The sequence below is a fragment of the Oncorhynchus masou genome, chromosome 33 (assembly GCF_036934945.1).
Source record: "Oncorhynchus masou masou isolate Uvic2021 chromosome 33, UVic_Omas_1.1, whole genome shotgun sequence".
Lineage (NCBI taxonomy): Eukaryota > Metazoa > Chordata > Actinopteri > Salmoniformes > Salmonidae > Oncorhynchus > Oncorhynchus masou.
In genome coordinates, this window is record NC_088244.1 from 28,612,483 (window position 1) to 28,684,571 (window position 72,089).

Here is a 72,089-nt window from a genome sequence, read left to right on the forward strand (position 1 = left end):
ACAGTAGGCCTATTTTAATAAATAATCATTCATTTCATTTATAAAGAGCTTTTCTCACACCCAAGGTGCCCCAAAAATATATAAAATAATAAAAACAATCCAAAACACAGAACATAGAACACAGATAACAATTAAAGCTATATACAGGTATCGCCAGGACAGGAGAACAGAATTGGCAGAGGTCCTTGAAAGCTTTTCTGAATAGCACAGTCTTGAGCTGTGCCTTCAACGAGGACAGAGATTCTGCAGCCCTAATTGTGTCTGGAAGTGTGTTCCACAGCGGCGAAGCAGTGCAACTGAAAGCCCTGTCACCCATAGTTTTTAGTCTGGTGCGGGGCTGCTGAAGGGAGACAGACCTAGAGGAGCAAAGGGTGCGTGTGGGGCAGGGGGGTAGACAGAGGTCAGACAGGTACACTGCCCTACCAAGCAAAAAGGCAGTAACTGCTCATAGCGTGAAACTGAGAAAAAATGATTTTATTTACCTTTATGCAGTTACTGCTAACATGACCCCACATTTTCTCCAAAACACAATACAATAGAGGCAGGATACTTGTCCACATGATTAAGCATCTATCTAATGTTGCAAAAATGACATAAACTCATTTTCGACCAAATGAGCAGTTTCTGCCTTTTTGTTGGGTCCAGAGTTGTAGTCGATGCGTGAGCATATGGGGAGCCAGTGGAGGTTGAACAGCACTGGAGTCATGTGGTCACTGGGGGAGGTCTGGATGAGAACACGTGCAGAAAAGTTACGGGCATATTGTAGCCTGTTTAGCCCCTTGGCAGATGCACCAACATACAGGGAGTTAGAATAGTCTGGACGGGATGAAATAAAGGTGTGAATCAGTCGGACAGCTGCAGGTTGTGATAGCACAGGTCGCAATCTCACAATGTTCCGTAGAAAACATGACTTTGGTCACACTCTTGACGTGGACATCAAATGAGAGCTGACTGTCAAATATCACACCCAGGTTGCGAACCTCACTGGAGGGGAGGACCTTGACACCATTAATATTGAGGTTGTAGCTGCTGACGTTGTTTATGATGGTGCGAGTGCCAATCAGGACAACTTCTGTCTTTTTGCAGTCTAACTGCAGGAAACACAACTGCATCCACGCTTTGATGTCCTGCAGGCAGGTGACCAGGAGTGCAGTGACATTGGCAGTGTCAGTGTTTGTGGAGACATACACCTGGGTGTCATCAGCATCAAAGTGAAAGCCCAGTCTGTATTTTCTCAAGATGTTACCCAGTGGCAGCATGTAGATACAAAACAGTAGTGGCCCCAGGACCAAGCTTCGAGTGATCGCTTGTTGGTCCACAAGTGTGTCTGACCTACTAGGACCGATGGCTACAAACTAGTAGCGATCAGTGAAATAGGACATGAAACTGTCCTGGACAGGGTCTGACAGGCCCAGGAGCTTCTCCATGCAATGCAGCAGGATTTGGATTTGTATTGATTAAGGATCCCCAAGGCAGCAGCTAATCTTCCTGGGGTCCAGCAACATTAAGGCAGTTATATACGATTTAAAATATTACATGACATTACATTTCATAAACCTTTATCCAATACATTTAGTGTGTTCCCTCAGGCCACTACTCCACTATCACATATTAACAATACAACATCCATGTGCACGTGTGTATAGAGTGCGTGTCTTATCATGTGTATTTGTGTCTGTACCTGAGTGTGTCTCTTCACAGACCCCACTGTTCCATAAGGTGTATTTTGATCTGTTTTTTAAATCTGATTCTACTGCATCAGTTACCTGATGTGGAATAGAGTTCTATGTAGTCATGGCTCTATGTAGTACTATGTGCCTCCCATAGTCTGTTCTTGACTTGGGGATTGTGAAGAGACCTCTGGTGGCATGTCTTGTGGGGTATGCATGGGTGTGCGAGCTGTGTAGTTTAAACAGACACCTCAATGCCTTCAGCATGTCAACACTTCTTACAAAAACAAGTACTGATGAAGTCAATCTCTCCTCCACTTTGAGCCATGAGAAATTTACATGCATATCATGTGTACATCCCCAAGGCAGCAGCTAATCTTCCTGGGGTCCAGCAACATTAAGGCAGTTATATACGATTTAAAATATTACATGACATTACATTTCATAAACCTTTATCCAATACATTTAGTGTGTTCCCTCAGGCCACTACTCCACTATCACATATTAACAATACAACATCCATGTGCACGTGTGTATAGAGTGCGTGTCTTATCATGTGTATTTGTGTCTGTACCTGAGTGTGTCTCTTCACAGACCCCACTGTTCCATAAGGTGTATTTTGATCTGTTTTTTAAATCTGATTCTACTGCATCAGTTACCTGATGTGGAATAGAGTTCTATGTAGTCATGGCTCTATGTAGTACTATGTGCCTCCCATAGTCTGTTCTTGACTTGGGGATTGTGAAGAGACCTCTGGTGGCATGTCTTGTGGGGTATGCATGGGTGTGCGAGCTGTGTAGTTTAAACAGACACCTCAATGCCTTCAGCATGTCAACACTTCTTACAAAAACAAGTACTGATGAAGTCAATCTCTCCTCCACTTTGAGCCATGAGAAATTTACATGCATATCATGTGTACATTTAATGGCCAGCCGTGCTGCCCTGTTCTGAGCCAAATGCAATTTTCTGAGGTCCCTCTTTGTGGCACCTGACCACACGACTGAACAGTGCGACAAACTTGAGCCTGTAGGTCCTGCCTTGTTGATAGTGTTGTTAAAAAGACAGAGCAACACTTTGTTATAGACAGACTTCTCTCTATCTTAGCTACTGTTGTATCAACATGTTTTGAACACAAGGTTTACAATCCAGGGTCACTCCAAACAGTTTAGTCATCTCAACTTCCTCAATTTCGACATTATTTATTACAAGATTTAGTTGAGGTTTCGAGTTTAGTTAAGGACTTGTCTTAAATGCAATGCTTTTAGTTTTAGAAATATTTACGACTAACTTATTCCTTGTCACCCATTCTGAAACGAACTCCAGCTCTTTGTTGAGTATTGCAGTCATTTCAGTCGCTGTAGTAGCTGACGTGTATAGTATTGAGTCATCCGCATACATAGACACACTGACTTTACTCAAGGCAAGTGGCATGTCATTAGTAAAAATTTAAAAAATTAAGGGGCCTAGACAGCTGCCTGGGGAATTCCTGATTCTAACTGGATTATATTGGAGAGACTTCCATTAAAGAATGCCCTCTGTGTTCTGTTAGACTGTTAACTCTTTATCCACAATATAGCAGGGGGTGTACAGCCATAACACATATGTTTTTCCATCAGCAGACTATGATCAATAATGTCAAAAGCCGCACTGAAGCCTAACAAGACAGCTCCGGCAATCTTTTTATTAATTTCTCTCAGCCAATCATCAGTCATTTCTGTAAGTGCTGAGCTTGTTGACTGTCCTTCCCTGTAAGCCTGCTGAAAGTCTGTTGATTTGTTTACAGTAAAATAGCATGGTATCGTCCACTATTATCCTCAGTAATTTTCCATCCAAGATGTCAGACCCTGGTGGCCTGTCTGTTGATAAACAACAATAATATTTTCACTTCTTCTACACTCACTTTACGGAATTCAAAATTACAATGCTTGTCTTTCAGAAATTGATCAGTTATACTTGAATGTGTTGTGTCAGAGTGTGTTGCTGGCATGTCATGCTTAAATTAGCTAATCTTGCCAATGAAAAAAATCATTCAAGTAATTGGCAATATCCATGGGTTTTGTAATGAATGAGCCATCTGATTCAATGAATGACAAATTTCATTTAAGGAGCTCCAAAGGCTCTTTCATTGTCATATATCTTTGTTTCAGAGTATAGTTTGTTCTTCTTTTTATAAATTTAGTCACATGATTTCTCGATTTGCAGTACGTTTGCCAATCAGTTGTGCAGCCAGACTTATTTACCATTCCTTTTGCCTCATCCATCTCAACCATACAATTGTTCAATTCCTCATAAATCCACAGGGATGTACGTTTTTACGGTCATTTCCTAATGGGTGCATGCTTATTAGTAACTGGAATAAGCAATTTCAGTAAATGTGTCAAGTACAGAGTCTGGTTGCGCCTCACTACACACCACAGACAAATACTATTTACAACATAGGAATCACTACAAAATGTATACACTATATTAGGCCCAGCCTTTGGAACTTTGGTTTTCCTAGATATGGCTACTATATTGTGATCACTACATCCTATGGATTTGGATACTGCTTTAAATCAAATATCTACAGAATTAGTAAAGATGTGATCAATACATGTTGATGATTTCATTCCTGTGCTGTTTGTAACTACCCAGGTAGGTTGACTGATAACCGGAACCAGGTTGCTGTCACACCCTGACCATAGTTTGCTTTGTATGTTTCTATGTTTTGGTTGGTCAGGGTGTGAGCTGAGTGGGCATTCTATGTTACATGTCTAGTTTGTCTAGTTCTATGTTTGGCCTGATATGGTTCTCAATCAGAGGCAGGTGTTAGTCATTGTCTCTGATTGGGAACCGTATTTAGGTAGCCTGTTTGGTGTTGTGTTTTCTGGGTGATTGTTCCTGTTCCTGTCTTGTGTTAGTTTGCACCAGTTTAGGCTGTTTCGGTTTTCACGTTACGTTTATTGTTTTTCTATTGATTCGTGTTTCCTTTGTTTCATTAAACATGAATCTCAATAGCCACGCCGCATTTTGGTCTGACTCTCCTTCACATAAAGAAAGCCGTTACAGTTGCAGGCACTAGTTACAGTTTGAAGCTTTTTCTTGATGAAAGGCAGTCAATATTTAAATCACCCAGAAATATATCTCTGTTGATATCACATACATTGTCAAGCATTTCACACGATCTCCAGATATGGACTGTTAGCAGTTGGTGGTCTATAGCAGTTTCCCACCAGCATGGACTTTTGGTGAGGCAGATGAGCCTGTTGCCATATTACTTCAACAGTTTTTAACATTAGATCATCTCTAAGCTTTACAGAAATGTGGTTCTGAATATAAACAGCAACACCTCCACCTTTGACCTTTTTGTCTCTACAGTACATGTTATAACCATGTATTTATACCACTGTATCATCAAATGTATTATCTAAGTGAGTTTCAGAGATTGTCAGAATATGAATGTCATGTGTTACTAGGAAATTATTGATTTCATGAACCTTGTTTCTTAAGCTGCATATGTTAACATGGGCTATTTTTTAGCATTTTTCTGGGATGCTTGATTGCTTTCATTGCTTTACTGGGAAGCTTAGCAGAAGTAGACATGCTCATGTTATTTATGTTAGTGCAGGGTGAGCTGCACACATTGGACTTCCTACTAGGGCACACCGCCTGAGCGCTAAGGCCCATGGTTTAGCTGTAAGATCAGCAGGCATGCAGGGCAGTTATAGGGACATACATTAGGTTACTTATATTGTGTCTTCCAACGCCCCTGGGAAAATATACATTTGCTGAAGCATTATGACAACTCAGCGACACAATGGTAGGGATTAACTGAACTGTGCTTGGGTCGTTGATAAGTCATTGTCCCAACGCAGCCTTATACTGCTGTGAAAGGATCAAGGAACCCAAATTATTTGAGTGGATCCCATCCTCCTTATAAAACAAGCTTTGTTTCCAGAAGGTATCAAAATTGTCAATAAACGTTACACCCACAGAGCTGCAATAGTCTCGTAGACAGTTATGAAGGGCTAAAAGTGCTGAAACGTTCAATGCCACAATTTAGGGAGGGCAGGGGGCCAGAGATTATGTTTTTTTTGTTGGTGTCAAGCAATGACCCAATGAGTTTTTTTAAATCAATCTTCAGCTGTTCTGAGCTGCCTTTCATAATATCATTGAAGCCCACATGAACTATGATGTACTCAATTTCCTGATGCAGGTTTAAAATGTTTGGGAGCAGCTTGTTGATGTCCTGATGCAGGTTTTAAATGTTTGGGAGCAGCTTGTTGATGTCCTGATGCAAGTTTATAATGTTTGGGAGCAGCTTGTTGATGTCCTGATGCAGGTTTATAATGTTTGGGAGCCACTTATTGATGTCCTGATGCAGGTTTATCTTTGGCTGGGAAAAATTGCTGTTTTTTGGGGGGGATTTGGTGGTGGTCTAACATAAATATATGTTGTGTTTTCGCTGTAAAACATTTTAAAAATCGGACATGATGGGTAGATGAACAAGATGTTTATCTTTCATTTGCTGTATTGGACTTGTTAATGTGTGAAAGTTAAATATTTCTAAAGAATATTTTCGAATTCCGTGCGCCACCTTTTCAGCTGAATGAGGGGGGAGTTCCCCTAGGGGATCGCCTTGCCATAACAGGTTTTAAAGAGCTCAACTATACACTCCTTGTCAGTAACATTTACATTTACATTTAAGTAATTTGGCAGACGCTCTTATCCAGAGCGACTTACAAATTGGTGAATTCACCTTATGACATCCGTAACAAACACATCATCAACATTAAGGGAAATGGGTAGCTGTGAGGAGGATTGTTTATTCTCCAGGTCGTTCACTTTTTTCCAGAATTTCTTGGGGTTAGACCCAAAGAGAGAGAACTGCGCTCCTTAAAGTAAAAAACTTTGGCCTTCCGTAGAGCCTGAGTGTGCTTATTTCTAATTTACTTGAACGAAAAGCCAGTCAGCCTGAGTATTTATGTGCCAAGCCTTTCGGAAAAACAAAGTAATATACACAAATTAAATATTTTATTATTTCATAGTCATTTCCTATTCTTCTATTGAGGTCTACCCAATGTGGACCTGACAGAGACAATGGAATGTTTTGGCATGTTCACTTTCTATGTTTTTCTCTGTTCACTATTTTTGATTTTGGAATTCCCATTAAAAAGCTCTAAAATCATTGTAACGCCATTATTTCATAATACATTTCATGTTTTTTTTAAAGTAATCGAAACCGAAATCTGTGATTCTTTTTTAATAATTGAACGAAAACCGTTCCGACCTCAAAAAACACGAATCACTCAGCACTACCATACACTGGACATTGTCTGTACCACAAATGTGGATCTCGTCAAATTGAAAAGAAATGTGTCAGGGCTGTCCGACCATAAACTCATCACCCTTACCTACCCACACAGCCCAAGAAACTGAAAGTCTGAAAACAATAAAACACTGCCCAGCTTACTGAATACATCTCCTACCTGAAAGCAACTGGGTGTCGTCTAGAACGACATTATAAGGAAACTGGGCTAACTGTACATGCACAGATGTATGAGCAACGTCAGCAAGAATACAAACAGGCCATAAAACCAGCTCGTACATCCTACTACTCCCAACTGATCAGCAATGGCAGTGGTAACTACCTGTGAGCAAGCTCCTCTAACCTGTGAACAATTCTGCTATCTCAGCCTCACCAGAACGGTTCAAACCCGGTGGTTGAGCTACCCAGTCCTACGCTCCCTGAGTCAAGGTTCTCCACCTTCACCACAGTCACTGCAGCTGAAGTAACCAAGCTGGTTAGGACAATGAGCCCCACAACTTGCTCACATGACCCCATCCCCAACTCCCTTGCCAAGACTTGCTTACCTGCTCTGGAGCCTTTCTTCACAGAAATGATCAAGAAGTCCCTCATCACTGGATCTGTCTCTTCTCAGCTCAAACTGTCTGCAGTCACACCAATACTTACAAAGCCGGGATCTGAATCTGACAACCTCCAGAACTATAGGCCTATCTCCAACCTGCTCTTCCTGAGTAAGCTCCTCGTACATGCTGTTTCTAGCAGGATTAGAGATAAAATGAATCACTAACCTTTTGAAAATCTTCATCAGATGATACTCATATGACATGTTACACAATACATTTATGTTTTGTTCGATAATATGCATATTTATATCCACAAATCTCGGTTTACATTGACGCCATGTTCAGAAATGCCTCCAAAATATCCGGAGGAATTATAGAAAACTACGCCAGATAACAGAAATACTCATCATAAACTTTGACTAAAGATACATGTTCTACATATAATTAAAGATACACTGGTTCTTAATGCAACAGCTGTGTCAGATTCATCAGAATGCAGTGCAAGGAGTCCTAGTTCCACAATAAATTGTTGCTTTGTTCCATAATGTCCAATACTAGTGTCCAATTAGCTGCATTTGCTAGCACTTTCAGCTCACGTGCCGAAAAGCGGACGCTGGTTCAGGAGAACTCGGACGAAAACTTCAAAAATATATATTCCAGGTCGAATAAACTGGTCAAACTAAGTAGAGAATCAATCTTCAGGATGTTATTTTCATATATATCCAATAACGTTCCAATCTGATCATATGTTTTCATCTGCAGCCAAATGGAACAACGGTGACATCAACTGACAAATGCACCACAGGGAAATTGCATTCTGCTAAGACAGTGACTATTTCCCCTCCCATTCAGTCAAAGTTCACACCAGAGGCTCCATTCCAGGTTCTGCTGTTTAGGACATCTAGTGGAAGGCGTAGGAAGTGCTAACATATCCATATCTTATTTGCAAGGGAAGGGGCGATGACATCAAATTTGACCCACATTCAGAATTTCACTTCTTGTTTGGAAGATTGCCTGCCCTATGAGTTCTGTTATACTCACAGACATAATTCAAACAGTTTTAGAAACTTCAGAGTGTTTTCTATCCAATAGTATTAATAATATGCATATATTAGCAATCTAGGACAGAGTAGGATGCAGTTCACTATGGGTACGCAATTCATCCAAAGAGAAAATACTGCCCCCTATCCCCAACAAGTTTTAATCACCACTTCACTAAGTCAGAATTCCTATTTTACTCAGCCATTCCTCCTTGCCTGTCCAATACTTCCTCTTTCCCAGCCCTTCTAATGCGACTAGCCCTGATGCTCCTGCCTCTTTTCCCCCTGCCCCAGTACACAGCTTCTCCCTGCAGGCAGTCACTGAGTCTGTGGTGCTAAAAGAGCTCCTTTAACTTGACCCCAAAACAAAATCTGGGTCAGATGGTTTAGATCCTTCCCAGCACCTATCATCGCCGAGCCTGTCTTTCCTCTCTGGGAAGTGCTTGGAAGGCAGCCACAGTGCAAATTTTATTTAAAGGGGGAGATCAAGCTAATCCTAACTATTACAGGCCAATCTTGCCCTGTTTATTAAAAGTGTTGGAAAATCTTGTCAATAATCAACTGACGGGATTTCTTGATGTCTATAGTATTCTCTTTGGTATGCAATCTGGTTTCCGCTCAGGTTATGGATGTGTCACTACAACTTTAAAGGTTCTAAAGGATGTCACCACTGCCTTTGATTCTAAGCAATGTTGTGCTGCTATTTCTATTGACTTGGCCAAGGCTTTTGACAGGGTAGACCATTCTATTCTTGTGGGTTGGCTAAGGAGCATTGGTGTCTCTGAGGGGTCTTTGGCCTGGTTTGCTGACTACGTCTCTCAAAGAGAGCACTTTGTAAAGCCAATGCCTGTCACCAAGGGAGTACTGTAAGGATCGATCCTAGGTCGTACGTTCTTCTCAATTTACATCAACAAAATAGCTCAGGCAGTAGGAAGCTCTCTCATCCATTTATATGTGGATGATAGTCTTATACTCAGCTGGCCCCTCCCCAGAGACTTGATTTCCTATACTGTAATCATTCCTCTCTTACCCCAGCTGCCAAATTAACCTTGATTCAGATGACCATCGTACCCATGCTAGATTACGGAGACGTAATTTCTAGATTGGCAGGTAAGGGTGCTCTCGGGTTGCTAAATGTTCTTTACCATTCAGCCATCAGATTGGACACCAATGCTCCTTATAGGACACATCACTGCACTCTATACTCCTCTGTAAACTGGCCATCTCTGTCAAGACGGTACTGTACATACTCATTGAACATTGGTCAATGTTTCATACTGTTTTACCGACTTCAAATATAAAAACTGTATTCTATTCAATGCTCATCCTATATAATTACTGCTGTACACGTCTTTTCTACTCATATACTGTCAATCATTTCCTTACACACCATCATATACATATAAATGTAAATTCCAGACTGACATTACTTATTCTAATATTTCTATATTTCTTTTTGTATTTGCGTGTGTTGTTTTGTTAGATATTACTGCACTGTTGGAGCTAGGAACATAAGTATTTCGACTTACCCACGATAAAATTTGCAAAATATGTGTACGTGACCAATAACATTTGATTTGATATGTATTCATTGGGCTGATGCCAAGGCTCAGTGAGGCAGAGAAAGTCTTGACATGTATCACTGATGATGTCATTCAGTAGTAAGCCTTTGTTGTTCATGGATCTTGCATTTAAAAGGGCCAGTTGAATGACCTGCAGGGCGGCCTGCAGAACTGTCCAGTGTCCTTTAACTTCCACCACCGGTGTGCATGATGTACTGCTCGCATTGCAAGTACACACAATAGACTCAAGTTTGTTCATTTGTTTCTTACCGCCCCACACATTTGCAATTTTCTTGTCTGTGTTTTTTTGTCAATTACAAAACTAGATTAAAGAAAAGTACATGTCTAAAGATAAATTTTTCAACATCGCCTGCTCCTGAATGTTCTCACTACTTAGAAAAGCATAACGTTGTAGGGCTTTCTTCATGCCCCTTTTTATCATGGTGGTAACAGTCATGTGAAGGAACATTGAAGTGGCACTGACAGCATTTTAGCAACACGAAAATGACTGTTTAAAAAAACCATTATAGACATTTTAGATGTGGTCATTTTCACGTTTTCATAAATTCATAGAATGATGTATACAAAGGTATTTGGGAAAATTCTATAGCAATATACTGTAGAGTGGGAAAATGGCGTATGGATAATTAATAGACACTGCAGGAAATAAAACTGAAATAAAAACATCTGTTTTGTCCACGGATTCAATGTGTTGTTGCCTAATTGTTTTTTTTCTGTAGGTTTCCAAACTACTTTCCTTCCATCTCTAGCATTTCTTATTATTATTTAGTTCCTTTGGCTTTGATGCGTCATGATTATTGAGTATTGCACTTTTCAAGTAGACTGTGATTTTGAGATAACCATTTGTGCATTAGGGAAAGTAAAATAAGCTTTTGCAATCACTCCCTTGAGTGCTGTGGCCAGCCTTTCCTGTGTTCTCGGGTCATTTGTAGCTGTGTGTATTATTATGTGGCTGGGTGACCCTAGTTGGTTCTGGGTGACCCTCGACCTTCTGTCCTGAGACAGGAGGTCTAAGGTGCGCTGGGTTTTTGCACACCAGAGTTTAGACACTGTGTGTTTGGGAAAAAGTGTATTTTCTTGTGTATATTTCACATTTGAGTCCATAAGTATTACAATCTGTGGCTTGTGTATGTCCTCAGTGGGTGTGGGGGGTTATCAGGCGCGCTATCAGGGTGGCTGACAGGGGGGCTGCTCAGAGGGGGTTGGATCCCCAAGGCTTGGGGTTCTTCATTTGTCTATCCTGCTGTGATGTCGAGGCTATGGTCAGGGTCTGAGGTGGACTGTTCTGCTGTGGTGTCGAGACTTTGGTCAGGGTCTGAGGTGAACTGTTCTACTGGCTTCTCTGCGAGGGTGGCCAGCTCTCTAATTGGTTGTTCTCTGTCACACGTCATCATTCTCACCTTCTACTCGAGCACTTTCACCTTCTCCTCTAGTGCTCTGTTCTTCTACTGCTCCTGCTCTTTCTCCAGTTGATGTTGTCTCACCACAGTCCAGAGTGAAGATATGTCTCTCTCCACCTCCAGCTCTCCAGGGCTGGTTGAGGGGGTGTTGTTGAGCTGGACTATTTTTTTTGTTCTGACTGGAGTGTGTTCACATGCTGATCCAGCTCCACCTGCTGTACCTCCAGCTGGGTTAATTTATCCTTCATTTCAAGGAGGGAGTAGTACTCTGTGCTGGGAGGTTGACTTTCTGCGTGGAGTTGCTCGTCTGTGGCGTTGGATATTGAAGAGGTCTGGTCTGACACGCTCGGGGTGGGAGTATATTTTTCAAATGAGAGCTTATCCTGCTGAGCTATCTCTTTGATTATGTGAAAGTCCAGCTGAAACTGTTTGAGGTTGCCCTGTACCATTACTGTTCCAGACTTGTACAAGTTGACATGGGCTTTGTCAGAGTCCTCGTTGTCTAATAATATACTGAGTTTCCACCCATCGCTAACACCCCCCTCTTAACAGAGGGGTAGTATGTTAATAATATAGCACTGCGCCATGCCAGGGGATGGTCTGTGTGGAGATTAAGTTGCTTATGTTCCCATTTGTATCATAGTCAGCAAAAAGTGTCTGTTGGTTTTCCATAAGGAGCTTCTTTTGTACTTTTTCGTGCATTATCATTTTTTATACAGACTGTACTGTATTGTAATGACCTCTGAATAGCAGGAGGGTGCTTCAAATGCCTCTGCATTTGGGTGGGGTAGGCTGTGAAACTCTTCTGCCATTGTTGGGTTCAAGGGCTTTGACACCTTTCACTTCACACCTCAGTGCTAATTGAAGCTGCAGTCAGATATGTTCTGTCCAAGCAAGCTTGGTAGCCTTAACTTAGCATTCCATCCTTATAAAATATATCATTGGGGTGCTGGGGTATCTTCCGGAAGGGTACTCAAGAGTAGGTAGGAGCAGAAGCTGTATCTAGCGTGAAAGTTCTGAAACAGGCGATAACCTATGGGACACCTGAGATAAGTTGTTTAATTAGGGACAGAACCTGTATCTGAGAGAACAGTTCTGAGCAGGCAATAACCTATGCAACACCTGAGATAGATTGTTTAGTTAGGGACGGAAGCTGTATCTGAGAGAACAGTTCTGACACAGGCGATAACCTATGGGGCACCTGGAAGATAGAAATAATATATTGTCTGTCCTTATGTGTTTGTTTGGTGTGAGTGAAATGTGCAGTGGGTGGGGAGAGAAACAAATCGAGAATTTGTTATTTGGTCTGAGGACTGAGAGTTGGTGTAAGTGGATTTTTGATAAAGAGGAGGATGAGGAACAATATATAGATAAAGGCATTCAATTGGAATAGTATAAGTGAGGGCGGCAGGAAGAAGTTCTGTCATTGTATAAGAAAAGGCGGGTTTGATAAAGATAATACCTATAAGACATGTATTACCCTACACCCTGAGGAACTAGTAAATTTGACCTATAATTACTTGTAGAAGGATAGTTAAGGAGTCTTTTAAGTGGAATTGTGGAGAGGAGGTTGTATTTTATGGACATATGAGAGGACAGTGGATGAAATAGAGTTCAAACTGATACAACACCCACTGACATTATTGCAAGTTAGATAATAGGTAGGAAAGGCTAACATAGGGCACCTACACCATTATCATTACACAGCTGACTCTCAAATAAAACCTAACTGATGCTCACCATGTCCGCAAAGGCCTGTAAATGGGTTTTTATTTGGTAATTGTAACGATTGTCGTCGGGAGAAGGAGAAGAGGACCAAGGCGCAGCGTGGTAAGTGTTCATGTATCTTTTAGGAACTGAAATACTAAACAAAATAACAAGAGAATGAACGAAAACGAAACAGTCCTGTCAGGTGCAGAAACACAAAACAGAAAACATCTACCCTCAACCCATAGTGGGAAAACTGTCACGCCTTGGTCATTGTATTTTGTGTTTTCGTTATATATTTGTTCAGGCCAGGGTGTGACATGGGTTTATTGTGTTGTCGTATTGGGGTTTTTGTAGGCATTGGGATTGTGGTTGATTAGGGGTGTGTTTAGTATAGGCTTGGCTGCCTGAGGCGGTTCTCAATCAGAGTCAGGTGATTCTCGTTGTCTCTGATTGGGAACCGTATTTAGGTAGCCTGGGTTTCAGGCTTCTTTCGACAAACGAAGAACGCCGTTACAAAAACAGGCTGCCTAAGTATTATTGTCAATCAGAGACAACGGTCGACAGCTGCCTCTGATTGGGAACCATACCAGGCCAAACACAGAAATACAAAACATAGAATGCCCACCCCAACTCACGCCCTGACCAAACTAAAACAGAGACATAAATAAGGAACTAAGGTCAGGACGTGACAGTAATGGCCCAATGGTGGAATAAAAAGTTAGGAGTAGGACAGAAGTTATTTGAATAAAAGGTTGAACATATTTGTTAGTGACACTTTCCTACCATAGGATAGTGTAGGAAATGTACAACCCTTGTATACCAGTAAAACTATTACAAGGAAGTTGAGTTCTGTAGAGATTTCCATAGAAAATGACTTTGTGACGCTATCGCCAGGGGACACTGGTGAATAATATATTACTGTTACTCTACACCCTTAAGATATAATATCAGGAATTGATGTCTAGCATGCGGTTGTCTATGTGAGGCCCGTGTGTGAAATATATTTGAGTTTAGTAGAACCATTTACTATAACCTGGATTAAGTGAGAGTAGAATTATGATTACAGTGTCACCCACTGTTTTTTAACACACACTGAAAGGAGATAGAGAAGAATGTATCTAGGCATATTCATACATATTACACCCACTTTAGAATAACCCTATAGAAATTGGAAAACACATTACACGCAGACTATCTAAATAAAAAGCCCGAGCACTATGGCGCAGTCAATCCAGAATGAGGAGATAGGAGCAATGAAGCCTGTCACGCCTACTGAATACATGCAAAACAAGTTTCCTGCTGTGGAATTTACGTTCACTTTTAAGAAATGGCATGTCTGAACAGAGATGAGAAAATAGATCTCCAATGGCTGGTTCATTCAACAAGACTTGGATGGATTTAGTCAAGGAGATAATTCAGACAGGAAGCATGGACAAGGAGAAGGGCATGAAGAGAAGTGTCCTTGTATCAGAAACTGTGATGGGAATGATGATGCTGGAGGGACAGATCTTTATGAACAAGGCTACCGTGACCAAACTAAAGCTGGAGGAAACAATAGAGTGCAGAAGAAAAGAAAAGTATCAGGACAGAGGCAGAACAGCAGTACTCCCCACCGCCCCGCTGCTGTATGAGAATCAACCCAGAGGACCCCCGGGTGACTATACACAGATCTACCCTCTCATACCACTGACAGAAGAAAATGGAGAAGCAACCACAATTATCCTCAAGGGGACTCTGAAGGAGGTGGATGACACATCAGCAGCAAAAAGTGACATGAGAACAATAGAATTGGATGAAAGAAAAACAAAACAAGGCACGGTTCCTGGAGGGAGTTTCCCTTCCCTTCCACAAAAAGGAACAGACTGGAAGACCCTAGACATCTGCTCAAGTTGTTTCTACAGGCTCACCACAACCACAGCCTGCAGCTCCCCCACAGTCACATTAGTCACACCTGTGAACCTGGTGCCTGCAGGGTATGTGCTTTTCACCACTCAGCATTATGGTGACCCACAAACATGGACTGGAAAAGGAGGTGGGCCCGCCAGAGCCCTTCGTGAATGGAACAACACTCAATGCTGGACCTGTGGGCAGTTGGGGCATGCGAGTTAGCAGTGTGGGGGAAATGGAAGAGGAAGAGGTTACAACAGGGGCAGAGGAAACTTTGGGCCTGGCAGAGGAAGAGGAAACTTTGCTAATGACAGAGGACAGCCATGGCCAATGGGAAATCAGAACACCAACAGTTCTTATTTCCCTCAGAATCAACAATGAAGGCGCACGACTCCCCTGCTTCAGTATGAATTCAATAATGGAAGAGAAGAGCCAATGGTTACTCTTATTGTTAATGGACATTACCTACCATTTCTAACAGACATTAGAGGTCACTGTTCCTGTTTACGCAAACCTGGACAAGCTGTTTGGGCTTCTCTGAGCAAATCATCAGTAACAATAACAGGGACATTGGGACAGCCCAGGAAAGACTTGTTTGATGAACCTCTGCTTGACTCTGACATGGTGCTGTTCATTGATGGTTCTGCCTATATAGATCAAAGCACAGGGAAGAAACATGTAGGATTTGCTGTAGTAGATGTGGAAGGTGATATTGAGGTTATACAGCCCCTACCCAACCATTTATCAGCGCAACAGGCAGATTTATTAGCTCTGAACACAGCTTGTGAATTGGGGGAAGGGAAGGCCCTTACTTTCTACTCAAACTCAGTAGGGTTTGGAAAGCAAGAGGGTTTGTTAATACCACAGGCACACCTTATGTTGAACAGTTGATTGAAGCTATGTGAAAACCAAACACATTGGCTATAGTTAAGGTTGAGGCACACACAGGTTGGTGTGATTATGCTAGAATTGGTAACAGCATAGCTGATGCGGAGGCCAAATTGGCTGCTACCCGTTGTCACACACATGCATTCTATTTTTAGTCGTTTGTGTAATTTGAAACTACTGATCTTGATAAATAGCAGCAGGCTGATATTTTCAATCACCAAGTGTGGAGGGAGAGAGGGTGTGCTCTCTGTCCTAGGTCTGGCTTATGGCTACATCTTTTGTCTGGCATGCCCTGTTTACCATCAACCATGATCTTTAATATTTGCTAATTGGCTTAGGGAGGTGAGCCATTCATCAAAGGGGGGATATGGAGGAGGAGAAGATTTAGGTGGAGAAAATTTAGGTGGAGAAGACTTCGGCCCAATGGTTTTGCAAAAATTTGAATCAGCACGTAAAAGAACCCCTGTTAATTTATCACTGGGCGACATGTTTGTTATATAACATAGACAAGGGAACTCCAATGCAACCAGGGAAGTGCCCCACTCCTGTCCACCTTCTGTCCACCTTGCTATGGATTTCATAGACATGATAGAACGAAAAGAAAGAAAGAAATACTGCCTGGTGATAATTAACATGTTTACCGGGTGCGTGGAACAATCCCACCACCAACTGCGTTGCACAAACAGTTGCAAAATTGCTAGTCAGGGAAATTATACTCAGGTTCGGAGTGCCTGAGGTTTTGTCTGCAGACAATGGGACCCATCTCATAGGAGATGTGTTTGCCCAAATGGCCAAAATGATGGGTGTTGACCAGAAGTTTGTGTAACGCGATTGCTGAGGGCTAATCAAATGATTACAGGGGGGCTTGCATAAACCTGCCATTCCACAGAAATGAGCTGGGAGACCACAGCCAGAGGGCCGAGACCAAAGGCCAGAAGAACCAACAGAGGGTTCAGCCACAGAACCTGAAGAGTCATCAGATGTCAAGGACACCATCATACACACACACACACACACTATGGTTGTGAAACAAGAAAATCGCAACCGTGGAAACACATGCAGGGTATTTATTGCTCTCCAAATCCTACTCGTTCCCTTTGTGGACGGGGATGTGGAGAATAATAAATGGGTGAAAGCAGTGACATACATGGGATTATTGGGGAAGGGGAGCACATCTGGCACACGGGTAATGATTTTCCAGAAAACCACCTCCACAACCTTTCTGTGGGGAACCCATGTAGTACCAATTGGAAAGAATGATGTTGGATGTTAATTACTCCATTTTATGCAAAGGAACAATACCAGGGTTTGACAAAGAAACAGCAATTATACTATTCTGATGTTGGTCATTAGGGGGAAAGCATGGGAAGGTGGATTATCCAATAAGACAATAGGTAATAGTTCAGATGCAGCTAAAGAATTTAAGTAGGGTGGGTCCACTGAGACTAAATGGCCAAGGTGGAAGAAGGTTCCTAGCATACAACCAGGTAACATTTCCCAGTTCATTAAATGCATAGGACCTTCAAAAGTACAATGGGGAGAGTATCTGACTGGTAGTGTAAAGCCCCTAAATGATAAAGGAGATGTTGTGTTGACAGGATTAAAACCCACAATAACTCCCCCTGTTTGTATCTGCAACTCAGGGAATGTGGATGTAGGTAACACCACTAATTGCCTGTCTTACACAGGCCTAAAAACGGATAGTAGTTTTTAAAAACGGATAGTAGTTTTGATGTACTGGATGGGCAACAACTGATAACAAGAGGAAATATGTCAAACATAGGCTAAGGCATGGGGACACCTCCTGGTCATCTCTGGATCTGTGGTGGTAATGGCTAAATCCCCCCCCCCCTTGGGATGGAAAGGGTGTTATTATCTGGGGGAAACTGAGCTGACAGTAGCAACATTACTTCCTTCTGAGCTGCTGAATAGTTATTTGCAAATTAGTTTCAGATGGAATGGCAGAGCTAAAAGAGCAGTGGCTCAAAATAATGAAGCTTGTGGACATGTGCCGTCTCAGGTAGAGATGCAGCCCTAGTAATCTTTCCAGGTGCAGGAGTTGTAGTAAAGGGTAAGGGGATTAACAATTTGACATACTCCATGCAGGCCCTTACTAATTTGACCGTACAGGGTTTTATTCAGTTGTCACTAGATGTGCAGAAATTGAAGGCAGTAGTGACCAGAGACAAAGGGTGGTGCCCGCAGGGCCCTTGGAATAGACAATGAGGATTACTGTGTCATGTTGCTTACTGACTCCTCTGACAACACTATTATTAATGACCTGGCTAAATTAGGTTGTACTCTGGGAAAAACTGACAACACCATCTTTGACCAAATTGGCCACTGGTGGGTAAGGTGATGATGTTCCTGTCTGCCATGATTGTTCCACTTCTGGTAGGACTACTGTGCTTTGCTGTTTCTTTCTGTATAATAAAGTGCCTTGCTAAAAAAAAGCCTGTGTAAACCCTTCCAGAATAGAGGAAGGCATGGGAGCACCTTTTGGATGGATGTGGGTATGCATTTATAAGGGGTATCTCACTTTACCTCCTGGATGGGGGGGGGTGTTGTTATTTTGGGAGAACAGAAATGTACATGTTAAGAATTCCAGTCACCGATCTTTTCAATGAGACAGGTAAAACCAACTCTAGGGACCTGAAGCGCCCCAAATTACTCATCCCAGACAATCAGGGTGCCTATGGTCATGTCCTACACCCGGGTGAGATTTTTGGTATCCTGGGGTGTGGCTGTCCTTGGGAAGTGGGTAAACAATTCAACCTACTCTTTACAAGCCTTTATGAATTTAACGATCTGAAGATTTATCCAACTCTCATCAGATGTCCAAAATCTGAAAGCAGTCGTCAGCCACCATGAGTTGGCTTGAGATGATCTTTTGGCGAAGGAAGGAGGACACTGTAATGTACTAGGTATTATTGATCCTGAAAATTGTGTTATTCTCCTCCTTGACTCCTTTGAGAATATGACTGCGATATTTGACAAGAATGATGATCTTAGTAAAACTCTCAAAATCTGAAAAATCTGTTTTTGACAAAATTGGTGACTGGTTTAATGCTACATTTGAAAATGTAATGGGGAAAGTTATGTTGACTTTGTTTTCATTGTTTACTCCTATACTTGTAGGAGGTTTGGTGATTTTGGTTACTGTTTATATTTGTAAGTAATTGACTGTAACTGCTCTTGAACATGCTGTGGAGTGATGGTGTTGGTGGAAGCTGATGCAAATCGTGCTGAAGGTGGGACTGGTGCATTTCTGGTTTCTCTTAATCCCATTGTATATTCAACTCGTGTGGTTCTTCCTAGGATTCAGGATGAATGGGAGTATAGACAGACTCACCCCACCCCCACCAGCATTCCAGGAACCTCAGAAGTTGTTTCTCCCTTTAGCAGGCCATCCCTGGGATCAAATGGATCCGGGGGATTTGCTAAATCTGTTTGATTTCAGAGGAGAATATTATGATTGAAGGTGTGAGACTCTGGTTGAGTCTCAAAGGGGGGAATGATGGGGTCAAATTGGGATAATGATAGGGGCTGCACCAAATGTTTGAAGTATTATAATAATTGATTATGTTTATGTTGTATTAATAGAAGGGGAAGGGCTATAAGACCCCTTCCCCACTACATTTATAGGGTCCTCGACGACAGATGTCACGTTTGTCATACGAATGAGACCAAGGTGCAGTGTGGAATGCGTACATTCTTCTTTATTTAAGAATGAAACTGAACAAACAAACAAAATGACTAATGAACCGTGAAGCTAATATGCGTAGTGCAGACAAGCGACAAAAACATAGAACAAGAACCCACAAACACAAAAGGGAAAATGGCCACCTAAATATAATCCCCAATCAGAGACAACGATAAACAGCTGCCTCTGATTGGGAACCATATCAGGCCACCATAGACATAAATACCTAGACCTACAAAAACCCTAGACAATATAAAAACTAGCATACCCACCCTCGTCACACCCTAAACTAACCAAAATATAAAGAAAACAGAGATATTAAAGGTCAGAGCATGACAACAGATTAACATTATATATACATTATAAGGTTTAAAATAGTTTCACAGTTATTTTCTATTCTCTGCCTCTTATAAAGAAACAGTCTGTGAGAAAACTCAAAGATAAACACAGAACCCTGCAGGGGAAAGAGATAAAAGACTATTCAGACATACCTCTAAAAATCTACTTGGGGAGTGGATATTTACTGCTGAGCCCTTAGAAAACACTGGAACTATTGTATCTCTCTTGCAAGTTTGTATAGCTGTGTATGCATGGGCTTGGTCTGATGAGTAGAAGGTAATGACGTATGCAGTGACATCACTAGGGCTGGACTTCGGGCTTAATAAAATAACTTGGGACTTTTCCTATTTTGCAGAACTCAGGAGATACATCAGTTGTATGTGTGATGTTTGATCTTTGACTTCTGTCTACAGCTGTATTTTGATAAAAAAAATTGTTATGATTTATAAGTGCACATTTCGAGTGTTCCTTATTTGTTAAGTAAATAAAACGGAGCACAGAAAAACAGAACCAGCACTATCTACCACACGAGTTTGGACAAATTACCATTATTCTGGTCTATGTGCAATAAGGAAGCTGCTGACAGGATCACAGACTGTTTCATTGCTGCGCTTTCATGATCAACTGACCAGCCAGTATTTGTGCTTGGGGATTTTAATACTCTCTCCCTCTCCGCACACCTCCCAACTCTGCAACAGTACGTCACCTGTCCAACTCGCATCCTGGATCAGTGTTATGTGAACGTAGAGGACACATATAAGGCAGTGCAGAGCACCCATGGGGAAATCAGACCATAACGTTATCCATCTCCTCCGGAGATACAGGCACCAGGTGAAACGTGAAAAAACCTGTAGAAAAATCCATTCAGGTTTGGACAGTAGGGAGGAGGGAGGAGCTCAAGGATTGCTTTGATGTCACAGACTGCGAGGTGTTCTTTGACTCATGCAGAGATCCCCATGAGTTGACAGACAGCATTGCATCATACATCCAGTTCTTTGAGGATACTGTCATTAATACAACAACTGCCGAGTATTTCCCAACAACCCTGGGTGTCTCAAGACTTGAAAATATGCCTCAATGAAAGGAAGTTTGCATTCCTGAAAGGAGATACTGATGCTGTAAAGGAGAATGAAAATGAATTCAGGTCAAAAATATGGAATTCAAAAAAGGACTTCAAGGATAAAGTGGAGCAGAGGTTCTGTACAGAAAATCCAAGACAAACATGGGAAAGGCTTAATGCATTGATGGGAAGAGAAAGGAAAAGAGAGAACAATAATATGGCAGACTGTTCATCCTTTGTAAATGACCTAAACTGTTTTATGGAAGATTTGATACTGTTGATTTAAAGACGAATGTAAACCAGTATGTGAGAGTATCCCCGAATGCTCTCCTGTCCAGACAACAGAGAACGAGGTGGACTCATGCTTGTCAAATATTAAGCCACACAAAGCACCGGGCCCAGACGGACTACGGGGCAAAGTACTGAAGGTTTGTGCCAACCAGCTCAAGGGAGTTCTCACACGACTGTCTCAACTCCTGCTGAGCACCTGTACAGTGCCAAAATCCTGGAAGGTGTTGGCCATTGTACCAGTGCCTAAGAAATCCCCAAATGACCTTCGACCTGCGGTCCTCACACCCCTTTGGCCAAATGCATGGAAAGGGTTGTTAGTAAGCACCTTACCCTTTCCATAGCAGATCAACTGGACTCATTACAGTTTGCCTATGAGGCACAGAGGGGGACTGAGCATGCTATCCGGACCTTGGTGAACATGGTGGCTCGTCACCTTTAACATGCAAAATCATATCCACACATTTTATTTATTGATTTTAGTTCAGCTTTCAATACAATGCAAATACACATACTGCTGAAACGACTACTGGACCTGAATGTCAACAGAGGTCTCACAGGTTGGATCAAGCACTTTTTATCTGATAGCCCACAGAGGGTCCTCATGAATGGGGCCCTTTCTGATGAACTGACTCTGTACACAGGGGCTCCCCAGGGGTGTGTCCTTTCACCGTTGTTATTCTCTATCTACACTAACAAGATGAAGATCCGAGGAAACAATGTGAGCCTTTTTAATTACGTGGATGACATGGCTCTGGTAGGACTCTTTTTTAAAGATGCTACGTCAGATGGGGACAGCTATTTTAAATAGACCAACAACCTTCAAGAATTATGTCGGTCAAGTGCCTTCCACATGAATTTGGAAAAGACAAAGGAGCTGATCATCAATGGCAACAACTTACCAATGTCCAAACCACTCTCTCTGAACGACCAATCAGTGGTGGTTGAGTGTTTTAAATACCTAGGGACACAAATTGATAACAAGCTGAGTTTTACAGAGACTGCAGAGAGTTTTTTAAAGCAAGCCAACGCCTGTTCTTAATCAGGAAATTAAAGGGGTTTGGGGTCATCCAGGATGTTCTGGACAGGGTGTACAGCAACTTGGTGGAGAGCATCCTCACGTTCAATATGACAGTCTGACAGTACAGTAATCTGAGCGTGAGGTAAACACAGCCAGCATAGTAATTGGTCGACCACAGGCATTCTGAGCATTCTGTTCCACAAGGCAACCATAAAGAAGGCACTGGCTGTCGTTGGTGACCCCTCCCACCCTCTACACCCTCAGTTCGAGAGGCTTCCCTCTGGCCGGAGCTTCAGAATGCTCATGGACAAGAAGAACGTATTCAAACATGAATTATTTCCTTGTGCTGTTGGACTACTAAATGCAAAGTAAATCGTAGCGGTATATATACTTATCTATCTAGTGCAGTTGAGACAGTGATCGGTTGTGAGTGAATGTATTAATGTTGTTGTTAGTGTTGTTAGTGTATATTGTTAGTGTATGCAACATGATGGACTGACTGGTTTAAATGTGTATGATGTGAGAATGTACTGTATGTGTAATGTGATTCTTTTAATGAAGGTGATGCCAAAGAAAAATGTCCATCCTGGATGGACAATAAAGTTTTATTCTATTCTATTCTATTCTATAGCTTACCATAGCTATTGAGCTACTGTACATCGTTGCTTTGTACTTTGAGAGGTAATACTTTTCTGGTGAATTAAAATGTCAAGCAGTTCAGTAGTTTACTTAATTCAGAAAATAGCATATTCCTGCGATCATCCTTTACACTAAGCAAAATCCTATTTAACTGTTTTCATCCCGTCCTATGGTGAAATGATTAGCGTCCTATGGTGAAATGATCCAGCGATCCGAGTTCAAATCTCAATAGGACCTTGTCCTTTTGAGACACACAGAGTGCTGATATCACTGTGCAAAAATTCTAAAAGCTAACACTGTGTGACTGTGGATCAAACGGCATTAATTCATTCCTGCATAGGTTTGCAAAACTACTGGTGTGGCGATACTGATGGTTTCTCTGCACTGATGGCTTCTACTGTTGTGGCTAGATGTAGTACAGCATTTCAGCTAAGCTTAAACCTTTTCCTAATTATCCTAACCTGCTACTTTAATTATCCTAAGGCTAGTGCTATCCATGATCCTTGGGATGCCACTACCCTAAACCCTAACCTTAACCCCTACCGTTACCCTAAACCTAACCCTTACTTGAACCATTTTACATTTCAACTTCAATGGGGTAGTGTCTGAGTTGGGAAGTCCCAAGTATACTGGATAGCAAGGATCATTCTCCTAACCAGCTGCTACATTAAAGGTAGACTCAGCCAAATTACGTTGCTGCAAGCAGCACCACAGATAATAGCAGTACCACAGCTGATAGCCATATTCGAGAGCATCAAAACTGTGATGTATCATGGGTAAATTGTGGCTGACTGACTGAACTACAAATAATAATAATTTGTTATTTATGATACAAGGTGATTTGTAGATCAGTCAGTCGGCAGTTGACCTGCACTGTCGGAGGCAATGTCGAACAAGCCCATTGCGAGGAGCAAGATGCAAGTCTTCGCTCCCACTATGGTAGGTACAGGACCAAAACAGTGAAGTTTAGGCTTGTGCTTCACAGCTCTTAGTTGTGGTAATTGACCCACTATGCTGTTTACTTCTCACCTACGTCACAGATGGAACAAGTAGCCTGATGTGTCACCGGATTTATAAATCTGAAGCATCCGGTTGGAATTTCCTCTCTCCACCAAATATGGCAAGGATATGAAGCCCAGTGGCTGGCTGTGTGATAGTAGGGAGCGAGATGGAGCCAGGCAGGCATTCTGCTGATTTTCTGGTAGAAGAAAAGCCCATTCTCAATACAGTTTTCTGTTCCCAAAACTATAACATTTTATGAACAGAGTGCACTAAGTTTTGTAGACTTGACCATTTGCCAGTTTCAAAACAATGGTGTCGTTTGCAAATGAGTGCAAGGGAGAATTTTTAGTGATTGCTCACAAACACTTTACAGAGAAGGCGTTCCCTAACGCCAATAGGCTCTCACTAGCTTGTGCTGAGCTCTGCCCACCTCCTTGCTTGTTACACCCATTATGTTTAATTTGCTCCCATAGAAAACAGATACATTCTCGGTTTAGTTATAAATATATTTGTCACAGAGCTGAGTCTATCTTTTAATTCTCCATCTAGCCACAATGTAGAAGAAGTCAGTATTTCAAAGTTAGAGGAATTCAGTCAGTAAATGGTAACTTTGGTAATTACAAAAACAATGTTTTACTTTTTTTATATATTGTGTCTGTGTCCATATTATCCATGAGTTTCTAGACCATATGGATCAGGAGAAAATAGCCAAACTAATTCAAAAAGCATCTGAACAATTAACTCTGCAACTCAACCAACTATTCACTTTTTTCCAACACTGCCACCAGTTTTGTGCCAAAACATTTACAATAGACATTGACATAGTAAAATAAATAAAAGTGCATATAAATATAAAGGAGTTTTCATGCTGAAATCCTTTTATTAAACCAATGGTATTTGCTAAGTTGAAGTGTTATATTTAGGATAATGTTTTACAGCTTTGTAATTCATATATAATTCATTCATATATATATATATAGGCAGTTGAATTCGGAAGTTTACATACAGTACATTTAAACTCAGTTTTCACAATTTCTGACATTTAATCCTAGTAAAAATTCCCTGTTTTAGGTCAGTTAGGATCACCACTTTATTTTAAGAATGTGAAATGTCAGAATAATAGTAGAGAGAGTTATTTATTTCAGCTTTTATTTCTTTCATCACATTCCCAGTGGGTCAGAAGTTTACATACACTCAATTAGTATTTGGTAGCATTGCCTTTAAATTGTTTAACTTTGGTCAAACGTTTTGGGGAGCCTTCCACAAGCTTCCCACAATAAGTTGGGTGAATATTGGCCCATTCCCCCGACAGAGCTGGTGTAACAGAGTCAGGTTTGTAGGACTTCTTGCTCGCACACGCTTTTTGAGTTCTGCCCACAAATTTTCTATAGGATTGAGGTCAGGGCTTTGTGATGGCCACTCCAATACCGTGAATTTGTTGTCCTTAAGCCATTTTGCCACAACTTTGGAAGTATGCTTGGGGTCATTGTCCATTTGGAAGACCCATTTTCGACCAAGCTTTAACTTCCTGACTGATGTCTTGAGATGTTGCTTCAATATATCCACATAGTTTTACTCCTCATGATGCCATCTATTTTGTGAAGTGCTCCAGTCCCTCCTGTAGCAAAGCATCCCCACAACATGATGCTGTCTCCCCCGTGCTTCATGGTTGGGATGGTTTTCTTTGGCTTGCAAGCTTCCCCCTTTTTCCTCCAAACATAACGATATTCATTACGGCCAAACAGCTATATTTTTATTTCATCAGACCAGAGGACATTTCTCCAAAGTACGATCTTTGTCCCCATGTGCAGTTGCAAACCGTTGTCTGGCTTTTTTTATGGCAGTTTTGGAGCAGTGGCTTTTTCCTTGCTGAGCGGCCTTTCAGGTTGTGTTGATATAGGACTAGTTTTACTGTGGATATAGATACTTTTGTACCTGTTTCCTCCAGCATCTTCACAAGGTCACTTGCTGTTGTTTTGGGATTGATTTGCATTTTTCGCACCAAAGTACGTTGATCTCTTCCTGAGCGGTAGGATGGCTGCATGGTCCCATTGTGTTTATACTTGCGTACTATTGTTTGTACAGATGAACGTGGTAACTTCAGGCGTTTGGAAATTGATCCCAAGGATGAACCAGACTTGTGGAGGTCTAAAATTTTTTTCTGAGTTCTTGGCTGATTTCTTTTGATTTTCCCATGATGTCAAGCAAAGAGGCACTGGGTTTGAAGGTAGGCCTTGAAATACATACATACACCTCCAATTGTCTCAAATGATGTCAATTAGCCTATCAGAAGCTTCTAAAGCCATGACATCAATTTCTGGAATTTTCCATGCTGTTTAAAGGCAGTCAACTTAGTCAACTTCTGACCCACTGGAATTGTGATACAGTGAAACATAAGTGAAATAATCTGTCTGTAAACAATTGTTGGAAAATTGCTTGTGTCATTCACAAAGTAGATGTCTTAACCGACTTGCCAAAACTAGAGTTTGTTAACAAGAAATTTGTGGAGTGGTTGAAAAACGAGTGTTCTTCTAAGTGTAAGTAAACTTCCGACTTCAACTGTATATATGGGTAGAATCTACTGTACACCAAAACCAATTAGCTGAGGTGCTAGATGCAAAATTGTAAGCTGGAGAAACAGTCAGATGATAATTTATTTAAATAGAGGCTAAGTTTTTTTAATCGACTTTCAGAGAATATTTGTAATAACGGAGCTGTGAGTCAGGAAGCAGCTGAAACGTTTAATAAAACAGCGAAACCAGTAACGAGACAATTCCAATTACATTTATCGGCTACATGCCGATAAACAAGAACAATAACTGGTGAGAAAACATAAGGGAGTGACATATAAAGGTGGAGGAAATGATGATGGTAATGAAGTCTAGGTGTGAATCATGAACAGGTGTACATAATGATGAGTGCCAGGTGTGAGTAATGATGAATCCAAGGACCGGTCGTTAGTATTCTGGCGATGTCGTATGCAGGAGGAGAGGAGCAGAAGAGGATGTGACAATATTCCCACAAACTATTATGGAGTGCAATTCTTCACGTTGCACGGTAGGCCTTATGTTCATCATCTTCAATATCTACAATAAATGGGAACATCACCCAACTAAAGACCTACGTCTGGAACGTCAATTACCTACATTATGTGAACGCCTCATGAACTGCTCTCAACCTGTACCAATAGTGTATAATAAAGAATTGCCATTACATCCAATTTAGGCCAGCATTATCTGTAAGGTTCATGTGATCCAGTATTTACTTTAGGCCTCTCTCCACATAAAAAAAGCTACCTAACCTAAGAGAAAAAGCAGTAACACCAGCCCCTAAAAAGTAACTTTAATTTCTAAGACAGGATTGACACAGGCCCTTATCCACCAAAGATGAAATGAGTCTGGGGAAAAGCACCAGCCCATTTTTAATAGCAATCTTTACGGTTTGCAAGAAATATCCCCTTTCAACTTGCAAGTTTAACTAAAGTCAATGAGTGTCCGTTTTTAACAAAAGCTTTTCACTCCTTATTTATTTTAATAGATTGAGCGAATCAGACCTACATTGTAAAAAAAATATATCCCCAAAACCATTATTCAATGGACAAGAAAACTCTAGCACAAACCAAAATGATAAATGTTTATTAAATTATTTTTTTTTACACTTAGAACACAATTTATTTGGAAGTTAAAGTGGAATGTTTTTCATACACTGCATAGTAAATTCTCCCCACTACACACACACAGAGTATGCACAGTTCAACTGCAGCTCAGCGGTATAATACATGTATCCTCTTTGATTTTTCAAAGATTGTGTATAGCAACTCAATATACAAGATTCGCTAAAGCATAAGGAAGTAACACTGGATAAAAAGTGTTGTCAGACATAGGGCATTCCCTCATCACAGGTTCTAATATTAGACATTCACAGCACACACTTTTCCTCATTGTGTTGTATTCCTTATACACTGCCATCTTACTTGCCTCAGAGAACTTAACATTCAGCAGTCAGAACTATGCCAAGTTAAGCAGTCATTTCATGTTTCTAAAAAAGGAAAGCTTATGTAACACATTTAAATAATAAGTTCAACTTCATTAAAGTGACAGAAAATACTGATCCAAACCTTTACAATATAGCCTTAGCCGTGTCAGTAATAAAAAATAATTAAACGACACCAGAAATTCCTAATATACCAACACTTACAGTGCCTAGAGAAAGTATGTAACCCTAACAATAGACATACATAGTGTCTAATAACAAACAAATTGTATTTTTCCTTGTCTATATTGAATACAGAATTTAAACATTCAGTGTAGGTTGGATTAAGTATGTGAACCACTAGGCTAATGACCTCTCCAAATGCTAATTGGAGTCAGCTAACCTGGGGTTCAATCAATGAGACGAGATTGGAGATGTTGGTTAGTGCTGCCTTGCCCTATAAAAAAACCTCAACATTTGAGTTTGCTATTCACAAGAAGCATTGCTTGATGTGAACCATGTCTCGAACAAAAGAGATCTCAGAAGACCTAAGATGAAGAATTGTCTACTTGCATAAAGCTGGAAAGGGTTACAAAAGTATCTCTAAAAGCCTTAATGTTCATCAGTAAGACAAATTTCAGCACTGTTGCTAATTTCCCTAGGAGTGGCCATCCTGCAAAGATGACTGCAAGAGCACAGCGCATAATGCTCAATGAGCTTAAGAAGAATCCTAGAGTGTCATCTAAAGATTTACAAAAATCTCTGGAGCACGCTAACATCTTTGTTGACAAGTCTACGATACGTAAAACACTAATCAAGGATGGTGTTCATGGGAGGACACCACGGAAGAAGCCATTGTCCAAAAAAAACCATTGCTGCAAGTCTGAAGTTTGCAAAAGTGCACCTGGATGTTCCACAGCGCTACTGACAGAATATTCTGTGGACAAATGAAACTACAGTTGAGTTGTTTGGAAGGAACACACAACACTGTGTGGAGAAAAAAAGGCACAGCACACCAACACCAACATCCCAACTAAAGTATGGTGGAGGGAGCATCGTGTTTGGGGCTGCTTTGCTGCCTCGGGGCCTAGACAGCTTGCTATAGTCGACGGAAAAATGTATTCCCAAGTTTATCAAGACATTTTGCCAGAGAATGTAAGGCTGTCTCCCAATTGAAGCTCAACAGAAGAAGTTGGGTGATAAAACAGGACATTGACCCAAAACAGAAGTAAATCAACAATAGAATGGTTAACAGAAGTTCTGACCTCAACACGATTGAGATGCTGTGGCATGACCTCGCAGTTCACACCAGACATCAAGAATATTGCTGAACTGAAACAGTTTTGTAAAGAATGGTCCTCCTGACTGTTTTGCAGATCTGAGCCGCAGCTACAGAAAACGTTTGGTTGAGGTTATTGCTGCAAAAGGAGGGTAAACCAGTTATTAAATCCAAGGGTTCACATACTTTTTCCACCCTGCACTGTGAATGTTTACACGGTGTGTTCAATAAAGACAAACGTATAATTGTTTTATTCGTTTAAGCAGACTCTTTTGTCTGTGACCCAGATGAAGATCAGATAATTTTATGACCAATTTATGCAGAAATCCAGGTATTTTCAAAGGGTTCACATACTTTCTTGCCAGTGTATATACTGTCCAATATGCCCACAGGAATTGATTACATCAGACACTGATCGGCACTGAAGGCCAATATCAAACATTGCCAGAGATAGCCCTCTTTATTGGGCCATTTTATCACTGGGATTGTTCCATAATATCTTGTGCCTAAGGCCAAAATCAGCAACAATGAAAAGCTACAGTGAAATGTATATACATCTGGTGGCAAATAATTGTCTGTAAGGTTTCAACTGGACCCTGTAAGCTGCTCATCCATTATCAGATGTCTGTATATGGGTTTTTGTCTGTGTGTTTGCATGTGTATCTTGTACACATTTGTGTGTATATTCTTACCACGTGTGTGATCCAACATTTACAATGACACAAAAGGTCATGGCCCCCATTTTCTGCATTGATCAATTGTCTGTGGCCAATCTGTGAGTTTCGCGAGCCTGTTTGTCACGGCATCAGGTGATGGTGCCTACGGGAAGTGACAGTGCAGTGCTATCAGATGTCCGTGGTCTCCAGGATCCTGGGCGTGTCCATCTCCCCGTTGGTGCAGCGCTTGCCGTTGCTCTGTCCATTGGCTCGGTAGTGCACACTGCCACCTGGCTTAATGACGGTGTCCTCCTCAGGAGCGGTGAGCTCCAGGCTGACTGTAGCGCGACTCGTCTCGGTCCCAGAGGAGTTGGTGTTGTAGTGGGAGTAGGAATCTGTCCATTTCCACACCAGCTTGGTCTGTGCCCATTTCCTCCTAAGACATGCCTGCACCTATGGAACCAGACACTGAGTGGTTTAAGAGCAACATAAATGCTAGCTTGAACATTCTCAGTAAATACATAAGAATTTCTAAATGATCATGATTATATTATTAAATATAAATGTAAATTGTAATAGGTATACTGAACTTAATAATCATATTTAAAATGCTGGCACTTACCTCTGCATTGTAAAAGCAGAATATAATTGCGACCAGGAGTCCCTATATAAAATAAAAGTAATTCAGTGAATATTGAGTGTGGAAAGGTTATTCCAATGTTTTGAACACATGATACATACTGTATATAGGCTAGTTATATTCATTTTGTAAGGCACTGTCTATGCTACCAAACATCGATTTAGGTTTGTATAGAATAGAACTGTGAGCAGCACCATCCAATCTATACCTGGAAATGTGCAAAAATGTTCATGATGAACTCGTAGATGGCCCTGGCCTTACGTCCCTCTGGCCTCCAGGGAACCAGGATGAACTGGGCTCCCAGCAGAGGGATCAGGATGAGAGTGGCTCTCACCACCTTCATATAGGCATTAGACTCTGCACTGTGGGTCACCTGCAGCTTGGTGATCAACACACGCACTATATTGAGCAGGAAGAACAGGTTCACCTGGAGAGAGAGTGTTGAAGAGGAATAGAGTGAGTGAATTGAGTGATTGCATTCAGTGATTGATTGTTTTCCATGAGCAATTGGCTACTTGCAATTCAAACCTAATACTAGATTAAAAAAGAACACTTTGTTTTGGTAGTGCAGAATCACCAGCAAGGCAGCATGGACAGGCCCATGGATGATGTAGAGCAGGTGTGTGTCGGAACTGATCCAGCATCTGGGAGACAGAGACAAACCTGAGCTCAACTGGGACAGAAACATCTGATTCTGAGTTTAACTGAGATTTCAGTAACTGACAATGTTCTAATGCAGTATAAAGCGCAGAATGTCAATCTATGCCACTAATATGCACTGTATTCAGAGGGAGTTGTGACACATTACCTGTCATCATAGAAGAGCCCACGTGCCACAGCATGTGTGATGGCAGGAATGATGGGGAAGCCTGGGAGAGAGACGGAGGAGTACATGACTGTCGAGCTTCCATAAGGCCTTCATAGATATGACATAACAAATGGCGCTCTCCTCAGGGACCCCCAGACATTTCACAATTTTGTTGTAGCTCTGAACTAGCTCACCTGATTTACCTATTCAAGGGCTTGATTAGTTGACAAGTTGAATCAGGTGTGCTAGCTCTGGTATAGATCGAATGGGCGTCCCCGAGGAGAGGTTCAAGAACTGATAAAGCACAGGCGGCTGGTGGCACCTTATTTGGGGAGGACGGGCTCATGGTAATGGCTGGAACTGAATAAATGGTCAATCAAACACGCAGTTTCCATGTGTTAGATACCAATCATTCACTCAATGTGATAGAGATATGAAAGCATAGAAGACTCATTGCACATTATGTAAGGGGAACTGCACCTCCTTACCTTCAGGCTATGCCAAAACACTACATCCCAACCGTTCCACCACCTCCGGTCTCTTAGCCCTCCCACCCCTACAGGAGGGCGGCTCCCGCTCAGCCCAGCCAAAGCTATTCTCTGTCCTGGCAGCCCAATGGTGGACCAGCTTCCCCCTTAAGTCAGGACAGAGGAGTCCCTGCCTATCTTGCGAAAACTTCTGAAACCCTACCTCGAGTATCTTACATAACTCACCGCACCCCGGGCCTCTGATAAATTACTAAAATGTCAATGTAAGTAAATTATGTGCTAGGGGATCAGGATGGTCAAACAACAATGAATCAGACAGCAGAGCAGGACAGCAATTTGAAAAGTGAAAAATAAAGATGTAGTCACTCACCCCAACCCAGGACATAGTACCAGCCCAGCTTCTGCTCTCCCACAAACACAGCCACGATGATGAGAGTGTGCAGGTAGATCCCCTCACACAGCATCCAGAAGTAGTTGGATCCAAACGTATACTGGTTCAGGACTGTCAGGATCTTGCATCCAATCTGAGAGAGAACAACACAGGGAGAAGCCTCAGGATAGAGGTTGTTTTTATAAAATGCTAAACTTTAAGCGGTCACTGGCACTCATTTCCACACATTGTGGAGTGTAGCACCTCAAAATGTTCACTAACAGAGTTCAACTCGTAGCTATTCCCCCTGATGGCAGAGGTGCACAGTACTTACAGGGTTGCTGGCCCCTAGCTGCTGGTTGTTGGCTACAGCAGAGAGCCAGATGACGGTGCAGATGGAGTTGAAGATAAAGGACAGAAACATGTTCTTATGGAGGGAGATCCTCTGGCAGCTCAGACTCCTAATGGGAGGATTAGAACAGAGTGAGGCACACTTAGGAAACAAACAAGTGTGTAAATGTATCTACACTGGCTCGTATAGGGTCATCGGAAAGCTCAGTCTTTCATTTGACTATGTGAATTAATGTTTGCAATGTAGGGAACAACCAAAGACCTCTGTTTAGAATAGAGGGCTCTGGTGTAGGAAGAGCAATACAAACAAAATCCCTTTGATTAGAGGGTGTACAGTGAAAAGGTACACTAAAGTGACATTCAGAACACAGTCTATCTGGTGGGTCCATAGATGAAACAATGCATGACTCACTTGAAATAGGAGAAGATGCAGAGTGAGATGATGAGAGATACCACAGACAATCCATGTCCCACAATGGCCAAGTAGTACAAGCTAAACGCAAACTGGGCAAGAAGGGGAAGCATTAATTCCCTTCTTTAACCTGGTAAACTCAGACACCATCTGGTGATATTTTCTAAACGACACATAACATGTAATCTCCCTTCATTACATACATTTAGACTTCAAAAAGTCCAAGAAACGCATGCCTAGTATTGTTAGAAAAGGTAAGAACCGTGGGATTCTGATACAGGTGTACAGCAACAACGTTCCCAAAATTGGCCCCATGTTAGGGAATAAGACATTTTAAAGTCTAGGTTTGAAATAAAATATGTCACAATTACCATTCCAAAAGGATATATTTTTTGTCAAATATTTTTCCTGGCACTCAAAACATGTGCAAAATCCTATAGTAAGACAGCCATTTTAAAAGTGCAGGCCTGATGCAACGTGCCATGCCTTCTTACAGGAATGCTATGCATACAGTGCCTTCAGAAGTTATTCACTCCGCTGGACTTTTTCCACATTTTGTTGTTTTACAACCTGAATTTAAAATGTATTGAATTGAGATTGTGTCACTGGCCTATAATGTCAAAGGAGAATTGTTGTTGTTTAGAAATTAATGAATGATGTTTACAAATTAATGAAAAATCAAGTGCGGAAATGTCTTGAGTAAATAAGTATTCAACCCCTTTGTTGAGACAAGCCTAAATAAGTTCAGGAGTAAAAATGTGCTTAACAAGTCACATAATAAGTTGCATGGACACTTGAATGACTACCTCATCGCTGTACCCCACACATACAGATAATTGTAAGGTCCCTCAGTTGAGCAGTGCATTTAAAACTTAGTCAACCACAAAGACCTGGGAGGTTTTTAGATGCCTCGTAAAGAAGGGCACCCATTGCTAGATGGGTAAAAAAAATAAAAAGCAGGCATTGAATCTTTGAGCGTGGTGAAGTTATTAGTTACACTTTGTATGGTGTATCAATACACCCAGTCACTACAAAGATACAGGCGTCCTTCCTAACTCAGTTGCCGGAGAGGACGGAAACCACTCAGGGATTTCACCATCAGGCCAATAGTGAGGCCAATTTAAAAGTTTTTTTTTTAAGTTTAATGGCTGTGATAGGAGAAAACTGATGGATCAACATTGTAGTTACTACACAATACTAAACTTAATGAAAATAATGAAAAGGAGGACGCCAAAACATGCATCCTGTTTGAAATATAGCACTCAGGTAAAACTGACAAAATGTGGATAAGAAATTCACCCAGAATAGAAAGTGTGATGTTTGGGGCAAATACAACAAATCACTAACACTTCATATTTTCAAACATGGTGATGGCAGCATCATGTTATGGGTATGCTTGTCATAGGCAAGGGCTAGGGTGTTTTTTAAGATGAAAATAAAATAAAGGGTGCTAAGCACAGGAAAAATCCAAGAGGAAAACCTGGTTGTCTGCATTAAAACAGACACTGGTAGGCAAATGTACCTTTCAGCAAGACAATAACCTAAATCACAAGGCCAAATATACACCAAGAGGATATTGAATGTTGCTGTGGCCTAGTTACAATTGACTAAAATTGGCTTGAAAATCTATGGCAAGTCTTGGAAATGGCTGTCTAGCAATGATCAACAACCAACTTGATAGAGCTTGTGTGCTAATATTGTGCAATCCAGGTGTGCAAAGCTCTTCGACTTGCCCAGAAAGGCTCAGCTGTTATCACTGCCAAAGGTGATTCTAACATGTATTGACTCAGGGGTGTGAATACTTATGTTAATGAGATATTTCAGTATTTCATTTGAAATCAAATTTGCAAACATTTCTAAAGACATGTTTTCATATTGTTATTATGGCGTATTGTGTGTTGAATGTGTGAGAAAACAATTTCATCCATATTTAATTCAGGCTGAAGGCACTGTATAAGGAGAAAGCGGAAGTCATAACATTTTCACTGATGTAATCAACTCATGTCAGATTCCCAGTTCGTCCACTAGAAGATCACGTGACATGACCACTTGAAACTAGAGGCGTCTGGTTTGGGTAGTACCTCAGTCCAAAAATGGCTGAACGGATTTTCAAGCCTGACATTTTAAAATGACCCAAAAGTTATCATTAAAAAAAAATGTAACAGGCATGCGAAGGAAATTCAAAGTTATTTTACGATAGATTTTTCCCATTGGAAACAAGAGATCAACAGCACAAGAGATCAACAGCGAATATGGAGGATGCATTCAAAGTCATGACATAAAATGTGGATGGAAAATAAATGTATTGCGTTATGCTGACCACCAGGGTGTACTCTTTCCATTCATACAACGTTTTTGCACTTTTGGTGACTTGACCTAAATTACATACTCTATTACTATGACCATAGCATAGCACATGATTTATGGCCTATGGGAGGATTCTTATGACATAGCCAGCAGTAAGATTTGAGCTAGATTTTAAAAAATACAAGTGCTGTAGCTTTCGAAAGATATGACACTTTCTATTTTCTGACTGAAATTGACAGAGTGGGTAGCAGTTAAGCTCCGTGGGCCCAAAACAACCCTCAGAGTTTAACAGGTATTAACTAAATGAACACAATAGAGAGAGATGAACTTAAAAACAATCACTAAATTGACTAACAAAATTGTCTAAGCCACTGTCAAAATTACTAAACAAGTTGTCTTAGAAGTATACCGTCAGTTTGTCCTTAGTGTACATCTGACACTGGGTGTAATTGGACCAAATACGGTGGCTCTCAGGGTGACGAAACCACTGTCCGTCCGAGTTGCACACTTTAGTTGCTTTCTCTGTTTGAATGGACACAGGGAGAGGATGGGTGTCAAAAAACACTTCAGGCAAGGCATCATTATTAAATATCAAGTCAGTTGAATTGTGATTGTTAAATGTGTGGCTGGGCTGTTTACCCGAGGGGTCAAAGTCTTGGAAGTACACAGGGCAGAGCTGCATGGCCGTGCCAGGTGCAGAGTCATCCCAACACAGCCAGCCGTCCCACGTGCGGTTGCAGAATGTGCCTGCAAGGGGCGACAACAGAAGAGGAGCTGTGTACAGTGTATTATAGTAATGCAACTGTTTCATGTTTCAAATGTTTAGGTTCATTGCCTTTGTTATCTCTGAACTGTTTTAGTATATCATGGACATAATATAAAGAGAGTTGACATTGTTAGTGATATAAGAACTTCTAAAACGTCTAAAAAACCTAGGGCTAAATCTGTCACCATAAAAGTGTTGAGGCATTTAAGACAAAGTGAAAACGGTCTCTTATTCCCTGCGAAAGCAGAGTAATGAAAAACAGATTTAAAAAGCAGACACCTGTTAAATGTTTAAAATGTCTCTTCAAAATTAATGATTTACTACATTGAAAATAGTATAAATGCATTTAAAACAGAGCAACAGCTGTGCAAACAAAAGTCACTTAAAAAAAAACAGTCCTAGTGAACAATACAATGAAGTCTGTGTCCAGGTTGTATGTACAGAAATAGAGTGCAAAACAACATTTCAAAAGCCTTTATTTAGTGAGGTCGAGATACAGGGGCAGCTTGGACACAAAGACCACTTCCCCTCCTTTCAGACCTGAGGGTAGTCACTTCCCCCCTGACCTGCACCACGCCGCTATATTGTATGTGTGTGCACGTCTGTGTAGTGCCTCACCAACTTCATTGCGTGGTGGGTCATAGATGATCTTCAGGTAGCACTCAAACTGAGCTGAGAGGATCTGGCTGCGGGTCACGGTGGTCGACAAAGGGATGTTGGGCACCTCCTCGGACGCCAGCATGGTCCCCAAATCTTCACAGTGGCATACCTATTGGATGTTTAACAGCCCCTTTTATATAGTTTCTAATCAGACAAAAACACCCATATTCAGGAGTCTCTCACCTCAACGGCCAGTAGAAGCACCGGAAGCCATAGCGCTGGGATCCTCCACATTTTTCTATATGGGACAAAGAGAGGTGTTGCCAGTGAGCATAGGTGAACTACAGTGGATTGTGAAAGTAGTCACCCCCTTTGGAATTTGTCCTATTTTGTTGCCTTACAACCTGGAATTAAAATAGATTTTTGTGGGGTTTGTATCATTTGATTTACACAACGTGCCTACCACTTTGAAGATACAAAATCTTTGTGAAACAAGACAACAACAAAAAACTGAAAACTATTCACCCCCCCTATTCACCCCCCCCAAAGTCAATACTTTGTAGAGCCACCTTTTGCAGCAATTACAGCTGCAAGTCTCTTGGGGTATGTCCCTATAAACTTGGCACATCTAGCCACTGAGATTTTTGCCCATTCTACAAGGAAAAACTGCTCCAGCTCCTTGAAGTTGGATGGGTTCAGCTTGTGTACAGCAATCTTTAAGTAATACCACAGATTCTCAATTGGATTGAGGTCTGGCCTTTGACTAGGACATTTAAATATTCCCCTTAAACCACTTGAGTGTTGCTTTAGAAGTAAGCTTAAGGTTATTGTCCTGCTGGAAGGTGAACCTCTGTCCCAGTCTCAAATCTCTGGAAGACTGAAGAAACAGGTTTCCCTCAAGGATTTCCCTTTATTTAACACCATCCATCATTCCTTCCATTCTTACCAGTTTCCCAGTCCCTGCCGATGAAGAACATCCCCACAGCATGATGCTACCAACACGGTTCACTTTGAGGATGTTGTCCTCAGGGTGATGAGAGGTGTTGGGTTTGTGCCAGACATAGCGTTTTCCTTGATGGCCAAAAAACTACATTTTAGTCTCATCTGACCAGAGTACCTTCTTCCAAATGTTTGGGGAGTCTCCCACATAGCGAACACCAAATGTGTTTGCTTATTTTTTTCTTTAAGAAATGTCTTTTTTCTGGCCACTCTTCCGTAAAGCCCAGCTCTGTGAAGTGTACGGCTAAAAGTGGTCATATGGACAGATACTCCAATCTCCACTGTGGAGCTTTGCAGCTCCTTCAGGGTTATCTTTGGTCTCTTTGTTGCCTCTCTGATTAATGCTCCCATTGCCTGGTCTGTGAGTTTTGGTGGGCAGCCCTCTCTTGGCAGGTTTTTTGTGGTGCCATATTCTTTCAATTTTTTTTATAATGTATTTAATGGTCTGTGGGATGTTCAAAGTGTGAAAAAAAATTATAAGCCAACTCTGATCTGTACTTCTCCACAACTTTGTCCCCAACCTGTTTGGCGAGCTCCTTGGTTACCAAGGTGCCACTTGCTTGGTGGTGTTGCAGACTCTGGGGCCTTTCAGAACAGATTTTTTACATACACACACACACACACACACAAACACATACGTGACACTTAAATAAAGTCCACCTGTGTGCAAACTAACTAATTATGTGACTTCCGAAGGTAATTGGTTGCACCAGATCTTATTTAGGGGCTTCATAGCAATGGGGGTGAATACAAATGCACGCACCACTTCCGTTTAGAATTTTTTTGAAACATGTTATTTTTTTCATCACACTAATTTGGACTATTTTGTGTATGTCTATTATATGAAATGAAAATTAAAGAAACTAATTATAGGTTGCAATGCAACGAAATAGGAAAAACGCCAAGGGGGATGAATACTTTTGCAAGGCACTGTAAGACGAGAGGAATCACAAGCATGGAAATAGTAGAGGGGAGCGGCTGCATTTCTAACTGATATACTTCTATGGTCTGGTTCATGGTAGAAATTATTTGCAGCAATAGCTCCCTTTTGAATGGACCACTCAACAGTAATTGGCCATGCTGAATATAAGATCAGCGTCAACTCACCATCAGTACGACCAAGAATATGACTTTCGCGAAGCGGATCCTGTGTTCTGCCTTTCAACCAAGACAACGGAATGGATCCCAGCCAGCGACCCAAAAAAAACGACTTCGTAAAAGAGGGAAACGAGGCGGTCTTCTGGTCAGACTACGGAGACGGGCACATCGTGCCCCACTTCCTAGCATTCTTCTCGCCAATGTCCAGTCTCTTGACAACAAGGTTGATGAAATCCGAGCAAGGGTAGCATTCCAGAGTGACATCAGAGACTGTAATGTTCTTTTCTTCACGGAAACATGGCTCACTGGAGAGACGCTTTCGGATGCGGTGCAGCCAGCGGGTTTCTCCACGCATCGCGCCGACAGAAACAAACACCTTTCTGGTAAGAAGAGTGGTGGGGGCGTATGCCTTATGGCTAACGAAAAGTGGTGTGATCATAGAAACATACAGGAACTCAAATCCTTCTGTTCACCTGATTTAGAATTCCTCACAATCAAATGTAGACCGCATTATCTACCAAGAGAATTCTCTTCGATTATAATCACAGCCGTATATATTCCCCCCCAAGCAGACACATCGATGGCTCTGAACGAACTTTATTTGACTCTTTGCAAACTGGAATCCATACATCCTGAGGCTGCATTCATTGTAGCTGGGGATTTTAACAAGGCTAATCTGAAAACAAGACTCCCTAAAATGTATCAGCATATCGATTGCGCCACCAGGGCTGGCAAAACCTTGGATCACTGTTATTCTAACTTCCGCGAAGCATATAAGGCCCTGCCCCGCCCCCCTTTCGGAAAAGCTGATCACGACTCCATTTTGCTGATCCCTGCCTACAGACAGACTAAAACAAGAAGCTCCCACACTGAGGTCTGTCCAACGCTGGTCCGACCAAGCTGATTCCACACTCCAAGACTGCTTCCATCACGTGGACTGGGACATGTTTCGTATTGCGTCAGGCAACAACATTGACAAATACGCTGATTCGGTGTGCGAGTTCATTAGAACGTGCGTTGAAGATGTCATTGTAACCCATTGTAACGATTAAAACATTCCCAAACCAGAAACCGTGGATTGATGGCAGTATTCGCGTGAAACTGAAAGCGCGAACCACTGCTTTTAATCAGGGCAAGGTGACTGGTAATATGACCGAATACAAACAGTGCAGCTATTCCCTCCGTAAGGTTATCAAACAAGCTAAGCGTCAGTATAGAGACAAAGTAGAATCTCAATTCAACGGCTCAGACACAAGAGGTATGTGGCAGGGTCTACAGTCAATCACTCACTAACATTGAGTGGCTGCTGCCAACACACTGACTCAACTTCGGCCACTTCAATAATGGGAATTGATGGGAAAGGATGTAAAATATATCACTAGCCACTTTAAACAATGCTACCTAATATAATGTTTACATACCCTACATTATTCATCTCATATGTATACGTATATACTGTACTCTATCATCTACTGCATCCGTATGTAATACATGTATCACTAGCCACTTTAACTATGCCACTTTGTTTACATACTCATCTCATATGTATATACTGTACTCGATACCATCTACTGTATCTTGCCTATGCTGCTCTGCACCATCACTCATTCATATCTTTATGTACATATTCTTTATCCTCTTACACTGTGTATAAGATATTAGTTTTGGAATTGTTAGTTAGATTACTTGTTGGTTATTACTGCATTGTCGGAACTGGAAGCACAAGCATTTCGCTACGCTCGCATTAACATCTGCTAACCATGTGTATGTGACAAATAAAATTAGATTAGATTTGATTACTATATGAGACAACATAAATACATGTTTGTTTATGTGTATGTGCTGATGGAACACACATTGCAGGGTCTCAGAACAGGATGTCCACTCAAAACAGGTCACAGCCGTTCGCCCATGGTCAGGGAATGTGCATATTTATAATACCAAGAAAGACGAGGATGTTTATTTGAAGATTGCTGAAATCTGATGTAAAAGTATACAAAGCTTGTCCCTCGTGAAATCCACACTCTTCTTACAAAATGTTAATTCGCTAACCCAGCAAAAAGAAACCTTTTGAATTATAAAGCACAGTCAAATTCCAGCTGGAACGGGAGCATAGAAGTATTGATCTTTGAGTACTAAGAGACATATGAAAACATTTTTAGTGAGTTATTAAAAAATGATGAGTGTAAAACATCAGCAAAGGGAGAGAAAGACCGGAGGAAAAGAGAGGATAGAATGTGGAATGCTTTGGGGGAAGACTGTTATGGGCTGTGGGGGAAGACTGTTAGTAAGGGAGGATGAGTCACACACTTCACACACTTCCAGCTCTCTCGCTCCTTACTCCGGGTTCTTTGGAAATGTCATAACTGTCAATGGTCACACAGAGATGGGTGTGGATCACAATCTAAGAAGGGAGCCACAGCATCTTACTGCAGCTCTGCTCTAGATCTCTTGTAAATAGTATTTGACCTTTTATCTGTGACCATGGGTGTGGGATAGAGAGATAAAAGAGAGGAATACAGAGAGAGAGGGAGGGGGGGGGTTAGACCTGGTACAGAGGCAGAACACAAGCCCAATGGCTGACCCCTATGGCAGGACAATCCACAGAGGCGCACGGTTGGCCCAGAAACTCAATACACTGGTGTAGTCTATATATAGGGTCCACTCTCTTCAATGGCTTGTCACCTGATCAAAGTCCCAGGAGGGACACGGGTGTCACACTTGTTCAATACAACACCCTTTCACAATCAAGCAGCGTTCCCATTTCCTTTGTCTGTAAAACTACTATTTGCCTCCTATACAAGGAAAACAAACACACTGAGTAAAAACATTTTTTTTATTAAATAATTTGTAGTAGTAATATGATTTTGTCATTTGTTAACAATACAACTAACTATCACTTAATCAAACTGCTCAAAACTGATGTAGTGCCTAGTTAACGTATATAGTTTGAGAACTGCTAAACACTGTCAGTTTCTATAGTTTCACTTCACAAATGTATCAATTTGACATCCATTTATGTTTGAAGGTAAAACCAAATCTATGGATAAGGCTGTAAATACTACATCATCATTCTCTATCAGGCAGTGTGCTGGTGTAGCCTATATAGAGGGTTCTATATCTCTTCAATGGCTTGTCACCTGACCAAAGTCCCAGGACGGACACTGGTGTCACAAGTGCTCAGTAGTGTTCTCATTCAACGCTATACAACACCCTTTCACTATCAAGCAACTTCCCATTCCCTTTCAGTCTGTAAAACTGCTATTTGCCTCCTATGCCAAGGAAAACAAACTGAAATGAGAACTGTAATTACAGTCTGGTTGTTATCATGAACTGAGTAGTAATGAGCAGGATATTACATCCTGATGATATCAATTAATCAGACTTGTTTCACTATATAAAAAATGTCAAGTGTCACATGACACGAGAGAGAGAGAGAGAGAGAGAGAAAGACACACACAGGGAAATCAATCAGATTGTTACAGAAATTAAAGCCTCCTATTAGATATATTGGGAAAATGAAACAAAAACAAATTATATACCAAATTGCTATTCGGCCCTAAAAAGAGATTATAAATTAGCAGAATCGCTCTACCCTTTCAGAAATACAAAACAGAAACAACATGACCAGATACAAGCTCAGTGACCACCAATACAGTACCGCAGAATGAGTACTAATACCCATAAAACCTAGGGGTCAAACAAGGAAATAATTCCAATTGTTTTTCCACCATTCATTTTTCCAATAGGAGATTTTAGAAACACTTCAAATAAGGGCTTTTTCGTGAAGGCTTACCCTGGTGTGATGTTTTGATAACGTTGTAAATCTCTAGGACAAGGTGACTTTGATCAATACATGTCTGTATTTATCCACCCAAAGTGAAAAGCTAATTAGCTGCTAATGTGGCTATCACAAAGAACTACAAATGCCATGATGATCTGGATGAGATTGCCAAATCAAGGAAATTGTAAGAATCTCTGGATTCTAATGTTAACTACATTTAGTAATTAATAAATTGGCAACATTTTTTATTAAATCGACAATCGTCTGTCTTGTCCAAGTTTTAAATTGACAATACCTGTTAGCAAAGGTGTCAACTAGAGATGACATGCAGGAGCTTGCAGGGATTTGAGGTCTTGCATGATGTCTACTTTTAAATCTAATTAGCATTTTCAAAACTGAGAGTAAATAGAGCTGAATATACTGATAAGACACTTTGTCCGAGAGAGATTTACATGGTTATCAAAACGTCAAGCCAGGGTAAACCTACACATAGCACAGACCTAATTGTAAGTATTATAAAATTCCCTATGGGAAAAATTATTGGTGGAAAAAAGATTAGAAAAATGTCCCTGTTTGACCGCTAGGTTTTATGACACTTCCACTGTGGGGCTTTATTGTCTATAGAGAAAAGAGACAGAAAAAGACTTGGCTACCCAAAGAGGAGTGTGTATATGTAGTCAATGCACGACAGGGGAAGTAAAGATGGAGATGCACTTCCTCCGCCATTAAAAAAATATTATTCAGAAAGAGTCATTCTTTGAAGAAAATACTCCATTTATTTAAAAAAAAAAAATATATATATATATATATATATATATATATATATATATATATATATATATATATATATATATATATATTAAACCCAGAGGAAAAATGTTAAATACTCATTGACGAAGGAGTGTTGGCTCCTCTTGCAGCCAAATATGTATTTGCCACTCATTGCCTGACACTGGGCCAATTGCGATATTGCGCGTGACTAACACATTTCAGTTAATTACTATAGCTCTCGCCCTTGGGCCAATCAGTGTCATTTTGTAAATGACGGATCTATGGCAAGACGCATAATTCATCCAAATTGAGTCAAAATCGGAACAGTGCTGTCTGAGATATCGCGTGTGACGAAAGTACAGACTGAGACAGATCCACAATCTCTTCTCTAATTAAGCAGTAACCCTCGCTATTATTATTTCCATGATTATTATTTGTATCACAAATATAGGGACGATGATAATAGTAGTAATAGTGTTAGTAGCTAGAAATGATAGCTAGTAGTGGCAATAGGGATAGTTGTGGTATTAGTGTAAATAAAATTGGTTGAAGCGTACATTTTTTGTAGTAATAGTAGATTGATATTTTTCATGAGAGCGAGAGACCTTCAGTAATGACAAATACATTTGAAACTTCACGCACAGTAAAACTTTTGTATGACTTAATAAAATAGTGGGGGGGAAAGGTGCCTGTCCATTGACAACTACACCAGAGCACACCAAACGAATAAAATAAAGACAGCACTTCAAAAACAATATTTCACACGATAGCCTTCTGAATTTGCGAGAACTTTTCCTTTTGATTTCGGCATAAATTAAAATGTCGCACTGACTTGTCCACGGATTGATGGTTCAGCATTGTTTCAAAGCGGCAGGGTAGCCTAGTGGTTAGAGCGTTGGGCTAGTAACCTGAAGGTTGCAAGTTCAAACCCCCGAGCTGACAAGGTACAAATCTGTCGTTCTGCACCTGAACAGGCAGTTAACCTAGGCCGTCATTGTAAATAAGAATTTGTTCTTAACTGACTTGCCTAGTAAAATAAAAATAAAAGAAGAGTTTGGCGTTCGACGAACCATGTGCGACATACACACAGTTAGCCCTAATCTAGTTTAAGCAGAATGTCAACTCAAAACAAAAGACAGTGCTAAAGATAGAATCCTTAGGTTGCGGTATTTTTTTTAATGATATGTATGCCCGTTGATTCTTAAAAAAATCCAAACTTAAATGCCTCAGCTTAGTTCAACTGTCATACCCCATCAGAACCTAAAACATGAGCTTGTTTTACTCCAATGTTTGTAAACAATGTGAATTGGAACAAACACTGTATAGCCTCAACATGGCTATGGTTACGATCATTGGTCATTCCTTGCATCTTTAGCTATGTCTATGAATTTGAGGTGACAGCTTTCTTATTGTTTCAATTAAGGATTCTAGCTTCAAGGAATTAATATAATTGGTCTACCAGCATCCCAGGTAGTTCACTTAATTAAAGATATAATTGGTAAGTATAATACCTGTAGTTAAGCAAAAATTAATGCTCTACACTATTTAGATGTATTTATTCACTGATTTGCAGACCAGGACAAACAGTTTCAAGATATGACTATATAAAAATGTAATTACTGCTAGAAACTGTCCCTTCATAACCACTCAGGAGGCTCTTCATAACCACTCAAGGAAATTCATGAAGTTGTCATTCCAGTCCAAGTCTTCTTTAATGCAGACTCTGAGTTATTCTAAGCTTTGATATAGGACCATCAAATCAAAGTACTTTAACTTGTTTTAAATATCCTTGTGTTACATGTAACACTGAAGCGCTTTGCTAACCTCTTTATCAATGTACTATTTCAGTATATGGATATTTTCAAGTTCACCCTTCCTTACATCATTATCTACCAAAGAGGCCTGCCATTGAAAAAGTACAGATGTGATTAGAGTGTGTCTTGAACCATATTGAACATCTTGAATAATACCAACTTGTTTCAAGCAGACCACCATAGTCCCCATGCCCAAGAACATCAAGGTAACCTGCCTAAATGACTATCGTCCCATTGCACTCACATCTATAGCCATGAAGTGCTTAGATAGGCTAGTCATGTCTCACATCAACACCATCATGCCAGAGACCCTAGAGCCTCTTCCTCTATTACCTTTCCTTTTGCCTAGTCAATTTACCCCTATCTACAGTATGTGAATAGCTACCTCAATTACCTTGTGCATCGACTCGGTATTGGTACTCCCTGTACATAGCCATGTTATTTTTACTCATTATTGTTATTCACTGTGTATTTATTCTCTGTGTCACCATTTCTATTTGATCTTTAAGGACCAGTAAGCATTTCACTGTTAGTCTTCACCTTAACTACCACAGTCACCAACATTTCCCTGAGCAGTTTGCCGTTTCCTTTCTCAGTTTTTTTCTTTCTAACTTTCATTCAGATGTATTAATTCCTCTGAGACAGACCTTGATGACTACTTGGGTACTGAATCTCCACCCACACGTTAGAAGCATCTTTAACTATTTGACTTGAAGAGATGCTGATTATGCATTCCGTATTTCATGAAAATTATTTGGATTTCCTAGCACCTTTGACGACCCCATGACCGCCGAGAGCAATGCATCTTTCTGTCCTTTAGGGCAGGGTTTCCCAACCCCCCTCCCTGGGTGCACATTTTGGTTTTTGTCATAGAACTACATAGCGGATTCAAATAACCAACTTATCATCAAGCTTTGATTATTTAAATCAGTTGTGTACTGCTCGGGCAAAAAACAAATCATGCACCCGAGTTAGGGAAACCCTGCTTTAGAGGCACATTATTTGAAGGTGACTGACGCCAATTTGTTGTTTCTTGCCACAGAATGGTGGTAGTTGAGTTTAGGGACGACCTCTACACTTAATTTCCCCCCTCTTTTGCTTACTGTAGGTCAGGCTGTCATAGCTCACTGACCAACTCACTGAGGAGAAGCCTGTTTATTTGTATTACAAAAGGGCTGTGGAGAGCCTCTCAGAATCCCAGGAAGGATGAAGTATGAGGAGGCCTCTCTTCCTCTGTTGTCCTGGTACTTCCACCCCCCTCGCCCAACAACCACAGGTTAAATATAAGCTGTTGTTAGCCTACACCTACACAAAGGCCTAGGGTTTTAGAGGAAAGTAAACTTTGAACTTCCATCATTAGGTGTCAGTAATATCATTTAACTCTTTTTAAACATATAACTGCCAGGAAATGTGTCTTTGATAAAACTAGAACAGTTAAGTTATACAAGTCAACAATATACTTTGTGTAGGCCAACTTCAACTAATGTATGGACCACAGTGAAAAGTCTACTATGACATACGGAAGGTAGAGTATTCTTTACTTTTACTCTGATTCCATAAATCTCAGAGTCAACTTTTGTTTTCCAGGATTTTTCATAAAGCTGTCTATTGCTGAGTGATTATGGACTTTTCCCATAGCTGATCCAGAAATAGTTTTCCAAGCTTGGAGCCATGCCATACTGTTTTGCCAGAGAGAGAGAAAGAGGGAGACAGAGACAGAGAGAGATCAAACGCCCACAACAGTTCCCCAACACACTGTCCCATCACTGTGATACCCCAAACAAACACTCTCCCACCGGCCATGGTGCCAGTAGGACTGGGTGGACATACTGCACCCACTCCAACACATACAAAAATATGTTCCCTATTTTATGATCCAGATTTTGCCACCAACCATCCCCCCACTGTACTGATATCCATAACACTGACAGAGCAGGTATGACATGTTTCAGACCTCCTGTGGTTATATTACTGAAAGGGTTCATGCATGCCCCCCCCCCCCCCCCAGCAGTTTATATACCATCCTGCTACTCAAAATAATCCATAGGTAACATTAACCCCTGGTCCCCTCAACTTCCACTACCCAGAAAAAGCAGTTAGTTCAGCACAGGGTCTTGGCATGATTGCAAAAGGGTTTTGGACTAAAGTAGCAGGCACAACACATACCACTCAACAGCTGCCTGGCAGGGGCAGTGTGTTCTAGGGCAAAGATATGTTGGAGGGCTGGGACTCCTGAACAGAACCATTAAAACCAGCAACACAATATGCACAAATAGAACAGACCTGGAAACACATCAAGTTGCTTACTTACTGATAGCCTTTGATGTGAAGCCTTTAATGTTACATTTGAGTGAGATACAAAACAGTCACGTGCAGTATGTAATTGTGAAGGCACAACAGTCAAGGATATTCGTAATTTAATTTAACTTCCATCCTTTGTTCTTAGAAAGCCAACTTGTTGCAATAACCACGATCGCACGAACGCAGGCACATACGAGCGCACACACAATTTAGATTTTTTTTAAACTTCAATTTATACCCTCCAAATTCTCCAAACAAGGCAACCAACTGGCCAGGGCGTGTTTGTCGTGCAACCTGTTTGGGGCGGGGTTACTTGGAGACTGCGCTTGCATTAGTGCCCAAAATGTGCCCATATGACCAAATGCATTTTATTTGTCTAATTGATATTGTTTAGTTGATAGGCTATTCATTTTTATTTTCTTAAAATGACACGGAATTCTATTTCGCTGGGCATGCATAGGCTAATGACAGACAATCGCGTCTATGACAGTAACATAGATATCACATTCTGTAGCTTGCAACAAAAAAAACACTTATAGTGTGTAAAGCAAAAACATTTGCAGCTATAATGGACATCCTCTTGGAAAATATGTCAAAAATACACATACCTTCAGAATTTGTTGGATGCTCTCTACTTTCCAAAATCTTCCCACCTTCACATGTGCCAGTGTAAACGTCTCAGGCACTGTGTCCAGTCCGCACCAAAGCATTGAATTGATAGCGGCGATTATTGAGGGCGGTCCGTCTCAGGGTTTTAGTTTTTTTTTAATATTCAACATGAAATTTGGATTTCAGAGCCTAATTGGTTATTTCCATGATTGAATCCGTGTTTCAATTTTTTGAAGCAATGCTTACACTGGTACTACCACTGTAAATTAGTTCGTCTGCAACTGACTGTTATGAGTCTTTTAGACTAGCAAGCTGCTGCTTCATTCAAATGAAATAGAAAACGCATGATTTATTGAGGGGAGGGTGTGATTTTTTGTAAAAATGACATGCGTTCCCAATTACATAAACATAGACATTGGTTGTCACTAGTTACCACAGCCACTGAGTAAAACTTGTCTAGTCCTATATTGTAAAAATTCATGAAAACAAAAATGAGCTTTTTGGTGTTAATTTAAGGTTATGGTTAAGCATACGGTTAACAGAGTGGTTAGGGTTACGTTTAAAATCAGATTTTAAGAAGATAAATTGTAGAAATAGGCGGGGTTTAGCCATAATTATGAATTTGTGTCTGTGGTAAATAGTGATTGGCTACTAATAACTATCCAACATGAATTAATATTCTAGACTAGTCTGTCTAAAACCCATGGCCGTAACTACATTTGAGGACACCGTGGTGCGGACCTAGGTCATTTTTTTACATTTCATTTCTATATATATTTCTATACAGTACCAGTCAAACATTTGGACACACCTACTTATTCATTTTTAAAAAATACGTTTTTACTATTTTTTACATTGTAGAATTAGGATGAAGACATCAAAACTATGAATTAACACATATCGAATCACGTAGTAACCAAAAAAGTGTTAAACAAATCCAAATATATTTATATTTAAGATTCTTCAAAGTAGCCAACATGTGTCTTGATGACAGCTTTGTACACTCTTGGCATTCTCTCAACAAGCTTCATGAGGTAGTCACCTGGAATGCATTTCAATTAACAGGTGTTCCTTGTTAAAAGTTAATTTGTGGAATTTCTTTCCTTCTTAATGCGTTTGAGCCAATCAGTAGTGTTCTGACAAGGTAGGGGTGGTATACAGAAGACAGCCCTATTTGGCAAAAGACCAAGTCCATATTATGGCAAGAACAGCTCAAATAAGCAAAGTGAAAAGACAGTCCATCATTACTTTATTAAGACATGATGATCAGTCAATACGGAAAATTTCCAGAACTTAGAAAGTTTCTTCAAGTGCAGTCACAAAAAAACATCAAGCACTATGATGAAACTGGCTAACATGAGGACCACCACAGGAAAGGAAGACCCAGCGTTACCTCTTCTGCAGAGGATAAGTTCATTAGAGTTACCAGCCTCAGAAATTGCAGCACAAATAAATTCTCCACAGAGTTCAAGTAACAGACACATCTCAATATCAACTGTTCAAAGGAGACTGCGTGAATCAGGCCGTCATGGTCAAATTGCTGCAAAGAAACCATTACTAAAGGACAGCAGTAAGAAGAAGAGACTTGCTTGGGCCAAGCAACACGAGCAATGGACATTAGACCAGTGGAAATTTGTACTTTGGTCTATGAGTCCAAATATGATATTTTTGGTTCCAACTGCCGTGTCTTTGTGAGATGCAGAGTAGATTATTTCTACATGTGTAGTTCCCACCATGAAGCATGGAGGAGTTTTGATGGTGTGTCGATGTTTGGCTGGTGACATTGTCTGTGATTTATTTAGAATTCAAGGCACACTTAACCAGCATGACTACCACAGCATTCTGCAGCCATACACCATCCCATCTGGTTTGCGCTTAGTGGGACTATCATTTGTATTTCAACAGGACAATGACCCAACACACCTCCAGGCTTGTAAGGACTATTTTACCAAGAAGGAGAGTGATGAAGTGCTGCATCAGACGACCTGGCCTCCACAATCACCCGACCACAAACCAATTGAGATGGTTTGGGATGAGTTGGACCGCAGAGTGAAGGAAAAGCAGCCAACAAGTGCTCAGCATACTGTATATGGGAACTACTTCAAGACTGTTGGAAAAGCATTCCAGGTGAAGCTGGTTGAGAGAATGCCAATAGTGTGCAAAGCTGTCATCTGTAACGATCTTCGTCTTCATCGGATGAGTAGTAGGAATGATCGCACCAAAACGCAGCATGGTAAGTGTCCATGATTATTTATTATGACAGAACACGAAAATACCAAATAACAAAGTGAACGTAAGAAATGAAAATTGAAACAGTCCTGAAAGGTGAAAACACAAAACAGGAAACAACTACCCACAAACACCAGGTGGGAAAAGGCTACCTAATTATGGTTCTCCAACAGAGACAACGATAGACAGCTGCCTCTGATTGGGAACCATACCAGGCCAAACACATAGAAAAGAAAACATAGAAAAACAACATAGAATGCCCACCCCAACTCAAGCCCCGACCAAACCAAAATAGAGACATAAAAAAGGAACTAAGGTCAGGGCGTGACAGTCATCAATGCAAAGGGTGGCTACTTTGAATAATTTCAAATATAACTTTTTTTGGTTACTACATGATTCTATATGTGTTATTCATAGTTTTGATGTCTTCATTATTTTTCTACAATGTCCAAACGTTTGACTAGTATTGTATATATAATTCACTCAGATCAAGAATATATACAATGTACACAATAAAGAAAATCAATTATGGGTCAACATCTAAATATTGCTCCCAGCGTTGATCAAAGCTCAGAACACTTATATTCTTGATCTGACTGAGTTCTAATCTCGCCTGCCTCTGCAAACAAGTGGAATTATAAATAGCAAGCTGCAGCGCTCCTAGTTGCCAATGATTTTAATTCAGTAAAATTGCAATCCGTTTTACGAAAGATTATGGATACTGACAAGATACGTCTCTCCGCCCTAACAATGGGAGTCGTTGTCTACAAAGCAGCACGATGGGCTCTCTAGCTCCCACCCATCCTTTCTTTGGATTAGTGGATACATCTCATTATTGTAATCCTTTTTTAATATTCAATGTGAGGGTTGTTGACGTCTTCTGCTTGTATTCAATGGAGAGAGATGCTATTCTACTAGCCTCATGCCATGAATATGCACAGCCATCTCGAGACAACGCCGATATAATGTGTTTTTTTCTCAGTTGCTGGGATGTTTCACGTTCATTGTACGGAGGAGACCAAGGCACAGCGTAAGATGAATACATACTTTTAATGAAGCCGAAGAACATTTAACAAACTATATAAAACAACAAACCGACCGTGAAGCTATAATAATACTAGTGCAGACACAGGCAACTAGAAATAGACATAGACAATAACCCACAAAATACCCAAAGAATATGGCTGCCTAAATATGGTTCCCAATCAGAGACAACGATATACACCTGCCTCTAATTGAGAACCAATCTAGGCAACGGTAGACATATATAAACACCTAGATAGTAACCAACCCCAAAAACCTACAAAACCCCTAGACAGTACAAAAAACACCTACATTTATTTTACTAGGCAAGTCAGTTAAGAACAAATTCTTATTTCCAATGACGGCCTTGGAACAGTGGGTTAACTGCCTGTTCAGGGGCAGGATGACAGATTTGTACCTTGTCAGCTTGGGGATTCGAACTTGCAACCTTTCGGTTACTAGTCCAATGCTCTAACCACTAGGCTACACTGCCGCCCCGATACATCACCCTTGTCCCACCCTGACCTGACCAAAACAATAAAGAAAACAATGAATACTCAGGTCAGGGCGTATATCATTAAACTCGTAACAACCAACTCAATGCATTACAAAACGTATATTCGATCAAATAAACCTCATGTAGCAAATAAGCCATTCATTTTTTTTGCCAAATTCAACACTCTCTAATTGACCTCCATACAAAAACTCCTTGCTTGGTGGGTGAAATACTGAAAAAACGCCACCTGCTGGAGGGGGTCCGATTTTCCGACCGAGTTACGCCTCTCGCTACCTCTTCTGGACTGGAAAATGTTCCAGAGATTCATCTGATGGCATTGAGACGTTGAACACATCAGTCACCGGCTTCATTAATAAGTGCATCGACAATGTCGTCACAACAGTGACCATACGTACATAGCCCAATCAGAAGCCATGGATTACCGGCAACATCTGCACTAAGCTAAAGGCTTGAGCTGCCGCTTTCAAGGAGCGAGACACGAACCCGGACGCTTATCCTGCTACACTCTCGGACAAACCATCAAACAGGCAAAGAGTCAATACTGGACCAAGATCGAATCCTACTACACCGGCTCTGATGCTCGTCAGATGTAGCAGGGCTTGCAAGCTATCAAAGATTATAAAGGGAAACCCAGCCACGAGCTGCCCAGTAACACGAGTCTACCAGACGAGCTACCTGACAGCTGGTAACTGTTTCACAAAAATGTTCAACCTCTCCCTTACTCATTCTGTAATACCTACGTGTTTCAAGCAGACCACCATAGTCACAGGTAACCTGTCTAAATGACTATCGCTCCGTAGCACTCACATCTGTAGCCATGAAATATTTTGAAAGGCTGGTCATGGCTCATCATCCCAGACACCTTGGATCCACTCCAATTTGTATACTGCCCCAACAGATCCACAGATGGTGCGGTCAGAGACCTGGCAGTGTGATGTCAGAACAACAACCTCTCCCTCATTGTCAGTAAGAGACAGTTTATGCTGGCTGGTGTGACGCAAATGAGGAGCCTCCAGAGGCACGCAGAGGCCAAATTGTGCTCTGTACCGCTGTGCATGTCTCAAATATTTCAACAATGCGGAGGGCTCCGTATACCTTAACATTGACATGATTGGTTGTTGGTAGGTGAGGGTGGGAGGTCAGTCTTAGTAAGACCTGTTGAGAAGTTTTATGAAATGTGCTGTTGTGGAAAAATTCTTACACAGGGACACTTGAAGTCAATCTTAAATGACTCATTGTTTATTGTCAGTGTGCTGAAGAGGTTCCAACCAACTCAATGCACCATGTCAATCAGCAGCTCGCCCTGGGCAGACCCAGCAGGTGTCTTATATATGGCTATACACAGACAAGTTATATTTCCATGATTTTGCACAATTAATGCATTCATAACCGTGTTGTTTCATTCATGTGACCGACCAACACCTCACGAGGCTTCTCCTCCTAAGCTGAGATCACGGGCAATAAAGACAAAAAAGCCAGGTAAAAAAAACAAGGTCTTTTTTTGAGATTCTGAACTCAATTTGGAATCGTACACTAGGATTGTGACCAAAATAGCTTTTTACCACCTGAGGAACATTGTCAAGGTGCAGCCGTTTCTCTCTCAGGCTGATACAGAAAGACTACTGTAATGCTCTCCTGTCTGGTCTACTCAGGAAAGCCATTGGTCAACTGCAAAACATACAGAATGCTGCAGCGCGGGTACTGACCAAGACCAGACGAAGAACACCCATTACATTGGTTTTAAGGTCTCTGCACTGGCTGCCTGTGAGTTTTAGAATTCATTTTAAGATTATTCATTTGGTTTTTAAATCCATCCACAACTGTGCACTCCAATACATGTCAGATATGCTTTTAAGTTATGTACCCAGTAGGTCCCTCAGGGCCTCTGGAATAACCTGCCAGAGAACCTGAGGGAGGCTGAAACAGTGGACATATTTAACAGAGATCTTAAAACACATCTTTTTAGCTTTGCTTTTCCTTGGGGTGCTTTTTAGTCATTCCGTTTTTGCTGTTATCCTTTTTTTAATCCTAATGTTTGTTGTGTGTTAAATATTTCAGTTATTTTCAATGTTTTTTTGTTTTGTTTTCTGTGAAGCACATTGTGTTGCATTCCATGTCTGAAATGTGCTGTATGAATAATGCTTGATTTAATTTGATCTGTACAGATGCAAACAGGTCCACCTGCGCTCTCCATCAAATAAATGGACATTTTGGGGATATGAAGAAGGAATTTATCGAACAAAACGACCATTCATTATGTCACTGAGACATTTGGGATTGGAAAAAGATGAAGATCTTCAAAGGTGAGGGATTTATTATATCGCTATTTCTGACTTTTGTGTTGCACCTGCCTGGTTGAAAAATGGTTTTCATGTTTTTGTATGCGGGGCGCTGTCCTCAGATAATCGCATAGTGTGCTTTCGCCGTAAAGCCTTTTTGAAATCTGACACAGCGGCTGGATTAACAAGAAGTTAAGCTTTATTTTGATTATTACACTTGTATTTATATGAATGTTATATATTTATATTTCTGTAGTTTGAATTTGGCGGCTCTGCAATTTCACCCGATGTTGTTGAGGTGGGTCGCTAGCGGAACTCCTGCGCTAGAAAGGTTAAAGGCCGCGCAGGTCCAGGTTCGGCCAAAAGCTACCGTCCTTTTTTGGAACTATTTAATACTTGGAGTAGAACCCACTTAGCCGATCTAGCGGCACTACTTTCCTGATTGCATCCTTGCTCAGGAGCGAGGCTATCTCCAACTAGAGCACCTCCTTCCTCATCCCATCTGCCACCAAGGTGACCCAGATGCCCTGTAAGATGGCAGTTGGCATCAGAACTGGAGTTTGTATCCCTCCAGGACTGTGGTCAATACCCAGGGAGACCACCATCATCTCCCAGTTTGCTTTTTGGGCCTGGGAGAGACAGCCAAGGCCGACTACTGTGCACCTCAGGAGGACTGCCGGGGCCCATCCTTTTTAGCTGCATGCCGCTGCTTCTAAGGGTGATCACGACGCCTGTCCTTCTGCTGTCAAATCAAATCAAATCAAATTGTATTTGTCACATACACATGGTTAGCAGATGTTAATGCGAGTGTAGCGAGATGCTTGTGCTTCCAGTTCCGACAATGCAGTAATAACCAACAAGTAATCTAACTAACAATTCCAAAACTAATATCTTATACACAGTGTAAGGGGATAAAGAATATGTACATAAAGATATGAATGGGTGATGGTGCAGAGCAGCATAGGCAAGATACAGTAGATGGTATCGAGTACAGTATATACATATGAGACGAGTATGTAAACAAAGTGGCATAGATAAAGTGGCTAGTGATACATGTATTACATAAGGATGCAGTAGATGATGGAGTACAGTATATACGTATACATATGAGATGAATAATGTAGGGTATGTAAACATTATATTAGGTAGCATTGTTTAAAGTGGCTAGTGATATATTTTACATCCTTTCCCATCAATTCCCATTATTGAAGTGGCTGGAGTTGAGTCAGTGTGTTGGCAGCAGCCACTCAATGTTAGTGGTTGCTGTTTAACAGTGCGATGGCCTTGAGATAGAAGCTGTTTTTCAGTCTCTCGGTCCCAGCTTTGATGCACCTGTACTGACCTCGCCTTCTGGATGATAGCGGGGTGAACAGGCAGTGGCTCGGGTGGGTGTTGTCCTTGATGATCTTTATGGCCTTCCTGTAACATCGGGTGGTGTAGGTGTCCTGGAGGGCAGGTAGTTTGCCCCCGGTGATACGTTGTGCAGACCTCACTACCCTCTGGAGAGCCTTACGGTTGTGGGCGGAGCAGTTGCCGTACCAGGCGGTGATACAGCCCGCCAGGATGCTCTCGATTGTGCATCTGTAGAAGTTTGTGAGTGTTTTTGGTGACAAGCCAAATTTCTTCAGCCTCCTGAGGTTGAAGAGGCGCTGCTGCGCCTTCTTCACGATGCTGTCTGTGTGAGTGGACCAATTTAGTTTGTCTGTGATGTGTATGCCGAGGAACTTAAAACTTACTACCCTCTCCACTACTTTTCCATCGATGTGGATAGGGGGGTGTTCCCTCTGCTGTTTCCTGAAGTCCACAATCATCTCCTTAGTTTTGTTGACGTTGAGTGTGAGGTTATTGTCCTGACACCACACTCCGAGGGCCCTCACCTCCTCCCTGTAGGCCGTCTCGTTGTTGTTGGTAATCAAGCCTACCACTGTTGTGTCGTCCGCAAACTTGATGATTGAGTTGGAGGTGTGCGTTGCCGCGCAGTCGTGGGTGAACAGGGAGTACAGGAGAGGGCTCAGAACGCACCCTTGTGGGGCCCCAGTGTTGAGGATCAGCGGGGTGGAGATGTTGTTGCCTACCATCACCACCTGGGGGCGGCCCGTCAGGAAGTCCAGTACCCAGTTGCACAGGGCGGGGTCGAGACCCAGGGTCTCGAGCTTGATGACGAGCTTGGAGGGTACTATGGTGTTAAATGCCGAGCTGTAGTCGATGAACAGCATTCTCACATAGGTATTCCTCTTGTCCAGATGGGTTAGGGCAGTGGTCAGTGTGGTTGATATTGCGTCGTCTGTGGACCTATTTGGGCGGTAAGCAAATTGGAGTGGGTCTAGGGTGTCAGGTAGGGTGGAGGTGATATGGTCCTTGACTAGTCTCTCAAAGCACTTCATGATGACGGAAGTGAGTGCTACGGGGCGGTAGTCGTTTAGCTCAGTTACCTTAGCTTTCTTGGGAACAGGAACAATGGTGGCCCTCTTGAAGCATGTGGGAACAGCAGACTGGTATAGGGATTGATTGAATATGTCCGTAAACACACCAGCCAGCTGGTATGCGCATGCTCTGAGGGCGCGGCTGGGGATGCCGTCTGGGCCTGCAGCCTTGCGAGGGTTAACACGTTTAAATGTTTTACTTACCTCGGCTGCAGTGAAGGAGAGACCGCATGTTTCCGTTGCAGGTCGTGTCAGTGGCACTGTATTGTCCTCAAAGTGGGCAAAAAAGTTATTTAGTCTGCCTGGGAGCAAGACATCCTGGTCCATGACTGGGCTGGATTTCTTCTTGTAGTCCGAGATTGACTGTAGACCCTGCCACATACCTCTTGTGTCTGAGCCGTTGAATTGAGATTCTACTTTGTCTCTATACTGACGCTTAGCTTGTTTGATAGCCTTACGGAGGGAATAGCTGCACTGTTTGTATTCGGTCATATTACCAGTCACCTTGCTCTGATTAAAAGCAGTGGTTCGCGTTTTCAGTTTCACGCGAATGCTGCCATCAATCCACGGTTTCTGGTTAGGGAATGTTTTAATCATTGCTATGGGAACGACATCTTCAACGCACGTTCTAATGAACTCGCACACCGAATCAGCGTATTCGTCATTGTTGGTGTTGGACGCAATACGAAACATGTCCCAGTCCACGTGATGGAAGCAGTCTTGGAGTGTGGAATCAGCTTGGTCGGACCAGCGTTGGACAGACCTCAGCGTGGGAGCTTCTTGTTTTAGTTTCTATCTGTAGGCAGGGATCAGCAAAATGGAGTCGTGGTCAGCTTTTCCGAAAGGGGGGCGGGGCAGGGCCTTATATGCGTCGCGGAAGTTAGAATAACAGTGATCCAAGGTTTTGCCAGCCCTGGTGGCGCAATCGATATGCTGATACATTTTAGGAAGTCTTGTTTTCAGATTAGCCTTGTTAAAATCTCCAGCAACAATGAATGCAGCCTCAGGATGTATGGATTCCAGTTTGCAAAGAGTCAAATAAAGTTTGTTCAAAGCCATCGATGTGTCTGCTTGGGGGGGAATATATACGGCTGTGATTATAATCGAAGAGAATTCTCTTGGTAGATAATGCAGTCTACATTTGATTGTGAGGAACTCTAAGTCAGGTGAACAGAAGGATTTGAGTTCCTGTATGTTTCTGTGATCACACCACGTCTCGTTAGCCATAAGGCATACGCCCCCACCACTCTTCTTACCAGAAAGGTGTTTGTTTCTGTCGGTGCGATGTGTGGAGAAACCCGCTGGCTGCACCGCATCCGAGAGCGTCTCTCCAGTGAGCCATGTTTCCGTGAAGCAAAGAACGTTGCAGTCTCTGATGTCCCTCTGGAATGCTACCCTTGCTCGGATTTCATCAACCTTGTTGTCAAGAGACTGGACATTGGCGAGAAGAATGCTAGGAAGCGGGGCACGATGTGCCCGTCTCCGTAGTCTGACCAGAAGACCGCCTCGTTTCCCTCTTTTACGAAGTCGTTTTTTTGGGTCGCCGGCTGGGATCCATTACGTTGTCATGGGTGAAAGGCAGAACACAGGATCCGCTTCGCGAAAGTCATATTCTTGGTCGTACTGATGGTGAGTTGACGCTGATCTTATATTCAGTAGTTCTTCTCGACTGTATATAATGAAACCTAAGATGACCTGGGGTACTAATGTAAGAAATAACACGTAAAAAAAACAAAAAACTGCATAGTTTCCTAGGAACGCGAAGCTAGGCGGCCATCTCTGTCGGCGCCGGAAGTAGGAATCATAGGAAACAGACCAGCCCAAACACAGGACCAAACAGACCAGCCCAAACACAGGACCAAACAGACCAGCCCAAACACAGGACCAAACAGACCAGCCCAAACACAGGACCAAACAGTCCGGCGAAAACAAAAACAACCAACAGAGTAACAATGTCAGAGTGTAAAACGGCGGTTCCCATTTCCCTGCCCAAGCTGTCTCGGTGGTAGAGGACTGGGGCCAAGATGTTGCTGGTCCACCTTTGAGACATCCTGCCCTGTCTTCCAGCTCCTCTGAGGGGCGGCGGTAGAACGCGCAGTTGCCAAGAACCCCTGGAAAGTCTCTATGTCTGCACAGCTTTGAAGTTTGCTCTATGATGTTGTCGACCCCTGGCCCAAAGGTAAAACCTGGTGTGAAGGGGAGCTCTAAGAATGTTTTCTGATAGCTTGGAACTGCTAGCTGGCTAGCTTCTCCATCAAGGTGCTCTGCTGTCCCCCCACTCAGTATGGCTTGTGCCATCTCGTTTGGGTTTCATCCATGTTTTTATTACTTGGGACAGTGTACCAACCTGGGCGATACTCTGTTTGGTCTACTAGTATTGCGGTGCTTAGGGTTCCACTTAAGGTCCGTTGGACCTTTTGTCCAACGGAACACTCCCGGTTATAGCCTTCGGGTTTGGGAACCACACCTACCCCGCAAGATCGGGAGACTGTGTATGTTTAGCTCCGGCGGGCTTGCAGTTCGCCAATGAGAGAACCAGGTTTCATCTCCCACAGGGCACAACCATCTTGCCTAGACTCTTAGGTGTTCCACTGTGAACAAGCTATGCAAAGTAGCTAGCTTAACGAGAGGTGACCATTGCAGGACTAAGCACGGTTCTAAGCCACATGTGTAAAGTAAGAAATAAGCTATGAACGTGTGTGAGGTAGATTGCTCTGCCACTTCACTGTCAAGAAGTTTACAATGTTGGCTTAATTATTTATCCACAAGGGAAAGTTACAGCCATTCATGTCACCTCTCCTTCATTCAGATAGTGTATAAGACAAAGGCTGATACTGTAGGTCCCATTCTATACTATTGAAAAGTATTGTGCAGTTCACGACACTGTCTGTGTGGGAGGACCATTTCAGTTTGTAAGTGATGTGTACGCCGAGGAACTTAAAACTTTCCACCTTCTCTACTACGGTCCTGTCAATGTGGATAGGGGGATGCTCCCTCTGCTGTTTCCTTTCCACGATCATCTTCTTTGTTTTGTTGACGTTGAGTGAGGTTATTTTCCTGACACCACACTCCGAGGGCCCCTCACCACCTCCCTATTACACTGAGGTTTTCAGTATATAGCTGGGTTTACTATAGTTTTGTTACATTAGTTTACAGTAAAGATATCTATCCTAGTTTCCTTTAGAAACTAACATAACAGCTAGATTACACTGCTGGTCTTGCACAGTATGTAGCTGGGGTTGCCATAATTATTTGGTTATACTGCAGGGTATACTACCCATCTCTTCTTCCCACAAAGAGAAAATATAATTTCCAATATAGCTTTTTGCTTTGATAAATGTGGGATGTCCCTGCCAACAGGCAGCGGACTGCGTCTAAGAGGGATGGCACTGTGCAGTCATCCTGAGGTGCTTGCTGCTGGCATTGATCGTTTCTGGCCTTCGCCAAAAGGCCAAACTAAAAGAGGCAAGTTGAGTCCCCACGGGCACTGAATACAGTGATGGAAGGCTATGAACTCCAACTCCGATGCTGGCTAATGCTATAGATCTGGCTCATCAAATGTTGCAGGGTCTTCTATTGTTGACGCCCTGGTTGACTGAATGTTTCCGAATGAGATCAGATGAAGGATTGTCAACCTACATCCAAACCCCTCATTCTGGCCAAAGGTTCTGTCTGACAGACACGTTAACCGGCCATTACAGTTGTTCACACACGCCCCTCTCGCTGTTGAGGGTGAACTTGGGGCTTCTCCCAGTGTCTTGTGCCAGGCTACGGCAATTGACCATTTTCACAGATGCAGGCAATATGAAAGCTTTATCAGTTTTCGTTAACTATGGTGAGAGAGTTTTTGACCAGGGCCTATCCGACCAGACTCTCACATTGCATGGTGGACACTGTTACTGCAGCATTTCAGCTGGCCCGCAGGCGTTTGTCCTTTGTCTGTTGCTGTGGTGGCATATTCTACTGGAGGAGTAAATGCCTTACCTGGATGATTGGGTAGTTTGAACCATCCAGGGAACAGACCACAACAGACACGAGGAACCTGTTGAACCACATTTGAGTGGGCCTCACCCTAAATGAGGAGACGAGTCACCTGACCTCCTCATGGAAGGTGATCTATCTCAGGGGGGACTAGAGTCTACACCCTCAGGTGGTGCTACAGCTTTGGGACAGGTTCGGGAGAGCACACCTGTTTGCATTTCAGGAGAACACTCATTGCCCCAGCTGGTTCTCAATGTCGGATCCTATATGTCTGGGCGCCTTCACTCGCGATTGGCCGGCAACACCACTTTAAGCTTTACCAACATTTCTCCTGATCACAGTTACGCTAGACAGGGTCATCTTGATAGCTCCATGCTGGCCAAGATCACCAGGGTTTAGCCTCCTGTCGTCTCTCTTCTCAGGGACCCCGTGGCAGCTGCCCCTGAGGTCCGACCTTCTCTTCAGGCTGGGGGGACACTGTGGCATTTGGACTCGCACTGCCTCCATCTTCGGGCTTGGCCTCTGAGAGGTGTTAGTGGACCAGTCTAGGACTTCAGGACAACGTGGTGAACACGTTGCGGAGTGCCATGGTTTCTTCCACCAATGCGTCATATCAAATGTGGTGCGGCACATTCTGTACCTGTTTTATGGTTTTCATAGTTACGGTTTTCATAGTCACTGCAACCTCTTGATACTCCCCATCCCGGATCCGGGATCGTGAATAAAGCCTCAGGCTCATTAGCATAATGTAACGTTAACGATTTCTGAAAATCGCAAATAAAATGAAAATAATGCGCCTGCTCTCAAGCTTAGCCTTTTCTTAACAACACTGTCATCTCAGATTTTCAAAATATGCTTTTGAACCATAGCAATTCACTAATTTGTGTAAGAGTATGCAAAGCTAGCTTAGCATTTTGAGTAGCATTTAGCACGCAACATTTTCACAAAAACCAGATAACCAAATAAATAAAATAATTTACCTTTGAAGAGCTTCGGATGTTTTCAATGAGGAGACTCTCAGTTACATAGCAAATGTTCAGTTTTTCCTGAAAGAATCTTTGTGTAGGAGAAATCGCTCCGTTTTGTACATCACATTTGGCTACCGAAACGAACCGAAAATTCAGTCACCAACAACGTCAAACTTTTTCCGAATTAACTCCATAATATCGACCGAAACATGGCAAACGTCGTTTGGAATCAATCCTCAAGGTGTTTTTTCACATATCTCTTCATTGATATATCGTTCGTGGAAGCCTGCTTTCTTCTCAGAATTCCATGGAAAAATACTTGCAGCTGAGGTTTGCGCACCAATTTCGGCGCAGGACACCGGGGGGACACCTGGTAAATGTGGTCTCTTATGGTCAATCTTCCAATGATATGCCTACAAATACGTCACAATGCTGCAGACACCTTGGGGAAACGACAGAAAGGGCAGGCTCATTCCTCTCGCATTCACAGCCATATAAGGAGACAATGGAAAACGGTGCCTCAAAAATCCTGCTGATTTCCTGGATGCCGTTTCATCTTGGTTTTGCCTGTAGCTCACGTTCTAGGGCACGCACAGAGAATATCTTTGCAGTTCTGGAAACGTCAGAGTGTTTTCTTTCCAAAGCTATCAATTATATGCATAGTCGAGCATCTTTTTGTGACAAAATATCTTGTTTAAAACGGGAACGTTTTTCATCCAAAAATGAAATAGCGCCCCCAGAGTTTCAAGAGGTTAATATGGGCCGAGTGGCATCCACATTGAGCGTGTATTTAGCTGCTATCTCGGCATTCCATGACTATGGCCATGTAGTTACTAGAGGGGTACAGTGCCTTGCGAAAGTATTCGGCCCCCTTGAATTTTGAGACCTTTGGCCACATTTCAAGCTTCAAACAGAAAGATATAAAACTGTATTTTTTGTGAAGAATCAACAACAAGTGGGACACAATCATGAAGTGGAACGACATTTATTGGATATTTCAAACTTTTTTAACAAATCAAAAACTGAAAAATTGGGCGTGCAAAATGATTCAGCCCCTTTACTTTCAGTGCAGCAAACTCTCTCCAGAAGTTAAGTGAGGATCTCTGAATGATCCAATGTTGACCTAAATCACTAATGATGATAAATACAATCCACCTGTGTGTAATCAAGTCTCCGTATAAATGCACCTGCACTGTGATAGTCTCAGAGGTCCGTTGAAAGCGCAGAGAGCATCATGAAGAACAAGGAACACACCAGGCAGGTCCAAGATACTGTTGTGAAGAAGTTTAAAGCCGGATTTGGATACAAAAAGATTTCCCAAGCTTTAAACATCCCAAGGAGCACTGTGCAAGCGATAATATTGAAATGGAAGGAGTATCAGACCACTGCAAATCTACCAAGACCTGGCCGTCCCTCTATACTTTCAGCTCATACAAGGAGAAGACTGATCAGAGATGCAGCCAAGAGGCCCATGATCACTCTGGATGAACTGCAGATATCTAAAGCTGAGGTGGGAGACTCTTTCCATAGGACAACAATCAGTCGTATATTGCACACATCTGGACTTTATGGAAGAGTGGCAAGAAGAAAGCCATTTCTTAAAGATATCCATAAAGTGTTGTTTAAAGTTTGCCACAAGCCACCTGGGAGACACACCAAACATGTGGAAGAAGGTGCTCTGGTCAGATGAAACCAAAATTGAACTTTTTGGCAACCATGCAAAACGTTATGTTTGGCGTAAAAGCAACACAGCTCATCACCCTGACCACACCATACCCACTGTCAAACAGGGTGGTGGCAGCATCATGGTTTGGGCCTGCTTTTCTTCAGCAGGGACAGGGAAGATGGTTAAAATTGATGGGAAGATGGATGGAGCCAAATACAGGACCATTCTGGAAGAAAACCTGATGGAGTCTGCAAAAGACCTGAGACTGGGATGGAGATTTGTCTTCCAACAAGACAATGATCCAAAACATAAAACCAAAATCTACAATGGAATGGTTCAAAAATAAACATATCCAGGTGTTAGAATGGCCAAGTCAAAGTCCAGACCTGAATCCAATCGAGAATCTGTGGAAAGAACTGAAAACTGCTGTTCACAAATGCTCTCCATCCAACCACCTCACTGAGCTCGAGCTGTTTTGCAAGGAGGAATGGGAAAGAATGGGAAAGAATTTCAGTCTCTGTGCAAAACTGATAGAGACATACCCCAAGCAACTTACAGCTGTAATCGCAGTAAAAGGTGGTGCTACAAAGTATTAACTTAAGGGGGCTGAATAATTTTGCACGCCCAATTTTTCAGTTTTTGATTTGTTAAAAAAGTTTAAAATATCCAATAAATGTCGTTCCACTTCATGATTGTGTCCCACTTGTTGTTGATTCTTCACAAAAAAATACAGTTTTATATCTTTATGTTTGAAGCCTGAAATGTGGCAAAAGGTCGCAAAGTTCAAGGGGGCCGAATTCTTTCGCAAGGCACTGTAGCTACATCGTGGGCACTGCTCCGAGGAGTTCCCCTCAATGACATTTGCGCCTCGGCAGCTATTTATGGGGGTCAGCCACAGCACTACCCGGTACACAGGACTCATCAGAAATTCTTACTTGGAATGTATCCTGCCGCGTGGAAGGATACCATATAGGAGTGATCCAATAGCTCACATGACCGTGGTTACATACGTAAACTTCGATTTGGTCTCTGCGTGTCTCCAGAGGCTCTGCCTTTGCGTCACACACTCTCCATTCTAAACATCCGACCACATTGCAGATCAAGCATAAATTGGCTTTAAGTCTACACATGTGGTCTATGAAGCATGTGACATCAAATTGGATTTGATTTGATTCGTTATGTTCGCCTGCGTCCTCCGGATTTACCTCCTGGATTTGCCTTTTTAGCAGCACATTCACCACTCACTCAAATGAACTCTGCCCTCTCGGCACAGGCCGAGGGCGACCTGAGACAAAATATTATTTATCATGCTACTATTAATAATAATAGTAATAACAATAATAATAATAATATTACCATTATAATAGCCTAATCAACTTTAGAAAACACTATTAAATCCCATTGTTAATTAGCCCATTCATATTGCATGATGTTCGGTGCGTTTTTCACATTGGACATGCTGCACTGTAGTATACAATTTCCTGTACATTGTGTTGCAGTAAAAAGACCACTTCTCGTTACCAAATCCATGGAGCTTACACCCAGAGAAGCTTCACTGCTCATTTTGCAAAAGAGTGACCCATCAACTTAGATCCAATTGTTGTTTCATATAGGACATACATATTGCACCATACAAAGTTATCTGTATGTTGTGTCCCAGTAAAAGGGACATCCATTCTACTCAGGAGCACTTCTAGTTTCCAAATCCACAGAGTTTACACAAAACACATCCAGAAGCATAGAACAGGAATGAACCTACTGTACAAAATGATCTAGGATCACCCCAGGATTCAGTGAGTGTGGTTATATGAGACATACGTAAATCCCACCAAACAAGCTTAAACTGTAGGCTATACTCATCTTTACAGTCCTTTTTTCCATCTCCAGGCAGTGAAGAAAACATTCAAAGAAATTGACAACGAGATCATTACCAGTAAAACTCAGATAAAAGATAACTTTGCTCTTTTACTTCAGTCTACAAGTCAGACTCCTGGCCACCGTCCAACATGGTGATATGAGTTTGTTTTGACTGAGATCAATACAACTGTTTCATCTTTGTTTTAATAGATTGATGTAATGATCTGCGAGATTTGATTGATAAGTTAATGTCGTGACTACATGATTTGGGCCTTAAAACTATTGTCAATTTCAAATACATAGATAACTGTGAGAAATGTAAAAACCTGTTTTTTTGCAGAACGGCATTCCAACTTCTGTTTATAAAGTTAGTCTATCAACAGAATCCTTTGCTGACACTTTCCAGCATTTATTCACAAGGGGGATGCATTGAGTATATGTAGAAAATGTTATTTAGTGCTAGGCAGACAAACAGGGTGGGCTGCCAATCCAGATATTCTTATCCTTCAAGTGAACTGTCTTACCTCAGATGGTAAATCAGTTAGGCGAGATCTGATATCCCAAATTCGTAGTATTGACATTCCAGTTGGCCACAACAGGCAGGCATACAGATGGAGATCAGGTATATGCCACTCAGGCAAAACCGCAAAAAAGGGGCACTACTGGTCACACAGTTGATTTTTGATGGTTTTGAATTGAAGGCAGATGACCTGCATATTTTTTTTTAAATGCCCAAGAATAATGAAAACACAGATGGAGTGATTTTATTTTTATGAAATTTGTAAAGAGGGGCCTCATGGACAAACTGAATGTCAGAGTTTACTAGGAGTGGTGGGTTGGATGCAGGCGCAGAGAGCAGAGGGTTCGGTAAATCGTAATATTTATTCTCCGGCACAAAACGGTCACGCCAAAATACAGGGTGCATAAAACAGACCAGCCCAAACACAGGACCAAACAGACCAGCCCAAATACAGGACCAAACAGACCAGCCCAAACACAGGACCAAACAGACCAGCCCAAACACAGGACCAAACAGACCAGCCCAAACACAGGACCAAACAGACCAGCCCAAACACAGGACCAAACAGACCAGCCCAAACACAGGACCAAACAGACCAGCCCAAACACAGGACCAAACAGACCATCCCAAACACAGGACCAAACAGACCATCCCAAACACAGGACCAAACAGACCATCCCAAACACAGGACCAAACAGACCATCCCAAACACAGGACCAAACAGACCATCCCAAACACAGGACCAAACAGACCATCCCAAACACAGGACCAAACAGACCATCCCAAACACAGGACCAAACAGACCATCCCAAACACAGGACCAAACAGACCATCCCAAACACAGGACCAAACAGACCAGCCCAAACACAGGACAAAACAGACCAGCCCAAACACAGGACCAAACAGACCATCCCAAACACAGGACCAAACAGACCATCCCAAACACAGGACCAAACAGACCAGCCCAAACACAGGACAAAACAGACCAGCCCAAACACAGGACCAAACAGACCATCCCAAACACAGGACCAAACAGACCATCCCAAACACAGGACCAAACAGACCAGCCCAAACACAGGACCAAACAGACCAGCCCAAACACAGGACCAAACAGACCAGCCCAAACACAGGACCAAACAGACCAGCCCAAACACAGGACCAAACAGACCAGCCCAAACACAGGACAAAACAGACCAGCCCAAACACAGGACCAAACAGACCAGCCCAAACACAGGACAAAACAGACCAGCCCAAACACAGGACCAAACAGACCAGCCCAAACACAGGACCAAACAGACCAGCCCAAACACAGGACAAAACAGACCAGCCCAAACACAGGACCAAACAGACCAGCCCAAACACAGGACCAAACAGACCAGCCCAAACACAGGACCAAACAGACCAGCCCAAACACAGGACCAAACAGACCAGCCCAAACACAGGACCAAACAGACCAGCCCAAACAAACACAACCAACAGAGTAACAATCCCGCACAAACCTAGGTGGACCTAACAGGCTTAAATAGACATAAATCAAGAAACGAAACAGGGAACAGGTGCAACCAATAAGACAAACGAAACGAAAAGGAAAAAGGGTGGTGGCTAGTAGGCCACCGAGCATCGCCTGAACAGGCAGGGGGGCCACCTTCGGTGGGAGTCAGGGTTGTGCTTTAACCATTCTTTCTTAGCCAGACACGGTGGTGATCCACCATTCAGAGCCCCACCTGTTTTGAGCCCCACTTGTTTAAGCATGTTATTTTGGCATTAACACGTGTCACATATCAGTGTGCAAACAAAGTCAGTCAGGGGGACACTACGTCACTGCAAAATCGATGGGGAGAGCTAGAAAATTCAAGCAATAGATTTACATTAGAGCCATAGATTTACATTTACATTAGAAGTTCCCATCCAAGAAGGGTCAACTCGGGCCTCTAGAGCTCCGACCTCACTGAAAAATCCTCCCCAATTTCATGGTATCTAATTGTTAGTAGTTACTATCTTGTCTCATCGCTACAACTCCTGTACGGGCTCGGGAGAGACGGAGGTCAAAAGTCATGCATTCTCTGAAACACAACCCAACCAAACCACACTGCTTCTTAACACAGCGCGCATACAACCCGGAAGCCAGCGCACCAATGTGTCAGAGGAAACACCGTGCAACCTGGTTAGCATGCACTGCGCCCGGCCTACCACAGAAGTCACAAGACTAGCCTGGGCTTGAACACAGAGTCTCTGGTGGCACACACTGCAATGCAGTCCCTTAGACCACTGCGCCACACGGGAGGCCACTGATATCATGATTTGATGTTGTCTTGAAAACACCATAAATCCAGAGAATGCCAGACTTTGATGACAATGTTGGATGGCAAAATATGCCCACAAGAAGAACCGCTGCGCCACCTTCCTGAGCACAACAAGGTGAGTCCAAAAATATATTGTACGCTGCTGCAGAAATTATGTAATATGCCAGGGAGATATATATACTGTAGCTAAGAAAGTAATACGAAGTGTATGTTGTGTAGCTGTTAGTAGCCTGTGTGTCTCACCCTAATAATGTGGTCCCTTTCCCCCTCAGAACTTTGCCTACTGTTTCTGACTTGGTGGCGCACATGTAGCCTTAGCCTGTGTAGAGAAATATATTTTATTTTGTTAATTTATTAATTATGATTATGAACAATAAAACAAATACAAAAACAGAAACAGAAACCTAACAGACGGTGGTATTACAAATTAAGATACATTTTCAATTAGTCAAAACGTTTTATTGCTTTTTTGTTTTTACACTTACTGATAATTTCAAAATAATAATATTTCAATTCTATTTTAAACAATGTGATCAGGGGTTTGTTCACCGCCCCCTTCATTTTATGGATAAAGATGTACAGTACATTATAGCATTTGGACTAGTCAGTTCTGATTGGAATGTATACATAATTAGTCATTTCAACCATAATTTCCTCTATCAGCCACCAACTGTGCAAGTTCTCCCACTTAAAAAGATGAGAGAGGCCTGTAATTTTCATCATAGGTACACTTCACCTATGCCAGACAAAATGAGAAAACAAAACCTGAAAATCACACTCCCATACCCTTTGTTGGCAATGACAGAGGTCAAACGTTTTCTGTAAGTCTTCACAAGGTTTTCACACACTGTTGCTGGTATTTTGGCACATTCCTCCATGCAGATCTCCTCTAGAGCAGTGATGTTTTGGGGCTGTTGCTGGGCAACACGGACTTTCAACTCTCTCCAAAGATTTTCTATGGGGTTGAGATCTGGAGACTGGCTAGGCCACTCCAGGACCTTGAAATGCTTCTTACGAAGCCACTCCTTCGTTGCCCGGGCGGTGTGTTTGGGATCATTGTCATGCTGAAAGACCCAGCCACGTTTCATCTTCAATGCCCTTGCTGATGGAAGGAGGTTTTCACTCAATCTCACGATACATGGCCCCATTCTTTCCTTTACACGGATCAGTCGTCCTGGTTCCTTTGCAGAAAAACCGCCCCAAAGCATGATGTTTCCACTCCCATGCTTCACTATAGGTATGGTGTTCTTTGGATGCAACTCAGTATTCTTTGTCCTCCAAACACGACGAGTTGAGTTTTTACCAAAAAGTTATATTTTGGTTTCATCTGATCATCTGACATTCTCCCAATCTTCTTCTGGATCATCCAAATGCTCTCTAGCAAACTTCAGACGGGCCTGGACATGTACTGACTTAAGCAGGGGGACACGTCTGGCACTGCAGGATTTGAGTCCCTGGCGGCGTAGTGTATTACTGATGGTAGGCTTTTTTACTTTGGTCCCAGCTCTCTGCAGGTCATTCACTAAGTCCCCCCATGTGGTTCTGGGAATTTTGCTCACCGTTCTTTTGATCATTTTGACCTCACGGGGTGAGATCTTGCGTGGAGCCCCAGATCGAGGGAGATTATCAGTGGTCTTGTATGTCTTCCATTTCCTAATAATTGCCACCACAGTTGATTTCTTCAAACCAACCTGCTTACCTATTGCAGATTCAGTCTTCCCAGCCTGGTACAGGTCTACAATTTTGTTTCTGGTGTCATTTGACAGCTCTTTGGTCTTGGCCATAGTGGAGTTTGGAGTGTGACTGTTTGAGGTTGTGGACAGGTGTCTTTTATACTGATAACAAGTTCAAACAGGTGCCATTAACCTCTTGAAACTCTGGGGGTGCTATTTCATTTTTGGATGAAAAACGTTCCCGTTTTAAACAAGATATTTTGTCACAAAAAGATGCTCGACTATGCATATAATTGATAGCTTTGGAAAGAAAACACTCTGACGTCTCCAGAACTGCAAAGATATTCTCTGTGCGTGCCCTAGAACGTGAGCTACAGGCAAAACCAAGATGAAACGGCATCCAGGAAATCAGCAGGATTTTTGAGGCTCCGTTTTCCATTGTCTCCTTATATGGCTGTGAATGCGAGAGGAATGAGCCTGCCCTTTCTGTCGTTTCCCCAAGGTGTCTGCAGCATTGTGACTATTTGTAGGCATATCATTGGAAGATTGACCATAAGAGACCACATTTACCAGGTGTCCGCCCGGTGTCCTGCGCCGAAATTGGTGCGCAAACCTCAGCTGCAAGTATTTTTCCATGGAATTCAGAGAAGAAAGCAGGCTTCCACGAACGATATATCAATGAAGAGATATGTGAAAAAACACCTTGAGGATTGATTCCAAACAACGTTTGCCATGTTTCGGTCGATATTATGGAGTTAATTCGGAAAAAGTTTGACGTTGTTGGTGACTGAATTTTCGGTTCGTTTCGGTAGCCAAATGTGATGTACAAAACGAAGCGATTTCTCCTACACAAAGATTCTTTCAGGAAAAACTGAACATTTGCTATGTAACTGAGAGTCTCCTCATTGAAAACATCCGAAGCTCTTCAAAGGTAAATTATTTTATTTATTTGGTTATCTGGTTTTTGTGAAAATGTTGCGTGCTAAATGCTACTCAAAATGCTAAGCTAGCTTTGCATAGTCTTACACAAATTAGTGAATTGCTATGGTTCAAAAGCATATTTTGAAAATCTGAGATGACAGTGTTGTTAAGAAAAGGCTAAGCTTGAGAGCAGGCGCATTATTTTCATTTTATTTGCGATTTTCAGAAATCGTTAACGTTACATTATGCTAATGAGCCTGAGGCTTTATTCACGATCCCGGATCCGGGATGGGGAGTATCAAGAGGTTAATACAGGTAACGAGTGGAGGACAGAGGAGCCTCTTAAAGAAGTTTTTACAGGTCTGTGAGAGCCAGAAATCTTGCTTGTTTGTAGCTGACCAAATACTTATTTTCCACCATAATTTGCAAATAAATTCATTAAAAATCCTACACTGTGATTTTCTGGATTTCTTTTCTTCTCATTTTGTCTGTCATAGTTGAAGTGTACCTATGATGAAAATGACAGGCCTCTCATCTTTTTAAGTGGGAGAACTTGCACAATTGGTGGCTGACTAAATACTTTTTTGCCCCACTGTATGTCCCTTAAGGTCCTTGTGTAATGTGATATTGTACCCCCTAGCTCAATTGTCCATTGAATATCATCCATATATATATACTTGTGTTCCCTCATGTACTTCCTGTATTGAATTGTTGTTAATAAAAAAAGGAATGATTTTTAAATGGACCGCCCTTGCACGGAAATTCGTCGTTCATCCCGCGATGATTGTGTTTTCAGCCAATACATCAATACATTCTGTATTGATTTGTTGTTAATAAACCATTTTTAAAAGGGACTGAGGGGATAGGGTGTGTCTTTTAAGTGTTTGGACCGGAAGCCTCGGTCTTGCTTATTTTTACTGGTCTAATGGAAGTGGTCCCGAGGTACACTCCTCTGCCACTTATCGGTTTCTGGGTCACGGAGGAGAGAGGGTTTTGATAAACTCCCATATCTATTGGGTGAAATACCACAGTGTGCAATCACAGCAGCAACATTTGTGACCTTTTGCCGCAATAAAAAGGCAACCAGTGAATAACAAACACCATTGTAAATACAACCTATATTTATTTTGATTCATTTTCCCTATTGTACTCTAACTATTTGCACATTATTACAACAGTGTATATAGACATAATGTGACATTTGAAATATCTATTATTTTGGAACTTTTGTGAGTGTAATGTTTACTGTACATTTCTTGTTTATTTCATTTTTGTTTATTATCTATTTCACTTGCTTTGGCAATGTAAACATATGTTTCCCATGCCAAAAAATCCCCTTAAATTGAAATTGAATTATGAGGACGGACTTTCACCCCAGCGAGAAAGAAACCCCAAAGGATTATCCTGTGACGTGTGCCCCACCCAGACAACTGAAAGTTGTATTTATTTTATGGTTACAGTAACTCAGATACTGTTTTTAAAGTGGCATTACAGGTCGGCTCTGACTTTACATACTATCGTTCTATTTAGTTATTAATAATTATTTCCAAGTGAAAAAGGTCTTATGTGAATGTGAATATGTAAAACACGTTTTACTCTTTTTTATGATCAGTTTTCATATGCA

At 41.8% G+C, this 72,089-nt stretch overlaps 1 protein-coding gene across 3 annotated transcripts; it reads right to left on the bottom strand.

The window, feature by feature from the left end:
* Positions 1-27,699: 27,699 nt before the first annotated feature.
* LOC135528189 (calcitonin gene-related peptide type 1 receptor-like) lies at positions 27,700-48,210 on the bottom strand. 3 transcript variants are annotated; one of them, XM_064957095.1, is made up of 13 exons: positions 48,105-48,210; positions 36,973-37,027; positions 36,748-36,898; positions 36,003-36,110; positions 35,773-35,885; positions 33,057-33,148; positions 32,628-32,754; positions 32,294-32,447; positions 31,436-31,496; positions 31,205-31,271; positions 30,836-31,054; positions 30,610-30,651; positions 27,700-30,440 (listed from the first exon to the last, which is right to left on the bottom strand). In XM_064957095.1, exons 2-13 carry the CDS (start codon positions 37,021-37,023, stop codon positions 30,177-30,179), a joined length of 1,449 nt encoding a protein of 482 aa, XP_064813167.1. In that variant the 5' UTR covers positions 37,024-37,027; positions 48,105-48,210; the 3' UTR covers positions 27,700-30,176. The 3 variants fall into 3 exon arrangements, with proteins under 3 accessions (XP_064813167.1, XP_064813168.1, XP_064813169.1); XM_064957096.1 differs by lacking the exon at positions 48,105-48,210 and adding an exon at positions 47,507-47,757; XM_064957097.1 differs by lacking the exon at positions 48,105-48,210 and adding an exon at positions 37,676-37,739.
* Between the last annotated feature and the right edge of the window lie 23,879 nt (positions 48,211-72,089).

Coding starts and splice junctions, on each gene's coding strand:
- LOC135528189 (XM_064957095.1), bottom strand. CDS start 37,023: ATGTGGAGGATCCCAGCGCTATGGCTTCCGGTGCTTCTACTGGCCGTT. Junction 36,111..36,747: donor CCCACCACGCAATGAAGTTG/GTGAGGCACTAC, acceptor CGCCCCTTGCAG/GCACATTCTGCAACCGCACG. Junction 32,448..32,627: donor AGCTAGGGGCCAGCAACCCT/GTAAGTACTGTG, acceptor GTTCTCTCTCAG/ATTGGATGCAAGATCCTGAC.